The sequence below is a fragment of the Miscanthus floridulus genome, chromosome 11 (genome assembly GCF_019320115.1).
Source record: "Miscanthus floridulus cultivar M001 chromosome 11, ASM1932011v1, whole genome shotgun sequence".
Classification (NCBI taxonomy): Eukaryota; Viridiplantae; Streptophyta; class Magnoliopsida; order Poales; family Poaceae; genus Miscanthus; species Miscanthus floridulus.
The window spans coordinates 97,499,667-97,570,824 of record NC_089590.1 but is presented as its reverse complement, the minus strand read 5'-3'; the positions used below and the strand labels follow the sequence as shown (position 1 = coordinate 97,570,824).

Here is a 71,158-nt window from a genome sequence, read left to right as displayed (position 1 = left end):
TCTGCTCCGAAGCAGACATAGTCATCTCAACCTTCTTGTTCGATCCAAACCTTGAGCCATGCCCACAGAACGACCCAGGCATCTACCGGGTTACGGGTTAAGGAGCAGTGGAATGCTGCATGATCGTTATGCCGACCCAGGCATCTACCGGGTTGCGGGTTATGGAGTAGTGGAATGTCATATGAGGGCTATGCCGACCCCATCACAAACGACGGGCCCGGATTTCACTTGAACATGCTTGTTAGCAAGCTCACTGAGCGCGTCACTCGAGCCATTGAGGCTAGCGACGTTAGCTCAGCCCTTCCGGTTGCGAGAAACCGCGGACGGGGTAACGCACGAAACTCAATCGACAACTACCAAGCATAATGGGGCTTAGGGGCTCAAAGACGCCCAACGCCTCAGCTACGTCCGATGCTAGGATCCGTGACTCTGCCTCGTCTGATCCCTAAAACGCCTCGGCTGTGCCTAACGCCAGGATTCGTGACTTCATCTGGCCCGATCCCTAAACTGCCTCAGCTGCGCCCGATGCCATGATCCGTGACTCCGTCTCACTCGATCCCTAAACTGTCTCGGCTGCGCCCGACGCTAGGATCCATGACTCAGTCTGGCCCGATCCCTAAAACGCCTTGGCCGCGCCCGACGCTAGGATCCGTGACTCCACCTCGACTACGCTCGACGCCAGGATCCGTCACTCCGCCTCACTCGATCCCTAAAATGCCTCGGTTACGCCCGACGCCAGGATCCGTGACTCTACCTCGCCCGATGTCTAAACTACCTCGGCCGCGCCCAACGCCAGGATCCGTGACTCTACCTTGCCCGATCCCTAAACTACCTCGACTGCGCCCGACGCTAGGATCCGCTAACAAAACCCACTAGGTGATTCTACCCGAATCGCCTGGGGGCTCGAGGACTACACCTGCAGGTGCGCTCGCGCACACCCGTTGACGAAACAAAACTTCCCTAGCTGACAAACACGAAACCCCTCCCAAATGATTCTACCCGACTCACCCAGGGGCTCAGGGGCTACACCCACGGGTGCGCTCGCGCGCACCCGCCGACAAGGTAAGAATTCCCTAGACGATTCTACCCGAATTGCCCGGGGCCTCGGGGGCTCCTGATGGGTTCATAAACCTGGGGTCCTTCATGGACCGGCTTCCCAGCAAAGGCTCAGCCCAGCAGACGACGTCGCGAACAACGCGCAACTCCTAGGCCAGCTTAGAATACCTAAACGACAGGCCAGAAGGGTGATCCAATCTCCGACCGGAATGCCTCGCTAAGGAGGAACATCGCTCGTTTCCGACTCCGGCCCGTTTCTCCGATCAGAAGGTCTCGCTTCTGACTCCGACGTGTCTCTTCAACCGGAAGGCTTCGCTTCTGACTTCGACCCGCGTCTCCGACCGGGGATACACCGAACCTCTGCTTACAGCTCTTCTCTGACTGGCGTAGTCGGAGCCGACTGGGACCAACCGACCGGGGACGCCCGCTCGGTGAGGACTAGGAAACGGGCGGAGCAAATAAAGCAGAACGCTCAAGTCAACAGCAATACCGAGGACCGTACCCTATACATCTACAGGACAGTACCAACAGGGCATGGTAGAAGGGCACCCTGCAACCTTCCAGGCATGTCAGAACCCCAACAGTATTGAGGGCGCCGATATTTACCCTACAGTATTGTGGGCGCCATCAATTTCCATACCAGACAAACGCAGTAAGGCCTCCCACATGCATCTGGGCATCCACAGTGTTGTGGGCGCCAGTATTTACCGTACCTGGTGACCACGGTGAAAACCTCCCATATGCGTCTGACATCAACATTATTGTGGGCGTCTACAATCATCTTGTACCCGACGGCTTGGACAACAAGACTTAGTAGCATACGTACTCTATCTCTCGCTTGTAAGGCCATCCCCTTCATCTATAAAAAGGGATGCACTCTCTCCCAATAAGGACACTGGATCCATCAGTTCACTTACATCGATTCACCATCTACTAGCTTTAGACACTCTAAAGCTACACAGAGCGCACGCTCGAACACTTAGCACAAGAGAACTCGTATCACTCTTGGCTCTTCAGACCCGGGTCCGATCGGACCTCTTGCACCTCCATCTTACTCTCTTCCGTTTGTAACCCCACAGCAAAATTCGAACAACTGGGCTTAGGAATAAAAGTCACCGATCGACTCAATCTGGACGTAGGACACGTTGCCTGAACTAGTATAAACCCTGTGTCATTGAGTGTTAGACCACATCCGATCACAACGTACGACAAAACTATAAATATTTACGTGTTGGTCACTTTTTAAACCGACAAAAGGAATCTATCTTTTTTTTAATACATGGTTAATACCTAAGACAAAATATCCCCGTACCTACAGTTTTCCTGTGTCTAGATTTCAATTGATTTCCGTGAGATGTACTATGTACGATCGATTTTGGTGAAATTCCTTCATGAAACCATGCACACGCGATGGACCCATGAAGAGAGAGCTATCCTGGGCCATGGGCCCATGGCTAATGGCAGCCCAGGACAGCTGGTAACCCAGGCTAAACGACCTTGTCAAACAGGAAATGCTAATTTTTTGGTTGGTTGGTTCCTGCTACTACCATCAGCACTTGAGCAGCCCAAAACGACCTTGTTTTTTCTTCAAGGCCAGAGGTAATACTGATACAAAAAGTCAGATTAAGACCACAATATTGGTTTAGATCGCTTCAAAACTCGCCGAAATCATTGGCCGTTCTTCCCCAAACCTCAGCCATTTGACCCCGGATATCGTATATTTAATTTAGTTTGTTCAACTAACCGACGCAGTGACGCACACCACAAACTTGTCACGCGCACGATATTCCGCTTCAAAACTGTACTGCTGCGTAACAGAAAGTCACGCGCACGCAGCATGCAGGTGGAGGTCTGGTGGAGATATTCGTACACGCGTGCGGCGCGGTTCCGACAAGTCAGCACCCACAATCCGTTGATGATTCTATTTCACCACAGACGACTTCTGCTGTTTTTCTGTATCCGAACTTGTTGAACAAAGACGTAGTCACATGGAACGGGAGTAGAACTGTAATCTCATAAATTAACACAGTAACTATCGTAACTCAAAGTGATTACAGAATAAATTATTTGTAGCCAGCTACATAATAGTAGTTATATATAAGTTATTCAGTAGCCAGCTACAAAATAAGTTATTCTGTAGCCACCTCATAATTTTATATATTAATTTACGCTAATGTCAATACATATTTACGATAGTTGGGTTAGTATAACACATGGAGATATTTACCATAACATTATAGTAAACTACTTAGTAAGGAGTTACTATAATCTCATAAATTAACATAGTAATTATCGTAACTCAAAGTGGCTACAGAACACGTTATTTTGTAGCCAGCTACATGTATATATATATATATATATAGACACACACACGTCACGTTCCTTGCTGTTGGAGGACTAGGAGCACTGCCGGTGCTAGCGTCCAAGCGAAACGGCTAGCCAGCAGCCAGCGACTGACTGCTTCTCACTCCCCCAATGCAAGCATTGCAACCAAGAACAAGAACCGGTCCGTCCTTGCCTGAATGCCTGTGCTGTATGCATGCACGCATCGACGGTAATTAAAACGTTTCTTGTTTGACTACCTGTCTACCTACTGATGTCCGGCCGGCCCCCGGTTTTCATCGTCAGCTGCGGTGCTTTCTCGGCCGTTTCGCTTTCGCTTTCACCCCGGTAAGTGGCCCTTGTTTAGTTCGCGAAATTTGGATTTTGGGGCTACTGTAGCACCTTCGTTTTTATTTGACAAATAGTGTTCAAACATTGACTAATTAGGCTTAAAACGTTCGTCTCGCAATTTCCCACCAAACTGTGCAATTAGTTTTTCTTTTCGTCTACATTTAATGCTCCATGCACGGGCCGTAAACATTCGATGTGACAGGTACTGTAGCAACTTTTTGAATTTTGGGGTCCAACTAAACAAGGGCTAGATCGAATAAACTGATGAGACTTGACTCAGAATGGGTGCAAATATTCTCATTGCAGTACTGTCTCTAGAACCGTGGAACGCAATGCAAGGACTGAAAACGCCACAAGTTTTGTCATGCGTACGTACTTTATACGTTACTAAAAATACATGAAACTAGGTAGAGAAAGGGAGGTAACGGTAATACTACGTCCGGTCAGAAAAAAGGGAGCGAGTATGTCATTATTAGATTAATAATGGAACATGTATTTATAGAAAACATATTTGGATACTAATAATATTGAGATTAATTTTTATAAACTTAATTAAGCTTGTTCAAATTCAAATATAGAATTGCACTCTTTTTTTATCGACGGAGGGAGTACAATATCACATGGCGTATTACCGTTTTTTTCCTGGTTGTTTTGAAGACAAGAAGATGTGTGGTTGGTAGTGCCATGTACATGTGAAGTACTGACCAGAACATCTGATGAGCTATGACCCTGTTCGCTTTGCTGAAAAGCCACGATTGAAAGTACTGTTCGTTGATTTATAGTAAAAGAAAAATACTGTTCATTTGTTGAAATAGTATGGCTCATAATACAAGCGAACATGTATCTTTCCACGACTCCGGTAGTAGTAGCAGGAGAAATCCCAGCTTGGTACTCAACCGTGTGGCTCGCTGGCTGGCCGTGTGGACTGATACAAAAATCAGCTACTCATCGGCTACTAAATTACATATTACCCATCTATTATATTATACCTTTTTAGGCTATCGTCTGATATTACATTTTATTATAAATCTAACCAAGTTATATATTACAATAGTTAAGGTCTATTAGTTAATATATATACATGCGGCCTTATATAAACCGAACTGGAGGGAGCAGCACACTAAGGCCAGTCTCAGTGGTGGCTTTCATTTCTCAGCTTCCAATACTGCCATGTCAGTTTTGTAGACTTGGATTAAGAAATAAAACTGGCTCTTTCAGTGGGAGGTTTCATTTCACTATTTGCAAGACAAGTTGCAACAATTAATGTTCGTATGATGTTGTGATCCTATGTGCCATATAAACTATGTAGCCATTTGAAAATATGTCTAAAGAAAACCATAGCCACTTTGATAACTACAATATATTGCATGCCAACAAATAATCGTGTAAAATAAAATATATTAGTTAATCCAATATTCATGAGTGCACGACGAGAACCACGTCTCTATGTCTCAGGCCTCGGTGACACCTGGGTGCGAGTATGACTAGAACGTCAAAGCCGTGGCTACTCTGCCTGCTCTGTCTGCTCTGCTTGCACTGGGTGCTCTGCCTGCTCCTGGTGCCGCTCGGTCTCCTCCTGAGGCTCAATCTCCTCCACCCGAGCGCCCTCTGGTGCATCCCCCCAGAGATACACGCCGACCTCCAAGCATGATAGTACCATGTGGACTACAAAGACTAGCCTCAAGCTGCTCGACTACGGTCCTCTGAGCTGGTGACAATTGATCGTCAATACGAATACCACTGCCTCTGCCACCTCTTTCAGCACGCTCTATGGCGGCGGCCACTACTGTTGCTCTCTCTGTCTCTATGTCACCTCTCTTTCACTTCTTTGTAGTGGTTTTCTTTGGCCCCTTTCCCTTTTCCTGCTCTATCAAGCGAGGCGGACGCCTCTCATCATCGCCAGGGCCACCCCCGACATTCCTGCAACCAGCCATAACTGACACTGCAAAGAACACAACTGATGAGCAAAGGACCACTGCCACTGACAAACAACAACTGTCATTGACTCCCCTAGCACTGAGAATCACTTCCTAACTAACAATTGCTGAGGCTTGGCCCTGAGTTTATCTGTCACAGCTCAACTTCCACTGCCTCACTGCCCAACTCGCTTAGATCATAGCCGGGACCTGTGAAAAGGTGAGAACTGAGCACGTCGGGTCACCACACAATCACGACAAGGGATCCTGGAGAAATCGGCAATGAACCGAGGAAACACCGGACACGGAGCTCCGGACGCCGGGAACATGAGTACTGAGTTACCTTGGTCGGCGGTGGTAGTGGATCTTGGAGGCGATGGCGACTGTCGTCGTTGCGGTAAGCAGGGATGCGGCAGAACGCTGGCGCGAGGGTGGCGTGAGCGCGGGGTGAACGGGCGGCTTCACGTCTTATGCTTGACATATGTTTTGTTGAAACGGCAACGTTTGTTTATTTGTTGATCTTGTGTGTCAAACTTGCGGGGGTTAAGACATGGAAAAATGTAGGTGTGATGACCAGTGGCGGAGCATTGGGACTGAATAAGTGGGGGCCAAATTGTTCCATAAGATCATAGTTGAAATACAGTCATCACCACTGTATACTGTGTAATAAAATGCTTAAAGCCTGGAAGCACCCTGACATTGTTCTCTTGTTCTTGCATTTTACTGTTAGATTAGAGTTAGCTATCTTTCTTAGATTTACTCATTTATATCTATCAATTTATTAGATAAGGGTTAAGTTTGATTTGGGATTCACATATTAAGCATCATACATTTGTTTTTTTTTTCTATCTTTCTTTCAATTAGAGTGTGCCATTTAACTGACCCTGTGTGATGCAGTATGAACTGACGGATGATGCCTATAGCTCTTGACAAATCTACGGAGCAGCCATGGCCCAAAAATAAGATCCAAACGCCCCCAGTGACGGTGCTACGCGCGGGCACGTGGATGAGGCAGCCGGAGCTAGTGACGGCACGCGGTGGCCGGAGTGGCAAGCACGACGGCTAGGGCTGCGCGAGCGGCGATGGTTGGCGTGGTGACCAGAGTAGCACGGGTGTGGGCACGGCAAGTGCGGGCGTGGCGAGGGAGGCACGGTGGCTGGAGAGAGCACGGTGGCTGGAGAGGCGCAACGACGGCGACGGTTAGGTTTAGGGCGGCGGGGGTGCGATGTACGGAGAGAAAAGGATGGGCGCGGTTAAGAGAAAAGGAAGAGGGTGGCCCCCACATGTCAGTCGGATTTTGAAATAGAGCTCGCGAACATAGGTGCGATCGGACGCGCTGACGCAAAAGATCTGACGCTACTCCTCCAGAGTCCGATCACAAACAAAGAGCTCCAGAACGCCGCAGACATCGAGTATGACCAGACACAGAGCTGAGTCCGATCAATCATGTGTTCCATCTCGCACTGACCGAACGTGAATTTCATCTTGTCACCGGACGCGCGTGAAACACTGTTGATCGTCCGGTTCCTTTTTCAGTTATTGTATCTCCTCCTGATGTACTAACCAGACGCTGCAATGGGTGTGTCCGGTCCTTACGTCCGGTCCCTCTTCAGCTGTGTTTACTCCTCCTTTCTTCATGACGCTTTCTCCCAACCAAGTCCCAACTTCAATAAGACCCAAATAAACATCAATTGGGATAGGTATGAAAGACCTCTCTCAAACCCTTAATTTTTTTAAAATAATTTGCCTTCAGCTATAGTTCTTTCTAGAAAAATAGGCAACAAGAGAGTCGAGGATCAACCTGTGGCAACTCAATAGGGTTTATAACCAATAGGAGCCTCAAATGCTCTCCCTATTTATTGACGAACACAGCGGATGCCCAAAAAATAACCGAAAAGAAACGACAAAGCAACACACATGCATATGCGATGCAATACTTGAAAGAAAATCTAGTTGCTTGTCAGGTTTGATCCAAGGTTAAGCTTTTTCACACATTTTTCGGTGGTTATCTTAACCATGTTAGACAAGCCCTAAGTGCATTACTAAAAATTAAACATGTTTTATATTACAATGCAATGCAAGGAACAACACAAACTAATTTTTTAGTGAAGTTACTTAGGTCAAGCACATTGAGCTCATTCCTCAACCGACAAAAAGTAGCCTCATTTAGTGGTTTTGTGAAGATATCCGCCAATTGATCTTCGGTCCTCACACCTTCTAGTGATATATCATTTTTAGCAACATGATCTCTAAGAAAGTGATGATGGATATCTATGTGCTTGGTGCGAGAGTGTTGAACCAGGTTATTAGCAAGTTTTACCACGCTCTCATTGTCATATAAAAGAGATACCTTTTCTAGAACTACACCATAGTCTAGAAGAGTTTGCTTCATGTAAAGGATTTGTGCACAGCAAGCACCTACGGTAATGTACTCCGCCTCGGCGATGGATAAGGCCACACTATTTTGCTTCTTAGAGGTCTAAGACACTAGTGATCTACCAAGCAAATGGTACCCTCCGGATGTGTTTTTTCTATCAATTTTGCAACTGTCATAATCCAAATCGGAATAGCCAACTAGTTGGAATCTAGTTCCTTTAGGATACCAAAGACCAATGGTTGGTGTGTGCTTAAGGTACCTAAGGATTTCTTTAACAGCAACCAAGTGAGCCTCCTTAGGATTAGCTTGAAATCTAGCATGCATACACACACTAAACATGATGTCGGGCCTAGATACAGTTAAATATAACAAGCTACTAATCATAGAATGATAAATAGTTTGATCAACCGATTTACCTTCCTTATCTAGGTCGAGATGTCCATTAGATTGCATTGATGTCTTGATTGACTTACATTCATCAATTTTGAACCTCTTGAGATAATCCTTGGTATACTTTTCTTGGGAGATGCAAATCCATTCTCTCATTTGCTTGACTTGAAAGCCAAGAAAGAATGTAAGCTCTCCAATCATAGACATCTCAAACTCCTTTGACATCAATTCACCAAACTCTTTGCACTAGTCTTCATTTGATGAGCCAAATATGATATCATTAACATATACTTGATAAATGAAGATCTCTCCATCAAGATTCTTGGTGAATAGTGTGGTGTCGACCTTTCCAATGGTAAAGCCCTTTTCAATGAGAAAATCCTGAAGACGCTCATACCAAGCTCTAGGGGCTTGCTTTAGCTCATATAGCGCCTTGAACAACCTAAAAACATGATTAGAATATCTAGGATCTTCGAACCCAGGAGGTTGATTAACATAGACTAGTTCATTTATGAAGCCATTTAAAAATGTACTTCTAACATCGATTTGATATAATTTCATTTCATGATGAGATGCATATGCAAGAAGAATACGAATGGCTTCAAGTCTTGCAACTGGTGCAAAGGTCTCTCCAAAATCCAACCCTTCAACTTGAGAGAACCCATTTACAACTAGCCTTGCCTTGTTCCTCACAACGATGCCTTGGTCATCTTGCTTGTTGCGGAACACCCACTTTGTTTCAATGACTCTTGCATCTTGTGGTCACTCTTCAAGTGTCCAAACTTTATTGCGGGTGAAGTTGTTCAATTCTTCATGCATAGCATTTATCCAATCCGAATCTTAGAGAGCTTCTTCTATATTCTTAGGCTCAATGCAGGAAACAAACGAGTGATGTTCAATAAAGGAAGCAAGTTTTTATGAGCGAGTCATTACACCCTTTAAAGGACTCCCTATAATGAGATCTTGTGGATGTGCTTGAAGTATAGGAGAATTTCTTCTATCAACCACTTGAGGAGGAGGTTGTGGAACATCAACATCTTGAGCTTGTGCCACCATTTGGTCATGAGAGACATGAGTATCTTCATTTTCTACTCTCCCGTCTTTATCATCATCTTATGGCATATTTGATGAAGAGGGTGATCAATCACTTGAACATCATCTTCATTATCTTTGGGCTTGATGTCTCCAACCAGAAAGTTCTTCATGGCCTTCCTCGATGGTTCATCACCTACATCATCAAGATTCTCATGTGCTCCTTAGGAGCCGTTAGATTCATCAAATTTCACATCATATATTTCTTCAACCAAGCCGGTGGCATGATTAAATACTCGATATACTTTGGACTTTGATGAGTAACCAACAAGAAAACCAATATCACAATATCTTTGGAACTTTCCTAGGTGTTGCCGCTTCTTGTAGATGTAGTATTTGCAACCAAACACTCGAAAGAATGAGACATCCGGCTTCTTCCCATTGAGCAACTCATAAGGGGTCTTGCCAAAAAACTTTTGGAGAAATAGGCGGTTGAATGTATAGCATGCGGTGTTGATGGCTTCCGCCCATAGATCTTGAGGTGTATTGTACTCATCAAGTATTGTTCTTGCAAGGGTGATTAGTGTTTGGTTCTTTCTCTCTACTACACCATTTTGTTGAGGAGTGTAGGTTGCGGAGACCTCATGCTTGATCCCAACTTCATCACAATATGCTTTAATATTTGTGCTATCAAATTCTTTCCCATTGTCACTTCTTATCTTTTTGAGCTTCACTTCAAATTTATTGTGTTCTCTTGGCAAACTTCTTGAAACACGCGGCCACTTCGGTCTTGTCATGAAGGAAGAACACCCAAGTGTATCTAGAGTAGTCATCAACTATCACAAGACAATAGAGGTTGCCTCCCAAACTCTTGTAAGTTATTGGTCCAAATAGATCAATGTGGAGAAGCTCTAGCACTCTAGTTGCTGACATGTAAGCTTTGGTTGGATGAGTATTTGTAACTTGCTTGCCGGCTTGACATGCACTACAAAGCTTGTCCTTCTCAAATTTCACATCCTTCAAACATCTCATCAATTCATTTTTCATTAACTTCTTGAGTGAACTCATCCCAACATGTGCAAGTCTTCTATGCCAAAGCCACCAAAGTGATGTTTTGGTGAATAAGCATGTCTTCAAGTTTGCATCTTCGAAGGTGAAGTTCACTAGATATAGGTTGTTGTATCTAAAGCCCTTGAATATAACTTGATCATCATTTTTCTTTGACATAACCACTTCCTTCTCGGTGAACAAACATTGGAAGCCAAGATCACATAATTGACCAACGGATAGCAAGTTGAAACTCAATGAAGCAACATATAGCATATTTGATATTGAGTGATCATTTGATATTGCAACTTTGTCCAACCCTTGTACTTTGCCCTTTGAATTATCATCAAAAGTAATCCTTTCTTGACCATCTACTTCTTCATCTAGTGAGGTTAACATATGAGGATCACCGGTCATATGTTGAGTGCAACCACTATCAATAACCTAATGACTTCCACCGGTCTTGTAGTTCACCTACACACACAAGAGATCAAGCTTGTTGTTTAGGGACCCAAACTTGATGAGAACCCTTCACTTTCTCAACTAGAGACTTAGTAACCCAAATTTGCTTAGGCCTATTTTTGTTGGGTGGACCTAAAAATATGACTTTCATCTTTCCACTAGAATCTTTTCTAAGCATATAGTGAGCATTGAAGGCAAATGGTCTAGCATGCTTGGGCAAGGGTTGTGGTGGTGGAGTTTCATACTCATGAGCAAAGTGACCTTCTTGTCCACACTTAAAGCATCTCTTTGGCTTAGGCTTTGACTTGTATTGTTGTTGATGTTGAACTTGAGCTTTCTTCTCTTGATTTGTCAAGAACCCAATACCACTTCTATCATCTTCATCACGGTGTTCATAAGTAGCTCGCTTTGGAGATATTGGCCTCTTGTAAACTTGCTCAAACCGGTCTTGAGATGTTCTTTCTCCAACTTGAGTTTTATGTTTTCTTCTCTAAGTTCATCGTGATTCTTCTCCATCTTGAGTCTCGTGTTCTCTTATCTAAGTATCCCATTTTCAAGAGCCATATCATGATCATTGTCAAGATTCTCTATCACTATTGTGTTTGCGGTTGATAGTTTTTCAAGATCCTTCTTGAGCTTTTTATTTTCATTCTTGAGCTTGACATAATCATCATGGTTGTTACTCAACCACTTTCTTGCCTTTGCTACTAGAACCTTGCTCAATGCTCTAAAAAATCAAGTCATCGCATAATGTAGCTATATCAATCTTAGCAACATTGTTAGTTGCATCATGCGGTTCATTTGATAATAACTCATGAGAAAGAACAAGATTGTCATGGTTAATCTTGAGATTGGTGTACTCTTCTTTTAGCAAGTTGTAACTAGTGGTAAGCTCATCGTGTATCTCCTCAAGTTTATTATGTTTTTCCTCTAAGCTCCCTTTTTGAAGTTTTGAGCTCCTTGAGTTTGAATGACGCAATTTTATTTTCATCTCTAAGCTCATCACTAGCTTTTTTGGCTATGTCATACTTTGCTAAGAGTGAGTTATTCTTAAGTTCTAGCTTCTCATTTTTTGCTTTTGTCTTTCTAATGATTTTAGTGTATTGGTTTAACAATTTCACCGCCACCGTGACAGTTGATGGACCGATTCATCTTCTTGTTCTACAGCATGGTCCCTACCAACAACAGTAGAATAGAATTGTAGAAAAAACAAACTAGAATTGTAGAAAAAACAAACTGGGGCGGCGGAAGCGGAACGGGATGACAACTGAGAAGAGGTACATCCCTACCGTGCGTGCGCATTTGAAAACTTTATTATATTATTATAGTCGAGTCGATAAAGAAAGACAAACAAACACCCGGCATCGGCATCGGCATCGGCATCTCCCTGGTGTTGGGGCCCACCGCTGCCTTTCTTGTCGTGACGTCATCCCTGGCAAGCCGTGACGCGAGCATGAGGTCACGCCCAAAAGTACAAATCCATCGTATTACTCCCTCCATCCCAGAATATCTGTCGTTCTCGCTTTCCGAGAAATAACTTTAACAAAATATATATTAACAAATATTATTATTTATGATACATAATTAGCATAATTGGAAAGATCTTTGAATCTAGTTTTTTAATAAATTTATTTGGAGACACAAATGTTGCACATATTTTGTACAAATTGAGTCAAAGTCGTGGCACGGACACAAAAAAAAATGACAGATAAATTAAGACGGAGGGAGTACATGGCAGTATTTATTTAGAAGAGCGATGGACCAATGAGAGGGGGCGTGTGAACGCCACAGTGAAAAGGAATAAGTTGACCGGGGGAGGGTCACAAGTCAACAAAAAAAACATACTACACACACAGGAAACATCTATGATCCATCAGCGGGGGGGAAATGGAGGCAGCTGGCTGGTCAGTATCCATCCATGCGTTGACTGGTGAGCACGCTTGGCGCTTGCGGGGGGCGTGGCCACGGCCCACGGATGGACAAATCAAAAGTTCAAAACGCACCAGGTCGTCGCCGCTGGTGCGTATGCAACCACCGTTTGTACAGTAGTACACATTATGTAGAAGAAGGCCTTGTTTAGATTGTAAATTTTTTCACATCTCTTCGTCACATCAAATCTTTGGACACATGCATAGAGTATTAAATGTAGATAAAAAAATAACTAATTACATAGTTTGATTGTAAATTACGAGACGAATGTTTTGAGCCTAGTTAGGTCATGATTGGACAATAATTGTCAAATACAAATGAAAGTATTACAGTGCCAAATACTGATTCCTAACCTCAATCTAAACCAGGCCGAAGAAGAAAAATCAATCAATCAGTGGCTACCGAAGATTCAGAAGCCACAGAGGTCAGAGGAATCCGTATATAATATAATAAGAATATACTATGCATTCATTTTGACTTCCTTCCGATCAAACGGGGGATTACGAGTACGAGTACGAGTTGTACGTGAGGAAGTACCGAGAAGGAATATTGGTGACCTTTCAGCCTGTTGGCGTCATCGTATCAGCCATGCTTATCAATTATAATACAGTGTTTTTTTCTCACAACAAAACAACATCAGCCGGTTTATAACCTCGCGCTCAATTCCCAGATATCGCAGCAGCCCGCGTTGCGCTCGTGTGTACTAAATACTGTATACTACTTACTCCTCGTTATGGATAGTTTATAACCCTGTTCGCTTGAGTCCATTACAAAACACACACGGACGCAACGGGAGCGCCATGTGCAGCGCTGTGAAACAACCACGACCGGATGCGGGGCCGCGGCCTGCATTCCTGCTGGGTGAGTGTGGAACGAACCGATGGGCGATGGGTCACCACAGGCGCGGCTTGGGTTTGGTTTTGGGCGGCGCGTGGGTGTCCGGGCGTGCGTGCCCGGCGCCCAGCCGAGAAACTCTAGCTAGTACGATAGCATGCATCTCCAATAGTAAGCATGCATCTCCAATAGTATACACTCTTGCCATAGTTTTGCGAAGTAAGAGAAGGATGCTAGAGTTTAGGTTGCTAGATTTTAGGTTGGTTTTGGTTGAGAGACTAAGTAGAACGAGACACTCTTGCCATAGTTTTGCGAAATAGAATGGTCTCCTCTAGTGTTTGGTTGCTAGGGGCATGATCATCGTTGTTCTGTGTTTGGTTACACTCGAAAATAGGATCAATCATCGATATGCAAGGACACATTCATCAAATTCTTTTTCTTTTCTTTTCTTCTTCCTTATCCTTTCTCTCTGTCCTTTTTGTCACGGAGGCTCCCTGCACCTGCACCTACGGCCGGGCCTCTCCTCCGCACTCGTTGCTGCCACCTGCACCTACGGCCGGGCCTCAACCCCGCGCTCGTTGTTGGCGCCTATACGCACGGCTAGCGACCTAGCGTGCCCACGGCCAGGTCTTCGCAGGGGCGCTCAAGCCCACGTCCGCCGGTAGCAGGCGCATGCCGTCTTTTTCCCCACACGCCAAGCCAGCCTCTCCCGCGTAGGCGGCGCTCGCAACTCTTCTTCTTCCCCTCACTTGGCCGAAGGCCGAAGCAGCCTTTTGTCCTAGGTGCGACGGACGAGTCCGTCAGGGACAACTGAGCCCCAGGTCTACGTGGAACGTATTCTTAGTAGGATGGTCCTGTCTCTAGTTGACTCCGAACCAAATACAAAGTCCAAGTGGGATATCCCACTTTGTTCCATCACATCCTTAGAACCAAACAGTACCGTAGATGATATTTTCTTTCCTATATGTTTAGCATGCACTCCCTATATTTCAAATTATAAGATGTTTTGATTTTTTACATAGAATTTACTATGTATCTAAACATATATTACATCTAGATGCATAGCAAAATAGATATAAAAAAAGACAAAACTACTTATAATATGGAGGGAGGGGGGTTTAAATGTTTTCTATTATATACATTGTTCTCTTTCTTAATCTAAATATCGCACAAGAGAATAAAGAAGGTACGGAGTACATATCTTTCGTTAGATTAGAGGTGTATAAAAAAGGTCTACGTAGTTATTTTCCTCAAGAGAAATAGAGAAGATATTTCTAACATTTAGGCCCTGTTCGCTGGTCTAAAACTTGGCTGAAAAACACCGTTCTGGCTGAATCGTTATGAGAGAAAAATGTTGTTCTAACTAAAAAAGCCGAACAAATCGAATATGAGGTAAGCCAAACAGGGCCTTAATGCAAATTCAGAGGTAACCAATTACTAACCATTAAATTAAAAACGCTCTAATAACAGAATGAATGAATGAGAACGGTGCCGCGCGGCGGCGCCAGAAATATCGACGTAGGTATCGTTTAGTTTCAAAAAATTTATCTAAAAAGTGATACAGTAACCATCATATCGAATCTTGCGATATGTACATGGTGTATTAAATATAGACGAAAAAAAACTAATTACACAGTTTGGTTGGAAATCACGATATAAACATTTTGAACCTAATTAATCTATAATTAAACACTAATTAACAAATAAAAATAAAAATGCTACCGTGACCAAATTCCTAAACTTCTCCGGACTAAACAGGCCCGTACTAACCCGACCCCGGCCAAATCCACCACGCCTTGTCGCGGCTCATCAGCTGGTGGGTCACATCACACTCACTCATTACTGACACCACCAATGCTCATGCTCGACAGGTGGGAAGACCCCTCCTCCTCCTTCACGGCGGCTACCACATTTCCTTTGTTTTCCCCTTTTCCCATTTCCTTCGTTCAATCAATCGTTCCCATACGTGTAGCGTGCTCCTAGCCGTTTCCGTCTTCTCCCTCGCTGCACTGCACCCTTGCAGGCGCTTCCTTCTGCTGCAGCGCCTTTATTGCACTCACCAGTCTTGCCCTTCCCAGCTGCCCTGCCAACGTCGTCCAGCTCCAGCAGTGGAGGGCGGCGGAGCTAGCATAGCACACCAAGCGGCGACACGCCAGTAAGCCTGCCTGCCCCCAGCGCCACAGAAATCTACGTACATATAATTGCAGCCCCAAGCACCGTGTTCCTCTTCCTCCCCTTCCCGGCTTGGCTTACCCTTCCCCAGCTAGCGCCTAGCCCCCACCGTCCCGGCCGTATAATCAATCAATCCGCTCTCCTAGCTCCTACTCGCCGGTGAAGAGAAGAAGGGCACACGCCACGGAGCCGGGGACCTGCTAGCTGCCTGCTCCCTTCAGTTCTCAGGTACGAGTCTCTCCATCTCGATCGACATCTTCTCCTCCTCCTCTTTCTCTCTCGGACCATTTCTGCGATAGCTGTCTGCCTTTCCTTTCTGCCCTGGATCCTGATCCTGGCATCTCCCTGCTGCGGTGGACAAGGCCGTCCTCGTCTCGTGCCTTTTTTCTCATCTCTGAGAAAAATCCTTTCTGCTTGCACGAGAGCTCCCGCGCCTGATCTCTCGTCTCCGCTCAGCTGCGTGCTGGTGGTAGATGCACAGGCGCCCCGACTGCTCTTTCATCGGATGCGACGAGAGAGTCCCCGGCAACCTCAAACCATGATCGTCGTTTTCTCTTTCGTGTCTGTGTGCTTGAAAAAAGCAGAGGCAGGCCAGAAGTAGTTTTTTTTCGATGTATTGCCATTGAAAAAGTAATAAAAGGTTCCTTTATTAACTAAAAAAAGAAGAAGAAAGGCCATGATCGTCTCTCCTCGTTCCTCGACCCGTGTGCCAGACCCAAGCCAAGGTGCCAGGTGGTGACTTGTTCGTCAGGTTTTTTGTTTCGTTCCGGAGGAGGATTTGGGGTGTTTAGCCTGAAGCCAAAATGATGAGCCGTGCTCGATCGTCTTTGTTCCTAGCACCAAATCTTTCCTCCCTACGGACTGAACTTTCATCTCAGGAAAGAACAGGGTTAGTTGGATTGGTGTAGGCGGAGCATATCCAATCTACCGCATGTTCAGTTAGTGCAGCAGCAACCCTGTACTGCTTTGCGCTGTAAAGAGTAAGACAGAGGCAGGGTGCCCTGCGGTCACAAATGTTTCCCTACGGCAGGGAGTAGGGACATCTTGGTGCTTATGAGGTCACATCGTCGTGCTATAACCAAGTATTCCTGAATCCTGGATGGGGACAGTGATGAGAGGGCACTCGCTGGTTCTCGCCATCCATCTCTCTGAACCAACCATGCATCAGATCCGTGGCCAGTGATAGGACAATTTTCCCGGACACTTGTTTCAAATGATCTGCCATGCCTGTTATTTTTATCCAACATTAGTATCTCAGGAGTCAGGATGCAAAAAATTCTCAGTGAGATGCAATTACAGCTCTCATCTTACACATGGCAAATTGACAATGCATTTTTTGCAGAGTAAAAGTTGCCTCAAGAAGATTCCTCTGCTCTGCTGCATGTTGAATTTGAGCACCACAAGGCTACCGTAACAAGTGTGGATATGAGTTGGTGTTGTCTTCCTCGCAGAGGAGCCAAGAAAGAAGAGAATCCTTACTCCAGCAACCTAGGCGGTAAGCAAAATGTATTTGCATGCTTCACAATTTGCTGCGTTGGTATGCTAATGCTAGCTGCAAATTATCATGCATTTAGCCAGCTTGTCTGAAAAAAAGAAGCCAAAACACTGTAGCGGCTGGTTTTGTGAGAGAGAAATACTGTAGCGTCTGAAAGATGCACTGTAGCATTGTGAGGAGAACAAGCCGGATCAGCCGGCTGGTCTGAAATTTTCAGACCAGCCGAACGCCGCCGTATCGGTCTTTAATCAGTTCTGTTTTCAACACTTCTCCCTCTCAATGCCTTGATGCAATTTGGAACAATTGTATGACCTAAGTATATAGAAGAAGTATTTCAGAAATGGCTGTAGTGTATTGCAGAAGATAGAATGAATGTACTAGTGCACTATGCCTAACCCATTTCCTTTTGCATTTTTTTAGCATTGCGATATTCCAGTTATAATGCACATTTTGTACTGCTTTCAGGTATTTATTCTGAGATAAACATAAGGGTCTTCTCCTATGCTGAGTTAAGATCTGCCACAGACAACTTCAACCGAACGAACAAAGTAGGTCGAGGTGGCTTCGGTACAGTTTATAAGGTGACAATTCATTTCTTCATCCGTTGTTCAGTTTGAGGGTACAGACCAATGGAGTGATGAATCTCTTTTAGTTTTAACATATGTTATTTAATGTTGCAGGGAACCATTCGAAATGGGCGAGAGGTCGCGGTAAAAGTTCTTTCTGCTGAATCCAGGCAGGGCATCAGAGAATTCTTGACAGAAATTGATGTCATTACTAACGTGAAGCATCCCAACCTTGTTGAATTAATTGGCTGTTGCGTTGAAGGAAATAACAGGATTTTGGTATATGAATATCTTAAAAACAGCAGTCTTGACCGTGCACTGTTGGGTATGAACCTTGTACTCTTGTTACTAAAGTTGATGTTTTGCTACATGATTGAATTGCAACATTGACTTTAGTTGCCTTATTAACAATTTACCCTATGCTTCTGCAGGTTCTAACAGTGAGCCTGCTGACTTCACCTGGAGCATAAGATCTGCTATATGCCTTGGAGTTGCTCGAGGCCTTGCTTACCTGCATGAAGAGATCGCATCACCGATTGTACACAGAGACATCAAGGCTAGCAATATACTACTTGACAAAAATTACGTCCCCAAGATCGGGGATTTTGGTCTGGCCAAGCTATTTCCTGATAATGTCACCCATATCAGCACCCGAGTAGCTGGAACAACGTGAGTATCGACCTATTTGCAGTTTTGGCACTTGCCTTGATTTGCGATCGTATTTCCTTATGGTAACTTGATTGTTGGGCTGCTTGCAGAGGCTACCTTGCACCTGAATATGCATGGCATGGCCAGCTAACCAAGAAAGCGGATATATACAGTTTTGGTATCCTTGTCCTGGAGATAGTGAGTGGCACAAGTTGTTCCAGGAGCATACTGATGGATGACAAGGTTCTCCTAGAGAAGGTCAGTCTTTTTCACTTCATCTGCCTGACTGCTTGCTTTTTCTGAATGTTTTGGCATCCACAAAATACACAGAACTATAGAAATGCGCAACACCACTTCACAACAACAGCAGCCTGGCAAAATGTTAGCTGAAGTTGCACAGTAAATTGTTTAGTTGTCAAACGATTGACATGCACAAATGTTTGTCCAAAAAAAGCCTAACTCTGAACATTCACAACAGACATGGGAGCTATATGAAGCGAAGAGGCTCAAGGAACTGGTGGATCCAGCCCTTGTTGATTACCCTGAGGAAGAAGTCATCAGGTACATCAAGGTGGCCCTCTTCTGCTTACAGGCGGCCGCCGCTCGCCGGCCGACGATGCCCCAGGTCGTGACCATGCTGTCCAAGCCCATCCGGATCAACGAGAGCGAGCTGACGGCGCCAGGTTACCTCCACGAGAACAGCAGGAGGAGCCCCGGGTCCGAGGCCACCGTTTCCAGCAACTACAGGTTCAAGAACTTGGCGTCCGAGGATTCCAACATGTTCAGCACGGTTGTGCCACCAACGGTGACTGAGATGAGCCCCAGGTGAAGCAACACAGGCAGATGTAAATGTAATTGAGTAATTCCTTGCGTTGTGAACTGGCGACTATGTAGAGCTACCGATCTGACGGTATAAGAGAGTGAGAGCAATGTGTGTGTTGTTGTTTCCTCCTGCAAACGCGGCAACTAGATCTTGTACATATAGATTAGTGAATTCATGCCAGAGCAATGCAAGATTGCTGCTTATTGCACAGCTTGAGATCATTATCATATTAGTGCAATAGCATATTGTCGGGTTCATAAACCCGGGGTCCCTCGGGAACCGGTTTTCACGCCAAGGCTCGGCCCAAGTCGACAGCACGTAACTCATGGGCCTGCCCATGAGTCTAAAACGACAGGCCGGAAGAGCGGCCCAGTCATCGACCGGAAGGTCTGGCCGAAGAGAAACAGCGCCCGCTCATCGGCTGCTTCGGCCCACCTCTCCGACCAGAGCGTTCGCTTCGACTCCAACCGCCACCGGACGGCCTCTCCGATCGGAAGGCCTGGTCCAAAACACTACTTCCGACTCCGACCCCGCGTCTCCGACCGGGGATAATAGGAACCCTGCTCACCTCTCTTCTCCGACCGACGCACTCAGAGCCGACTAGAGCCATCCGATAGGGGACGCCCGCTCGGTAGGAACCAGGAGACGTGCGGAGAAAAGCAAAGCAAGGCCCACAAGTCAAAACTACTGTACCAGGGACCATACCCTGCACGGAACAGTACTCTGCAGCCACCCTGACACAAACAGTATTGTAGGCGCCGACATCTCTCTCTACAGTATTGTAGGCGCCGCTAAAACTCCCATACGGTAAGGCCCCTACGTGCCTCTGGGCATCGATAGCGTTACGGGCACCAGGATTTACCGTACCGGGTGAACGTGGTGAGACTCCTCACATGCCTCTGGGCATCAAACAGTATTTGCAGGTACCGACATCTACCATCTCTGAAGAAGGCAGCACGACCTCCCATATGCATCTGACATTCTACAGTGACATCAACAGTGTTGTAGGCGCCTACTATTATCTTATACCCGTCGGCGTGGGCAGCAAGGCTTGGTAGCATACGCACCCTTTCCCTCTCACTTGTAAAGCCGTCCCCTTCATCTATAAAAGGGGGTGCACTTCCTCCAACGAAGAAGAACGATTCCAGTTGATCAGAGTTCCTTAGATCGATAGCTCACAACCACAGAACCGCCAGGTTCAGACCTCAAGCACCCGCTTGAACACTTAGCTCATAGCGAAGTTACTGTCACTCTCGGCCCTTCCGATCGGACCTCTTGTACACCCCATCTTTCTCCTTCTCGTTTGTAACCTCACTGCAAACTTCGAGCACCTGGGCTCAAGAATAAAGTCATCGACCGACCCCGACTGGATCTAGGGCACGTTGCCTGAACCAGTATAAATCTAGTGTCATTAAGTGCTAGGCCACCTCCGATCACAACGTACAGCAAAACTACAAATATTCACAAGTTGGTCACTTTCTGCACCGACAGTTGGCGCCGTCCGTGAGGAAGACGCTGTACGTTCAACACTTTTTGGTCATCGGATGGCCTATTTTTCCGCCACTCTCGCCGTGGCGGGCTCGGGCGATATGATTCGCTTCGACTCGTTGGAGTTTCCCGCACTCTCGCCCGCCGGGATGCGGGTTCCACCCGTTTTTGAGCCATCCCAGGCCTTCCTCTTCGGAAGCCTGGCCTTCGTCGCCGACCGACTCGGCGTACTACACCTCTGCGAGGAGGCTCGCGACCCGGCACCTGTCAAAGGGACGTCCTCCATAGACTCCGAGACGCGCGACTTCGATGACACGGCATCTGCTTCATTCCGAACAAACTCTCTGCTCAAACCCCACTATAAGTAATATACGTACTGTTATTCGCTCTTTATTTACTATCTCCCACCGATCACCCGGAGGGAATGTACCGCCCACGCCACAAACACCGTACGATCAGTTCCCCTATGACCACGCGTCCTCCACGGATGCATACGCTCGGGGGCTCCGATGGATGCTGGCACCATCCCCCCTCACGTCCGAATTCATGGGAATGGCAGGCTGCGTTCCTGCCGTTTCCCACAAACTCCCAGATGGCGAGGGCGAGAGCGATGGTTCCAGCATCGGTGACATGGCACCCCGCCACCGTCTGTCCCGGTAGTGCGCTATGGCAGACGCTGAGACAGCCATCAGTGGTTGTGGAGTCTACGCAAACTCACACCCCTCCGGACCCGCTTGCGGGGGCCCTCGCGTCTGCGTAAGCACACGCCGAGGAAATACGACAACGACGGTAGAACCAGCTACCGTCTACGCCGGCGCAGTTGGTGCGACACGTTGCACCCCATGCGCATGGCCTGGCGGGTGGTGCCCAGGGTCACGCCCGTCAGGTCCAACACGACATCATGAACGAGGGGAGCGATCTCCCACAATTCGCCCATGCCGGCCAGAACATCGCTGCTGCGGTAATGCTTCTGCGCGGCATTCCCGAGCCCATCGACCCCCAGGAGCGCGTAGTCTACCGGAACCTCTGGGTTCTGGTAGAAGCCACCGCCGTCCAACAGGCGGAAAGCTCCACGTCGCGACTCCGACCCGCGTCATCTCTCCCCACCGGGGGAGCGGGGACGCGCCAGACGGGTCACTCCATCCGCTCGCCGCTACAACCGTCAGGCGTGGCTCGGGAAGCGGCAGTCGCGCCACGATCCAACCCGGCGCCCGCTCCACACCAACCGTCGGTACACGAGTGGCCTGATCCACACCTAGACACTCATAGCATCGTCAGCAACCGGCATCGGGCCCAGCACGATAGTGATCTCCACCGAACGGCAGCAGCCGACATGGATCCCGGTCGAACCATCGAGGGGAGCGGTGAAACGCGCCCCAGGTGCGGTCGCCGGCTTGACGACTAGAGCCCCAGCCCTGAGGGCCCGGGGCCACGGGCCTTCAGTCGACGCATCCGGAGAGCGCCATTCCCGCAGCGTTTCCGACCGCCCACCAACATCACCAAATATACCGGGGAGACAAACCCAGGCATTTGGCTCAAAGACTTCCAACTCACCTGTCGGGCCGGAGGAGTGGATGATGACTATTTCATCATTCAATACCTTCCCATTTGCGTGGGGGGACATGTTCGGGCATGGCTTGAATTCCTTCCGCACGGCAGCATCCGCGACTGGACGGACCTCAAAAGGGTCTTCGTCGGGAATTTCCAGGGGACGTACGTCCGCCCGAGAAACTCCTTGGATCTCAAGAGCTATCAATAGGAGCCCAACGAGTTCCTACGGGATTACATCCGTAGGTTCTCCCAACGATGCAACTCCCTCCCCGATGTCATCGACGTAGACATCATCAGCGTGTTCCTCTCCAGGACGAACTATGAGTCCCTGATCCACAAGCTTGGCTGCTTCAAACCCCGTACCACCCGCGACCTGCTCGACATCACCACCAACCATGCCTCTGGTGAGGAGGCGATCGGAGCGATCTTTAGCAGAGGCCGGGACAAGGTCAAAGCCAAGCGTACGGACCCGGATGAAGGCCCATCCACGCAGAGGGGCAAGAAAAACAAAAAAGATCGACGCCGGTCGGACAGCTCCGTGCTGGTCACCGCGGCCGATCGCAAGGCCAAGCATCCCCAACAGGGATTGCCTGACCACTTCAACAAACTCATGGACGGTCCATGCACCAACCACGCCTACCCTATCAAGCACCTCTACAAGGAAGACGAGCTCCTTAAACGCTTCCTCCGATAGGCCGGTGGGCCAAAGCAGGGAGACGACAAAGAGGCGGCGGCCAAGAAGGTGGGCGCAGCAGGTAAGGACAGAGACGGCTTCCCCAAGCCTGACGAGTGCATCATGATCTTCGACGGATCCGACGCCGTCTAGTCCGAGCACCAGCACAAGATCCGCTATCGAGAGGCATGCGTCGCTGAGACGATCGTCCCCTCCTTCCTCAGCTGGTCGGAATCGTCGATCACCTTCGATCAGAGGGACCATCCCTCCCACGTCGCGACACCAGGACTCTACCCGCTCGTCGTCGACCCCATCGTCCGTAAGAAGCGCCTCACCAAGGTGCTGATGGATGGGGGCAGCGGCCTCAACATCCTATACATCGACACCTTCGATGCCATGCGCATCCCTCGGCCAAAGCTCCGCCTGGTAGGCTCCCCTTCCATGGGGTGATCCCAGGGGCGTAGGCATACTCGCTCGGACAGATCGATCTGCCCGTCATGTTCAGCAGCCGGGCCAACTTCCGCTCGGAGGTCCTCACCTTCGAGGTGGTGGACTTTCTAGGGTCCTACCACGCCATCTTGGGGCGGCCATGCTACGCAAAATTCATAGCAATCCCCAACTACACCTACCTCAAGTTGAAGATGCCGAGACCAAACGGCGTCATCACCGTGAGTAGCGCCTTTTCGCACGCCTTCGCGTGCGACCGCGAGCACTACGAGCTCGCCACAGCGGTCGTCAACTTGTCCAAGCTCCCATGGCTTAGGGAATCGTTGGCCCCGGCAGTCCCAGACTGCAACAAACCAACTTCATCGACGGCATTCCGCCCGCTCGAAGAAACCAAGGCGGTGGGGATTGACCCCACCAACCCAACCAAGACGGTTCGGATTGGGACCTAGCTCCCGACCAAATAGGAATGCGAGCTCATCGACTTCCTACGCGATAATCGTGATGTATTCGCATGGTAGCCCTCTGACATGCCAAGGATACCGCGGGAGGTCATCGGGCACGCGTTGCGCCTTATCCCGAGCTCAAAGCCCACCAAGCAGCGTCTGCGTCGCTTCAACGACGAGTGGCATAGGGCCATAGGTGAAGAGATCGCCAAACTCCTGGCAGCCGGATTCATCAGGGAGGTCTTCCACTCCGACTAGCTCGCCAATCCCGTCCTTGTCAGGAAAAGACAGGAAAGTGGAGAATGTGCATTGATTATACTGGACTCAACAAAGCGTGTCCAAAGGATCACTTTCCTTTGCCACGTATAGACCAGATAATTGACTCTATCTCGGGTTGCGAGATCCTCTCCTTTCTGGATGCCTACTCAGGCTACCACCAGATCGTGATGAAAGAATCCGATCAGCTCGCAACCTCGTTTATCACCCCATATGCTTTGTATTGCTACATGACCATGCCCTTTGGCCTAAAGAACGCTGGCGCCACCTACCAAAGGTGCATGCAGCAATGCTTCATCGACCAAATCGACCCGCCCGATCGGCCTAATTAGGCCGAACGGCCGAAACCAACAATCATCGTCTATGTTGATGACATAGTGGTCAAAACAGCTCAAGCTTATGACCTGATCGTGAACTTGGCCGCGACATTCGCAAACCTCCGAAGGTTCAACATCAAGCTGAACCCCGAAAAGTGTGTTTTCGGGATTTTGAAGGGGAAGCTGCTCGGATACATTGTATCCGAATGCGGCATCGAGGCCAACCCCAAAAAGATAACGGCCATCTCCAACATGGGCCCCATACGCAACGTCAAGGACGTACAAAGGCTCACCGGCTATCTAGCTGCCCTAAGCCACTTCATCTCCCGGCTCGGCGAACGGGGGATGCCACTCTACAAGCTCCTCAAAAGGACGGACGCCTTCGTCTGGACTGAGAAAGCCCAGTAGGCTCTCGAAAGCCTCAAAACGTCCCTAACGTCAGCCCCAATCCTCGTCGCTCCTGAACGGGGAGAACCCCTCCTCCTTTACGTCACGGCAAGTAACCATGTGGTGAGTGCTGCCCTGGTTGTCGAAAGGGAGGAGCTAGGACACCAGCTCAAGATACAGCGACCTGTATACTTTGTCGGAGAAGTACTTACCGACCCCAAGGTCCGGTACCCCCAGGTGCAGAAACTCCTATACGCCGTGCTAATGGCAACCAAGAAACTCCTACACTACTTCACCGACCATGAAGTTACGGTCATCACTTCGTACCCGCTTGGAGACATCGTCCGCAACCGTGACACAGCGGGACGAATCTCTAAGTAGGTACTTGAACTCATGGGCCATGACATCAGGTATACTCCCCGCACCGCTATTAAGTCTCAAGCTCTCGTGGACTTTGTCACCGAATGGACGGAGGTCCAGCTATCGACCCCGGACGTCACCCACGAGTACTGGACAATGTACTTTGATGGGTCAGTAATGGCGCCCGGTTCGGGAGCTGGAGTGGTTCTGATCTCCCCGAAAAGGAGTAGGCTCCGCTGTGCCATCCGCCTCCACTTTTTGGCTTCAAACAATGCCGCGGAATATGAGGCCCTTATCAATGGACTATGCATCGCCATTGAGCTCAGAGCTACGTGACTCTACGTTCGCGGCGACTCAGAACTAGTCGTTTATCAGGTCATGAAGGAGTCCTCCTACAAAAGTCCCCTCATGACAACATACTGCTAGGAGGTGCGCAAACTCGAGGACAAATTCCATGGGATCGAGCTACATCACGTCCCTCAAAGGGACAACGATGCCGTTGATTTCCTCGCAAAATTGGCCGCCAGGTGGGATCTGTGCCCGAGCGGGGTCTTCATCAACGACGTCCACGAGCCGTTCGCCCGCGTCCTAGAAAGTCCGATCCAGGCACACCCTGATGCCCAGCCGGTGCCTGGGGGCTCCGATCCCAGCACCTCTATGACGACATCACCCGCGAACGTCGCCGTGCTGGCACTCGATCAAAACAACTGGAGAGTACCGTTACTCACCTACCTCCTCGAGGTTCTCCTGCCTGAAAGGACTGAAGCCCGATGGATCGCTCGACGCGCCAAGACCTTCATCGCGCTCGGTGATGAGCTCTACAAACAGAGCCCATCAGGGGTACTCATGAAGTGTATCCCCACCAACCAAGGGAGGCAGCTCCTCCTCGAGGTCCATGCCGGCATTTGCGGGCATCACGTGGCCCCAAGGTCGCTAGTCGGAAAAGCCTTTTGCTAAGGTTTTTACTGGCCCACCGCGCTACGAGATGCAGAGGAGGTCGTCTGCAGGTGTGAGGGATGCCAGTTCTACGCTCGGCAAACCCATTTGCCAGCACAAGAGCTCCAAACCACCCCCATCACCTGGTCGTTCGTGATCTAGGGCCTCGACATGGTAGGACCCCTCAAAAAGGCCCTAGGCGGTTTCACTCACTTACTCGTAGCGGTCGACAAATTCACCAAGTGAATTGAGGCCAAACCCATCACCAACATCCGGTCGAAGGAGGCAGTCAAATTCTTCCTCGACATCATCTACCGGTTCGGTGTTCCTAACTGTATCATCACTGACCACGGGACTAACTTCACCGGAAGAAAGTTCCTAGACTTCAGCGACAGATATGGTATCAGGATCGACTGGGCTTCGGTCAGACATCCAAGAACTAACGGTCAGGTCGAACGTGCCATTGGCATGGTCCTCTAAGGACTTAAGTCATGCATCTTCAACCGACTCAACAAGTACGCTGGGCGATGGGTTACAGAGGTCCCAGCGATCCTCTAGAGCCTAAGAACGACCCCAAACTGATCCACGAGATTCACACCCTTCTTCCTAGCCTACAGAGCTGAGGCAGTGTTGCCCTCCGACATCGACCACGGCGCACCAAGAGTGAAGGCTTTCGACCACAATCGAGCCGCGGAGGCTCAACAAGACGTGGTCGACCTACTCAAAGAGGCCCATGAAATGACCGTCATCCACTCCGCTCGCTACCAACAAACCCTCCGCAGGTACCACGAAAGAAAGATCAGGGGAAGGATACTCGAAGTCAGCGATCTCGTACTCCGGAGGACCCAATCAACGAAGGAAAAACATAAGCTCTCTCCACCATGGGAAGGGCCCTATACGGTGATCGAAGTAATCCGACCGGGCACCTACCGACTGGAGGACGACAACAGCAATGCTCTCACCAACACTTGGAACATTGAACAGCTACGTCGTTTTTCCCCTAAATTGGGTCTAACCACCTTCTCTTTTTACTATCACATAATAAACAACTTTGTCCCCGAACGGAAACATATTCCATGTCTTTGATTACCCTACGTAACTCTGTTCTTACTCCCAACCGAACGCTCCCCGCCTTTCCCTATGGATACGAGCAACCGAGCCCCACGGGCCACGCCCAGACTCCCAAGGTCGCACCCTATGGGACAAATGGGCAAGTACGAGAGAGAAGGGATAAAACAAAGATTATGCTAGGATATAAACAGAGAACGGATATCGTGGTTCTATCACAAGGGCAGTACTGATGTATTCATTGATACAAAAAACTGTTCACACGGGGACTCACCCACAAACTTAACTTTTACATTTTCTACTACTGCAAATACTACTGCAACCGCAAGGGATCCGCTCGGTTCTGCTCCCTCGGCTTCGGTAAGCGCAACGGGTACCTCAAGGGTGTCGCACCCATAGATGCTTAGTAGAAGAACATGGAGCTCCTGACCTTCTCATGTAGTCAAGGCAGCTCCTGGGTAGGGACGCAGCCACCAAGGTATGGCCTCCGTGGCTGAAAGAAATATTATCAAACTTTATTAACTGGCCAACCTAAGACACAGGTAGGAACCCAAGGGACGCCCCATGTAGGTGAAAGGTCCTAATGGCTAGAGGGGGGTGAATAGCCTAATAAAAATTTCTACAACAACACTTAACCAAATGGTTAGACAATTATGAGGCGAAGCGAGTGTTGCGCTAGCCTACTCAAAAATACAAGCCACCTACCACAATTCTAGTTTAGATAGTGTCAATTCACACAAGAGCAACGACACTACCCTATGTTAGTGTGCTCTCAAAGGCTAACTAAAGAGCCACACCAACCAAGCATGTAAGCTCTCACAACTAGCTACACTAAAGAGCTTGTCAACTAGTTTGCGGTAAAGTAAAGAGAGTGATCAAGAGGGTTATACTGTCGTGTAGATGAATAAACCAATCAATCACGAAGATGAATAACAATGATGACCAATCACCTCGGAATCAATGATGAACACAATGATTTTTTACCGAGGTTCACTTGCTTGCCGGCAAGCTAGTCCTCGTTGTGGCGATTCACTCACTTGGAGGTTCACGCGCTAATTGGCTTCACACGCCAAACCCTCAATAGGGTGCCGCACAACCAACACAAGATGAGGATCACACAAGCCACGAGCAATCCACTAGAGTACCTTTTGGCGCTCCACCGGGGAAAGGTCAAGAACCCCTCACAATCATCACGATCGGAGCCGGAGACAATCACCACCTCCGCTCGATGATCCTCGCTGCTCCAAGCCATCTAGGTGGCGGCAACCACCAAGAGTAACAAGCGAAATCCACAGCGAAACACGATCACTAAGTGCCTCTAGATGCAATCACTCAAGCAATGCACTTGGATCACTCCCAATCTCACTATGATGATGAGTCAATGGTGTAGATGAGTGGGAGTCCTTTAGCTAGGCTCACAAGTAGGGATGAAAACGGTACGGATATTTTCCGACTGTATTCGAAACCGAATCCGTTTAGAGGGGTTGAGATCTGTCCGTATCCGAGTCCGGATATCCAACATCCGATACCGTATCCGTATCCGAATACTCAAATCGCATATTTACGATGTCGATATCCAATCGTATCCTATCCGACATAGTTGACACTATCCGTATTCGAATCCGAATCCGGACAGAAATATGAAAACAAATGTAATATCGGTAATATCCGTCCGTATCCGATCCGTTTTCATCCCTACTCACAAGGTTGCTATGTCAATGAAAATGTGCAAGAGTTGTCCCTTGAGCCGGCCATGGGGCTATAAATAGAGCCCCCGTCAAATAGAGCCGTTATACCCCTTCACTGGGCAAAACGCGCTCTGACCGGACGCTCCGGTCATACTGACCGGACGCTGGCCCTCAGCGTCCGGTCGCCCGATGGATGCCACGTGTCATCGCCTTCAAACGTTGTTCGTCAGATTCCAACGGCTATGACGCTGACCGGATGCAGCAGCTTCAACTGACCGGACGCTGAACCCCCAGTGTCCGGTCGTTTCCAGTAAGGTACCGACCTCGACCAGACGCGTCCGGTTAAAACTGACCGGACGCTGGAACCTCAGCGTCCGGTCGAGTACAGTAAGGGTCAAAACCTGGTTTTCCTCGACCGGACGCGTCCGGTCCACCTCGACCGGACACAGCCAGCGTCCGGTGGTAAACCCTAGCCACTGTACCGACAGTCAACGCGACCGGACGTAGGCAATCAGCGTTCGATGCTTCTGGATCCAGCGTCCGGTCACTGGACCGACGCTGGCATCAGCTCTGTTCTCACTTCTATCTTCTCCACCCTTGCTCCAATGTGCCAACCACCAAGAATTTGCATCCGGCGCAATAGAAAATAGGCATTTCATTTTCCCAAAAGCGCCGAATATCTGGTAGCATATTTTCACAAATATTATCAAGGGTGTTAGCACTCCACTAGATCCTAAATGCATATGCAATGAGTTAGAGCATCTAGTGGCACTTTGATAACCGCATTCCGATACGAGTTTCACCCCTCTTAATAGTACGGCTATCAAACCTAAATGTGATCACACTCTCTAAGTGTCTTGATCACCAAAACAAAATAGCTCCTACAAGTTATACCTTTGCCTTGAGCTTTTTGTTTTTCTCTTTCTTCTCTTCAAGTTTAAGCCCTTGATCATCTCCATGCTATCACCATTGTCATGTTATGATCTTCATTTGCTTCTCTACTTGAAGTGTGCTACCTATCTCATGATCACTTGATGAACTAGGTTAGCACTTAGGGTTTCATCAATTTACCAAAACCAATCTAGAGCTTTCAGTAGGCCATGCTGACTCTGTCACGAACGACGAGCGTGGGTCTCGATCGGACATTTTCCGACTGAAGCTCTCTGAGCCCCGTCACTCCATTCGACAAGGTAAACACTACCGAACTCCTCTATTTCCTTATAAATCATTTCATACATCTATACGCGCATCTCATTCCATACGTCCGTGCCTCCCGAACGATTCGGGCCCTGAACCGCCTGGGGGCTTGGGAACTAAGCATCGCACGTGCAGCGAAATACATCACAACGCTCTGTGTTGCGTCACAAAGCGGCGGTTGCCTCATTCGACATGAGCAAACAACAGAGCTAGGGGAGAAAACCATAGATGAGCCCCGTGCGGCCCTCGCCCGGTCTGGCAGACCAGGTCATCTCAACCTTCTTGTTCGATCCTGAACCTCTCGCTAAGCCCACAGAATCTCCATTGAGGGGAGGCCGTTGGCCACCCGGGTCGGTCTCCGGAACAACCCATGCATCTGCTGGGTTGCAGGTAAAGGAGTAGTGGAATGTCACAAGAGGGCTATACCGACCCTGTCATGAACGACGGACTCAGATTCCACTCGATCATACCCGTTAGCGAACTCACCGAGCGACGTCGTTCGAGCCTGAGCGATCGGGACAGGCGACAAGACTCAGCCCCTCCAGTTGTGAGGAACCAAGGATAGGGTAACGCACACAACTCACATCGACCCCTACGAAGGCCCAACAGGGCTCGGGGGCTCAAGACAAAAAAACCAGGGACCGTGACTCCGAACTCGCATCGATTCCGAACTCACGTCATCCAGCTACACTTCTGACTGCACTCCAAAAAACCAGGGACCGCGACTCCTAACTCGCGTCGACTCTGAACTCACGTCATCCGGCTACGCTTCCGACTACGCTCCGAAAAATCCAGGGACCGCGACCCCGAACTCGCGTCATCGGGATCCACGAGCACCGCCTAGTCGCCTCGTCTGATCCAAAAACTAACTACCTCAGCCACCCGGGCTACGCCGAGGTCGGGATCCACGACTCCGACCCGCTCGGTCCCACGGCGCGCACCGACGCCAGGACCCACGGTCTCGGTCTCGTCTGACCCCTAAACTAACTATTTCAAAACCCCGGCACGCACCAACGCCAGGGTTTGTCTGAACTAACTCCCTCACCCGATCCCACGGCGCGCATCGACACCAGGATCAGTGAGCTCTCTCACGCCCGAACTAACTCCCTCACCTGATCCCACGGCGCGCATCGACGCGAGGATCAGTGAGCTCTCTCACGCCCGAACTAACTCCCTCACCCGATCCCACGGCGCCCATTGACGCCAGGATCAGTGAGCTATGTCTCGTCCAAAACCCTTGACTGACTCCCTCGCTCGATTCCACGATGTGCACCAACACCAAGATCCACAAGCTCACTCTCACCCAATCTCTCAAAAATAAACTAAAAACCACCTCGGCTACACAACGACGCCTTGGGCGACAAAACTCCGTCTCAAAATAAAAACTCCCCCATTATAACACAGGAAACCCCCAGACGATTCTGCCCGAACCGCCCGAGGGCTTGGGGGCTACATCCGCGGGTGGGCTCGCGCGCACCCGCCAGCAAGACAAAAATCCTCCGGACGATTCTGCCCAAATCACCCGGGGGCTCGGGGGCTCCTGTCGGGTTCATAAACCCGGGGTCCCTCGAGGACCGGCTTCCACGCCAAGGCTTGGCCCAAGCCGACAGCACGTAACTCATGGCCCTGCCCATGAGTCTAAAACGACAGATCGGAAGGGCGGCCCAGTCACCGACCGGAAGGTCTGGCCGAAGAGGAACAGCGCCCGCTCGTCGGCTGCTTCGACCCACCTCTCCGATCGAAAGGCCTGGCCCAAAACACTACTTCCGACTCCGACTCCGCGTCTCCGACCAGGGATCACAGGAACCCTGCTCACCGCTCTTCTCCGACCGGCGCACTCAGAGCCGACTGGAGCCATCCGACCGGGGGCGCCCGCTCGGTAGGAATGAGGAGACGTGCGAAGAAAAACAAGGCAAGGCTCACAAGTCAAAACCACTGTACCAGGGACCATACCCTGCACGGAACAGTACTCTGCAGCCACCCTTACACAAACAGTATTGTAGGCGCCGACATCTCCCTCTACAGTATTGTAGGCGCCGCTAAAACTCCCATACGGTAAGGCCCCCCACGTGCCTCTAGGCATCGATAGCGTTACGGGCACCGAGATTTACCATACCGGGTGAACGTGGTGAGACTCCTCACATGCCTCTGTTCATCAAACAGTATTTGCAGGTACCGACGTCTACCATCCCTGAAGAAGGCAGCACGACCTCCCACATGCATCTGACATTTTACAGTGACGTCAACAGTGTTGTAGACGCCTACTATTATCTTGTATCTGCCGACGTGGGCAACAAGGCTCGGTAGCATACGCATCCTTTCCCTCTCACTTGTAAAGCCACCCCCTTCATCTATAAAAGGGGGTGCGCTTCCTCAACGAAGAAGACTGATTCCAGTTGATCAGAGTTCCTTAGATCGATAGCTCACAACCACAAAACCGCCAGATTCGGACCTTAAGCACCCGCTTGAACACTTAGCTCGTAGTGAAGTTCCTGTCACTCTCGGCCCCTCCGACCGGACCTCTTGTATACCCCATCTTTCTCCTTCTCATTTATAACCCCACTACAAACTTCGAACACCTAGGCTCAAGTCACCGACCGACCCCGACTAGACGTAGGACACGTTGCCTGAACCAGTATAAATCCTATGTCATTAAGTGCTAGGCCACCTCCGATCACAACGTACAACAAAACTACAAACATTCACTAGTTGATCACTTTCTGTACCGACACATATCATAGAGTATTCAGTTGAACTCTCAGTAACAGTTTCAGATCTGAACTTGAGATCACAGGCATCTCAGTGAAGGCACGCTTGGACAAGAGGAAAACAGTAAAAATACAACTGCTGTGGTGATACTAATTATGAATGTTCTGCGCTGATATAAAGACATCCTGATGCAGATCTCTACAAAAGATCAGAACGGGACAAACAGGTCTGGAAATCATCAGAAATAGAACACGCTTCCATCTACTGACAGTAAGGCTCTTGTGTTTCTGTAAAGCTACCCTTTCCGGTCACTCCGACGCTGCAGGCTGCTCTTTCTCGGCCTCGGAGGGGCCATTGGCGGGGGTTTCTTGGCTTTCTGCGGGCTGCTTGGTGCCGTTTGCTGGGGCTGCCGCGCCTTCTTTGGCACCATCCTTTGCACCTTCTTTGGCGCCATCCTTTGCGCCCTCTTTAGCAGCAGGTGCTGGTGGAGGTTGCAACATATGTGGCGGTGGAGCATGCTTCAGCTTCACTAAGATATGGCGCATCCGGGAGAGGTCGGTGGGCTTGCCAGGCTTGGGGCCCTGAATAACTGTGATGGATGGCTTCTTGTCCTTGTCTTTCTTTCCCCGCTTCTCAATGGTGGCTATTTCATGTGGGATGAGATCTGAAATCGATTTCCAGTACTGCTTGTCTGCGTTGGCATGGAATTTCTCCTGGCTGGCTACAAAAATCTGCAGCATACCACAAGAGCAATTAGAATCCAACATATAAATAGATTAGCTTACAAACACAGACAAGAGCCCTAACTGCTTATATAGTCACAAACCTTCTCCCTTTCTCTGTTGTTGACCATATTTGACGCACAGTTCTGTATCCTCTTCTCAAAAAAAGCTTTCTTGAATTCTTCAGCTTCAGCAATTATTTGGGCACGTAGCTCCTTCTCCTTCTGTTCCTTTTTCTCAAGTTCAATAGCATTTTTCCTAAGAAAATTGTTGAAAAAGGAAGCAATAACAAATTAAAACTAGAGTGGCATAAAAAAAATCAAGGAAGATAAGAAAATGACATCGTTCGATCTGAGACATAAAAGACATGACAGTAACTTTGGTCTGTACAAAAGCACCCTACAATAGTTACAGGTTCCTTACAAAAATGACTTTACTGGGCTTTCCAGAAGATAATCATTAAATCTAAATCCAAATCAATGTCACTCCGAATATAGACAAATCTGCTACTGCTACAAGCCTGGGATGATGTCCTGATGCAGCAGATCATACCAAACACACCTTAAATTATGACACAACACAATTCCAATACTCAAGAACTTCTATTAATTAACTACTAAAGTAAACTCAGAAGTCAATATAGGCGTGCACTAAACCACAAAATAAGCGAGGCTGTATCAACAGACAACTGCTTCATATACTATAATGCTAGGAAGCGCACACATTTTGCAAGGTAACAAATGACGAGTGGTAACAAAAGAATGTGTGGATTTTCTCTGGGAGGTATACCTTCACTGATTTGAGGATTTCAAGAAAATCAACAGATATGAACATCTAAATCTAAAAGAATAAATGTGTCCACCTACTAGTGGTTACTTGGCCAGGACTGGAGTAATATCAACAAAGCATACGGTTGGAAGAATGAAGCACCAGACAAAGCATTAAGTGGTTGCAGAAGACCACTGGTGCATAGCTAACTAGTTCTATTCACAACATGCGCATAAGTACCATCATACATGTGCTAAGACATCCTACAATCAAGGTTTACCAGTATATCCTAGCAATGCATTAATCACCTGGAAGAGAACAATCATACAGTAGGACTGTAAGTCTGTAATTATTATCTGATTCTTAGAGTACAAGGTAATCCAACAAAAAGAATTCTCCTACCAATATGATTTTTGGAAGCTTAAATGATTGCATGCCACAAATTCATATTTTAGAAGGTTGATTTGGCCTATTCCTCTAGTTTCTGTGAGACTTGGTTCATAAAATACAAGTTTGATAAAATATAATAATAGGCTGTATAGGCAAGGACTGATACAAGATGAATTATGTCATGCTAGCTTAGGTTGAATTTTACTTTACATTGAGTAGCACACCAATTCTAGTTGTATATGCCTAAAGTTATTTTAATAAAAAACGTTCCTAGGTTCCTTTGGTTGGAGTGTGTCAAATAGAAACTTGACCAATACATAGTTTCATTCTAATGAAATCTAGCTAACAGAAAAACACAAATTTCCAAGGAAAAATTGTCACTGCGTTTAATACCTCTGAATTGCTGTAAGAAACTAACTTCAGGGGTAAAAGCACGAGAAAATGACTTTGAGCGCTGGGACCATAGGCGCTAAGTGTTCATGGAAAATTACTGCACACTGTTATATTTGCAATTTTCATATTGTACCATATGGTGATGCGCATACAGTAGCTCCACACATCCTACTGATATCAGTGGTAGTATGGCAAAAATAGAGATGCTAGCCGATACAACTATAGTTACAGCTATATGGTACCAACGATTCAAACACTTAATGGAGAACTAGAAGGCCCTAGAAGGCCTGCAGCTATACCCAAGTTCTCAGCTTAGAAACTAGTCCACGACTGGCTATTCCCTTAACAGCAATTTCTAGAGTGTCCAAATTCCTAATGAACCGAAGTAATAGAAACCAACAATTTCCGTACAGAAACCCTCGCTGTGTTAAACCTCCGTAGTGCAGAAGAAGCGGCTAAAATTAGTCGAAAGAGCGCCAGAAAGCGTTAGATCTGACTCTAACACCCGGAAACCTAGCCCACACAACACAAGCAAGCATACATGCAGCAAAACGGCGCATCCCCCCAAACAGATCGGAACCGGCGCCGGCGGGGCTCACCTCCGCCACTCGCGGAGGAGGATGCCCTCCTCCCGCATCTCGGTGGGCGGCGGCAGGATCGGGCCGTCGCCGCCGTTGGGCTCGAGCTCGGGGGAGAACGGCGAGGGCGAGTAACCCCCAGAGACGTGGCGGATCGGGACCCCGTCTGACTCGACGGTGATCTCCTCGTCCACCTCCTCGACGCCCCCCTCGGCGAAGGAGGCGTACCCGCCGTACCCGCCGGCGCCGTCGCCGTCGACCGCGGCGGCGCCGAAGTCGTCGGAGTCGAAGGGGTGGGAGGTGGTGCGCGGGAGGTCGTCGGCGCCGTCGTCGCCGAAGAAGGAGGCCATGGTGGGCGTGGGGGACGCGGAGATTTTGGGCGGCGCCGGCCTGGGTGGTGGACTGGTGGTGCGGTGCGGGCGTGGGCGCGTGCTCGTGTGTATCTGGATGGGTGCGCTTTGCTTTGCGTGGCTTGCTCCGCCAGCCTGATTAATAACGCGTTTTAAATTCGCGTGGTCGGTTAAAGACGAGGATGTGTTTAGTACCTGAAATTTGGAAATTTGGTTACCGTAGTATTTTTATTTTTATTTAGTAATTAGTATTTAATTATAGACTAATTAGGCTTAAAATGTTTATCTCGCGATTTCTAATAAAATTGTGCAATTAGTTTTTTTTTCGTCTACATTTAATGCTCCATACACGTATCGCAAAATTCGATGTGATAGCTACTGTAGCACTTTTTTTTGAACTAAATACAGCCTAACTGGAATTTGTTTCGCCGTGGGACCAGTGGCCAGTTCGGCTGGTGCCGATACGATCGTATGATTATTACTGCTGATTGGTTTGGTGTGATAGAAAAATACTGTTCTGGCTGAAAATTTACGATCGTTTACGATCCAGCGAACAGGCTGCAGGACTGTCTCCCACAATGGCGACCTACGATACAACATCTATTCATCTTTTGCATAGTGTTATAGGTAAAAAGTTCAATACCTATTTTTGTATTCTTCAATAATAAGACTAAAAAAGCAACCATTTCTACAAATGAATCTTCAGAAAAGACGATACTCAGACTTGGGTTATGCCTCTTCTAACACCTAAAATGGATCTTCCATATAGGTACTCTATTGGAGGCTATAGGTATTATGTTGGAGACCTATTTTGAGTTTGGGTTCCGCAATGGATCTCCTATTGGAGACAGCCTAAGAGTGGTTTTTTATAGGGTCATGGTCCAGACCAAGCCCAATATACGCCCTGTTTGTTTGGGCTTGTTTGATTTATAAGTCATGACTGAAAGTACTGTTGACTGGTTTGGTGTGAGAGAAAATTACTGTTCGTTGGCTGATAAGCCATGGCTTATAAGCCAAATACGACCAAACGAACAGGGCTATGCTAGAATTACTTTTTTTCTTCGGTAATGATATAGACCGGGAGACCGGACGCACTGTTCCACAACCTGTTCCCCCGCACTCGCACTTCCCCCACTCTGCCCGCTCCCCTGTACCCACTCTCTTTCGTGCTCGCACTCCGCTCGCTCCCCCGCACTCGCTCTTCCCCCGCTTTCCTGCCCGCTCTCCGGGCCGTCCCGGGACAAGGACACCACACCCGCACACGCAAGCTCATTGCGCGCCCCGCCCACCCGTGCTCCCCTCCATCCGTCCCTCGCCCCTCCATGACCTCCACGCACCCCTACGCTCCCTGCGACCCGGCTCCCACACCCCCCCGGAGACGAGGACGACGGCGGCGGCTCCGACGAGGTAGATCGCGGAGGGATCTGGATCTGAGCCCTGCTCCTCATCCTTCTCTGGATCTGAGCCCTCCTCCTCCTCTAGATCTGAGGGATGCGGTGGTGGCTAGGGTTCCGACGAGCTCTGGAGTCAGATCTCGCCGTGTTACAGTGGTTTTTTTTATGTTGCAACAGATGATTTCGAATGTTGCAATGGGATTTTTTGGATCATTGTAACAAATGTTTTTGCGATGTTGTAGTACTACTGCTTGAGATGTTGCAGTATATTTTTTCAAATGTTGCAGCATAATTTTTCGATGTTGCAGTATATGTTTTTTCAATGTTGCAATATATGTTTTTTAATGTTGCACTACACATTTTTTCGTTGTTGCAGTAGATATTTTTCGTTGTTGCAGTAGATTTTTTTCGATGTTGCGGTGCCTGTTTTTCAATGTTGTACTATATATTTTTTCGATGTTGTAGTACATATTTTTCGTTGCTGTAGTATATATTTTTCGATGTTTGCAGCGCATGTTTTTCATTGTTGCACTACATATTTTTTCGATGTTGCAGTTTTTACAACCCGATGCTGCACTACATAGTTTTTTCATATGTTTTTGCAACGTTGCAGTAGAAGTGTTTCATGATCTTTTGGGACAGTGGCGTGGTGGGGGAACGGGGTGCGTTGGGGAAGGGGGGACAGGAGCATGTTGGGAAGCGAAGCCGTCATCAGGGGCACGATGGGGTGGGGGTGCTCCTGCGGGGACGAGGCAAACAAACGGAGCTGGAGATGAGGATGGGGATGAGGTGCAGGGGCATGAGGTGCGGGCGTGCGTGGGGGCGTTTCGATGCAAGCGGGCTCGCATGCATGCGTGTGGAGAGCGAATTGGTTATGGACGGGCGCACATGCAGGGGCAGCAGCGCGAGCGTCCGGATGTTAGTGCCCGGATCGAACGTCCAGGCGCTAGCAGTTCTGTTTTTTCTTTTCGCGCAAGTTATACGCGACTTCTCATCAACAAAATAAAAGGGCTCCAAGTTAGATGCAAAAGGCCAATGATCATTGTCGTTTTTTTGTCAAACATGAATATGAAGTACTCCCCTCGATTCCAGAAATATATTTTACTATAGTTTTATCATAAATCAAACTTCTCTAACATAGTTGGAATAAAAACACTATGAAAACAAGTTTATGAAGAATTTAACAAAAACAATTATAGATATTGGTGCATTTTCTATAAACTTGATTGAAATTAGAGAAATTTGACTTAAACAAAGCAACCAAACAAAAAAATGTGCTCCAATCATCCAAGCTAGATTTGAAGGGTAAAAAAATCAAGGTTTATAGACGAGTCATGCTTTTTAAGTCGAGTAGTTGTTTCTTTAAAAGGATAGTAGCTATTATAACATAAGAATGATAAAACTACAACTTTTTGGGTACATATTACGAACTTTAACCATTTTGAAAATATATGCCACAAAACTACCGCTTCTCCCAAATATTCAGGTATTTGATCTTGAAGAGTTATAATTTTTCATGGACAAAACATAGTTTTGTAATAGTTTTGCTTCAATGGTTGTTTTTTCAAACTACTTCATGAGAAAAGATATACGGATTCATTGTGTAATGGTGTAAGGTTGCTTTTATATATGTTGTGTGTGTATAATAACTTCCTAATATGTGAGGAGGAACAAAGAATACAGTTTGTGTGTGTATTGGTTAGGTAGATTATTTTGCTGGTCATGGGCTTAAATTTGTGTTTTTTCTGCAGTGTTATGGATTAAGCCCGATAGGCTTGGATTATTGCATTCACTTTTCTCGTCTACATTACATGTTTTTCCCCTCTCAATGTTGTATTTGATCTTTAGAATCGCGTCCAAATTTGAGAGATTACATAGGGACTGAACACTTTTTGTGCAAGTTCTACACGGCTTCAACAAAATGTAAATGTGCTCTAAGTGAGATGTAAAATGGAAAAATTCAAAGTTGGAATATGGAGTACAACATCATTCAAATGCTAGAACCATATCTTCTAACATGATAGCAGAACTTATGTTAAATCATTTTCTAAGGGAGTTACTATATTGATTTTTTAGGTTTCAATTTTAACTAGTACAATTAAAAGGATAAGTGGTTTTCTAAAGTACTCTTTTCTTTCTAAATTTTGCTATGGATAAAAATTATTTATTTAGTAAAAGACATGTATTAGGACGTACTCCTCCCGTTCCAAATTATATTTCGTTTGACTTTTTTGACTTCAAATTTAACCATTCGTCTTATTCAAAAAATTTATGCAAACATAGTCAAATTTAAATCATTCTTGAAGAACTTTTGTTAATAAAGTAAGCCACAACAAGAGAAATGATATTTTGCACAATTTTTTTAATAAGACGAGTGGTCAAACTTAGAATAAAAAAGGTCAAACGAACTATGATTTGAAACGAATTTAGTACCATATATCTAGATGTATAGTAATAAAATAGTAAAAAATATAAAAGTCTAAATGACTTATAATTTAGAATTGAAAGAGTATAATACTCTCTGCGAATGAAAACATGCATACATGCATGATTGGTGATGCACATATATGTACGCTTGAGCTTGTGCGTATAGAACAGCTCGTACTCCTAATATAGGAGGGAAAGTATTCATTTTTCGCGCAAAAGAAAAGAATACAACGCTGTTTTCTACTCTGCGTGTCTAATACGGTTTTGCTGTTCGCGCCGCAACGCTCAGCTCGACGCGTGCGACACTAGCCTCTTGTGCTCAAGCCGCTCGGCGTCACCGAGCTCCACCTCGCCGGCCCCGCCGTTCCCGTGCGCCACGCTCACACCGCCGCCGCCGAACAGCGACTCGATCTCCTCCAGCGTCTTGCCGCTCGTCTCGGGCACGCACAGGTGCACGAACGCCACGGACAGCGCCGAGACGGCCGCGAACGCGGCGAACGCGCCCGCGACGGTCACGGCGCGGCAGATGGAGAGGAACGACATGGCCACGGCACCGCTGGCCATCCGGTTGAGCGCGAAGCCGGCCGCCACGGCCTGCGCGCGTAAGCCGCAGCGGGTAGATCTCCGAGCTCAGCACCATGTTGATGGGCCCCATCCCCAACGAGAAGAACGCCACGAAGCCGCACACCGTGAGGATGGCGAGCCCGACGGCGACGCCGCCAGGCAGCGTGCTGCTCTTCAGCAGCGACAGCGACGCGGCCAGCAAGGCGAGGCACGCCGTCATGCCGGCCGTGCTGAAGTACAGCAGCGGCTTCCGGCCAACGCGGTCGACGAGGACGATGGCGATCACGATGAACACCGTCTTGACCACGCCCACCGCGACGGTGGGGCCCAGGAGCTGACTCTCCGTCGTGATGCCGGAGTCGCGGAATATGGTCGGGCTGTAGTACACCAGCGCGTCGATGCCGGTGGCCTGCTGGAAGAACTGGACGCCCAGCCCGGTGACCAGCATCCGGCGGGTCACCGGCGACGGCCTCAGCAGCTCCCGCCACGCTTCCTTGCCGTTGCCGCCGGAGGCGGTGGCGGTGGCGCGCGCGGCCTCCTCGATCTCGGCGAGCCTCTCCTCCGCCGCTTCCTCGCTGTCCGAGACCTTGACGAGCACCGCGCGCGCGTCGCCGGCCTGTCCCTTCATGACCAGCCACCGCGGCGACTCCGGGATGACAAGCAGCACGAACGCGATGGAGATGGACGGGAGGATGCCGGCGGCGAGCATGACGCGCCAGTTGATGTTGTCGGGCAGGCCCGCGAATGCGAGGTTGGAGACGTACCCGATGAGGATGCCGAAGCTGATGAAGATCTCCGGGAGGGACCCCAGGGAGCCCCGCAGCGTCTCCGGGGAGATCTCCGAGATGTACACGGGCGCCACCATGATTCCGATCCCGATCCCGATGCCGGCCAGCAGCCGCCCCGCCATGAGCAGACCAAAGGACGGCGCGAGCGCCATGATCGCCGCGCCTCCCTGGAACACGGCAGCGGCGAGGCCGATGGTCCATTTGCGGCCGATGGCGTCCGAGGTCCGGCCGGCAGCAAGGCTGCCGAGGAGGGAGATGAAACTGAGGCATCCGACGAGCACGAGCACTTCTTGCTGCACCTCCGTGATGTGGAGATCCCTCTGGATGAAGATGATGCAGCCGCTCATCGCACCCACATCTGGACACACCAACACATAATCACATGAAGAGAACACTGTCAGTGAAAGATCACAAAGGAAAAAAAAATTGGTGCAGATCCATTTCCAGATACATTTTGCAGTTAATTTCAGCAGTTTCAGTATGAGGAAGAGCATCCTAGTCCTAGTACATGAGACAACAAATGAGTTTGCAGAACAGTTTGACATCATCCCATTATATATGGACATATGATAGACTTCAAAACATTTCTGCTGGACTATTTGCAGAACAGTTTCGGTGTGCACAAGATTGGCATTAACAGATTGATTACCAAAAACATTTTATATGATTCTTTTATTTATCTAAGATAGCATGCTTTCGTAGATAACTTGGCTTGCGATTAGAGGGCTGTGTTGACTTCTCGTTACTGCAAAACAGGAGCTCCGTGTTACTAGTGTAGTGTGATAATCGCAAGCCAAGTTGTCGGTTGTTTAGCTTTAAATAAACCACCAAAGAAAGGGAAAGCTACAGCCATTTCTAGCCGAACAAGTAAGACCAAATCTGCATCAAGAACGAAACGCCATTCTAGTGGAGCTCTTCTCACCGTAGCCGAGCAGGATGTGGTTGAGGGACGCGAAGACGGAGCAGGCAAAGACGTATCTCCGGCAGCTTCCGGCGCCGCCGCGAACACGGACGCCACCGCCGTCCTCCGGCTCCTGCGGGAGCACGTCGTCCACGCGCGCGTACCGGTTCTTCCTCCCCAAGAACCCCGGCAAGCTGCCGCCGCCGCCGGCCGCCACCTCGGCCCCCATCGCCTCTACCTTGCTCAGCCCCTCCCCTCCCCTTCCGAGAAGCCCGGCAGGCACCCGGCTGGGGAACGGGGAGAGGTGCAGTGGATCTGAGGAAGGAAGCTAGCAGGCAAGCCGCAAGCGTGGAAAAAGAGTCGGAGGAGGAAAGAAGGCGGGATTTGTTTAAGACGTCGGGCGTTTTATATGTTTCGGTGCTTTTCAGCTCAGGACGACGGTGTACCTGTTCTGCTGCTCATGCGCTCAAGTCTCTCAAAGGAGTGAGGGATTTGCACTCGTTTTAAAAAATTCAAAATCAAGTGGAAGCTTTCCCTACTGTCTCGGAGTTTCCTTTCAGCTCGTATGCAGTTGCACAGTCAGTGACATGTAATAATCGTGTAACTGGCTGACCTTAAAAAGGAGGAGAAAAATGCAATCTTTGCGATTACAAAAGTGTGCCAATACAAAAAGTCAGAGGTGAACTTGTTGTGTACTACTCCTTGACACCATTCGGCTGTTGTGACAGAGAAAAAAAAAGGATCGTCCACTTTCATTGACACCATTCGGTGGGGTTGCTTGTACAGTTGTACCACAGATATGAAGCAGGTGCAGAGCTGAGCTCAGCGATCAGAGCCATTGCACTTACAGCACCAGTGAGAACATCTCAGGGCAGCCTCAACGGAGGTATACGACACTAGTGGTCTCACCAAAAAAGCAAAGCACAAGCGTGAAATTTTTGTATTTTGGTCTCTTTTGAAAATAATTTTTAGAAAATTACCTACGCCAAAACATTTTATGAAAATAGACCATTTTTAGGCGTCTTAGCACTCAACGTCGAGGTATTGCCACGTCACGGACGACCGGGGTCGTCGTCGACACGGTGGCGCGTGGGTCCGAGATGTCGGCGTCGTGTCAGCCGACGCCAAGTGCCCAACCTCGGCGCGGCTGGACTGCGCGCCGAGCTACTGGACCCACCCGGAGCGCGGCCCAGGCGGCCCAACAAAGCACGGTGGCCCAGAAGCTCGGCGTTGGGTCACTTAACGCCGAGCCTCCAGACCTCGGCGTGGCCCGACTCAACGCCGAGGTCTGGTCCCTTTAGGCCAAGGCCCCCTTCTTCTTCTTCCCTCCCCTCCTCCATTCCCCCACGCCTCCCAAATTCTGAAGACCGCTGGCTCCCAAATCCCCCACGGCCCCCATGAAACTCGAACCCCCAAATACGACTCTAGGTGCCTGGATCTTGTCTCCCGAAGCTTTCTCGAGGTAATGGTCCCTCCCCTCTTCTATTCTATCCGCGTAGATGTGCTTACATTGTCCCTAATCATGTGGAATCATGGTTGTATGCTGTTTTGGTATATTTGTGTTTGCATTTGCAAAATGTATGGCTTAGGATGACTGAGTGCATTGTTGTTTAACTGTTTTATGTGATGAACATGTTAGGTTAGTTTAGTTTCTAGTTATTTTGGTCATTAGGGTTCTTTGTTTATTGTAGGTGTCATTAGGGTTAGTTATTTATTGGTCATTAGGGTTACTATGTATTTTATTTATTTGTTGGTCATTACATTTCAATTTGTTATGACCAAGGCGTTTTGCCAAGGTACTCCTCTTTCCCCTCTTTCAATTCATCCATTTAGATTCGTTTGTTTTTGAACTTGGCATTATAGGTTTGGTTCATGTTCATGTCATTCGTGCAATGTATGGTGGTTCAAATGATTGAATGACCCAAATGTATGGTTGTTGCTGTTGTTGTTGTTGTATATGTTATGGTTTATAACCATTGAGTTAAATTTTGTGTTTGTTGGGATTCAAATTTGTTTAGGGTTTGTAATGAAAAGCTTATTTGGGAGGTATGGTGATTTAGTGTTAGTACCTTTACATTCGTTGCAAGGTACTTTGGATTGATTTTTTTCTACGTAATGTTAGGATGCCAAGGCGTGGTAAAGCTCGTATTCCAAGATAATCCTAATGTTTATTCATTATCTGTGCAACAAATAGAAAACCCTAGATTTAGGTTTGGTTCTTCGTTAATATGACTAAATTCTTTTAATTGTAGCTATGGTCGCCAGAGGGCAAATCCCTACGACCTAAAGCCTCTCCCTGAAGGTGTTCCTCGACCAATGTGCTTTTGTGGTGATCCTTGCAAGGTAGACATCTCTGAAGATGAGGAAACATATAGACAGAGGTACTGGATGTGTCCCAATTATGCATGGGAACCTACAAAGCAACAGCGCCGTGCATCATTTGTGAGGAATTTTTATTGTGTTAATTAATTTTCTTGTGATATTAAGTATTGCTTATTTATTTGTTTTGTAACAATTTATTTTTCTTGCAGACCGTTCCACCACTGTGTGACTTTGAGCAGTGGATTGACACTGAGATCAAGGAGTCGGACAAGCAGCGTCTAGAAGGCCTGAAGGAGTGGGATGCGGAGGTTAAGGAGAGGTTTGAGCAGAGACGCAGACTGGAGGCTAAGGAAGAGGAGGAAAGGAGGCGTGTTGCTGCGTACAGGGCGAAGAGGGAGAAGAAGCTTGAGCGTGTGCGCCGAGCGAAGGCAGCGATGGAGGAGAATCTCGATGCCGAGAGGAAGGGAAAGTGGCCTCGTTGCACTCAGTAGGTATTTGGTTCATTCACGAGCGATGTCGTGTAGCCCTGGACTTTTTTTACTATGTTGTAATGCACTCTGCTTTTATTTCAGATGAACTTATTCCCTGGACTTTTTTTATTATGTTGTAATGCACTATAATTTTATTTTAGATGGTCTTATGCCCTGTACTTCGTTAACTATCCTAAGACTGTAGTGGTACTGTTTGTATCACTAAAAAGACTACTTGTGTTGTTGCAGTCACTGAAAGGGCTACAAGTACTATTGCAGTCACTGAAAGGGCTACAAGTCTATTTGAAAACTCACTGAAAAGTCTAGATTCGTTTACTGTTGTATCCATATACGCAATGAATTAATATCAGAGTGATGTACTGCATTTAGATGAAGTGACAAAACACAGGTGTAGCCTTTTCAGATGAAATGACCAGTCATGGTTGTAGGCTTTTCAGATGAAGCATCTAGCCTTTGTAGATTCAATAAATGAGTACGCACACATGTTTTTTGTCAAGTAGCATTCATGGTGAACCTGCCTTCATCTCTATATATAGTGCTCCATGTCTTGCTCCACATCCACACAACTTGTTTTCTGGTTTAGTTTTAGCAAATGTCGAGCGGAGGTTCCTCGAGTGGAAAGGGTTTCGGCGGAGGGAGAGGAAAGGGGGTGAGGAAGGGACCTCCGATTGTGTGGGAGGGTTCTCTGGGTCCTGATTCTTTTGAAGAACCAATAGAGGAATTTCCTTTGGAGAGGAAGAGTGACTTCACCCGTGAGAGACCTCTTAGATCATACAAGAAGCGCATTGAAGATTGGCCAAAATGCCGCCACGGTTTGGATTGTGTTGTGCAGATGTACAAAGACTGTGACGGTGGAGGCCATCGTTTCTTCAGATGCCCGCGAGGATTTGTATTGCCTTTGAACTCTCTCCTTTTTTAGATTTGCATTTGGTTTCTAGTAGTACTTATTGGTATATGGGTTTTCAGGATTCAAGCTGTCCAGATAACTATGGCTTCACTAGATGGGTCGACCCTCCTCCTATCTATCCCCATCAACAGTACATCACATATCTACAGGGACGCATCTTTGACCTAGAGTATGGCCCTGGAAGTGGTAACAGGGACAAGTCGGACGACGACAACAGCAATGATGCAGAGGAGGCACTATGCAATAATCCGTACTGCGAGTGCCCGTACCATAAGAAGGACGGGCCTCCTTCTCCACCGCCACCACCACCGCCTCCGTCAACTAGAGGATACTATGGGGAAGGCGCAACTCAGTTCAATATGTGGGAGCATTATTAGGACCAACCTTTGTTAGTCAATCCGAATGTGGAATGCTTGTATAAGTTGTTCTTTTCAATCTTGTAAGGCATGCTAGGTTTAGTTTGCAACATGCCATTGTTAGTTTTCATGTGAGTGTGTACCCTTTGCAATGTCTGTATCACTTGTTTCTTTCAATCCCCTAAGGCATGCTAGGTTTAGTTTGCGACATGCCATTGTTAGTTTTGATGTGAGTGTAATCGTTGTGCATTCGCTATTTCATAAATTGCAGTTTACCTACCTCTAAGTTTCATGTATTATGGTTGATTCCCAAACTGAAAAAAAGATTTGAGTCTCTCTAAAAATAGGGGATTGAAATCGAACCAACATTCGGTTTTTCCTGCAGGAACAAACATACAAACATAAATATAGCATGTCTACTCTTATTAGTATAACTCGTGTTAGTCGAAGAGGAATCATTGAGAAAGATTTTTCATTTGAATCATGCAAATAGGATTGCAACGTATACCAAAGGGCTGAGGCTCGGCGTTGAGTCTGCCCACGCCGACCCTAGGGTTTGGCTCGGCCATTTACGAGTTGGGCTGAGGCTTGGCGTCGAGTCTGCCCACGCCAACCCTAGGGTTTGGCAACGGCCGTGGCCAGGTTTGGGCCGAACCTCAGCGCTTAGTCGTCCCACGCCGAGGTTAATGGCTCGGCGTCAATTTACTGCACGTCGAGCTTGGGCACCTCGGTGCTTCGATGCAAGGGTTTCTAGTATGTACCAGGGGTCGGCGTCAAATGACTAAACGCCGAGCTTGGGCACCTTGGCGCTTCGATGCAAGGGTTTCCAGTATGTACCAGGGGTTGGCGTGAAATGACTAAACGCCGAGCTCCTGGGTTCACCAAAATATATCATCTCTTCTTTGATGCTTCACTATTGCCCACTACTCTAATCAGCCGACGATGACCTTGTGCCAACAACGGACCTGAGCTCGCTAGCTCCCCGACTCTCCTAAGCTGCTTCGTTCCCTTTGCGTGCTTGCCATGTCACCGTGAATCCAACAGAGGTTGATCGTAACATGGAGGATGGGGATGATGACACCCCTTCTTCCTTGTGAGTTGCGACGGAGGCCCTCTCTTAATAGCTGGAAACATGAAACATGGCGACGTTCCACACATTCACATAACACATGACCACACCGACATACACATTCATTCAACATCCGTACATACATAAGGTCCAACACATTCAACATCCAACATAGTCCAACACATTCAACATCCAACATAGTCCATACATATGCTTCATCAATCAACAGACATAGTCCAAACATAGTACAAGGTCCAATGCATACATAGTCCATGCACAAAATATAGCATATGAAGTCTTTGGATCTTTTATCGCTCCTTGTACCTTAATGTGGACGGCGAGCGTAACATTTTCCCCTCCCAAATGGATAGGTACCTGGAGTGTACCTGTCCACTGGTCTGAGCGTCCTCTGTGGACGTCCAGAACCGGAGGGGCCTTGAGTTCCTTGGGGTGCAACTCCAAGCTGGGACATGCCAATCTCATCATACTCATGATCATAGTACTCTCCCTGTCCTTCATCATCTTCATCATCATAATGACCATGTCCTTGACCACCCTCTGCACTAGTTGCTGCACCATGTGAAGAAGAAGTCCTGCCACCATGTGCACCATGTGAAGATGAAGTCCCTCCAACATGTGCAGTAGAAGGTCCAGCACCAAGCTGTTGTGGGACTGCCACATCCGAGGAACGTCTACATCCAAGGCGTGCAGCTACCTTTCGAAGGCGATGCATGGCACGCTGCATTTTGAAAGCACTATTAGTAAGTAGAGTTGGTCGCAAAACTATATAAAGATGTAACATCAACTGAATGAGAGGAGACTACCTGAATGTGCTGTCGTAACATGGAGGCCTCATCAGGATCGCCCACAGGAATCATCAATGCCCTTCCTTGCTCGGCCACTATCCTCATTGTCTCCATTCTCTATGCAACAAAAACAAGAATTTAAGTTTCCATCACAGTAAAGACCTCAGAGATGGAAATAGTCATATCATTTACAGCTCTAGCTAACGCAGGGGCGATCTCAACTTGCTTGCCTTCTCGGGTAGCTTGGTCATATGGGTTGTTGCCCTCATCCTCGCTCGCAATGTCAGCAATGTCTTGCTCCATCCAAGCGGGCCTCAATTGAAGCCTTGTTCGTTGACCAAACCAAACAAGGTAATCATCGAATGCCTTGTCACGATGGACGGTGTGGATGCCCATGTTGTTCTGCTCCATCAACATCCACTCATCAATGTAGCACTGGTGCTCCAGCTGCCAGTTAGTGATCTTCTTATTTTTTTGTTTGTTGAACCTGTAAATTTTACACCAAATCGGCAATATGAAGGCCTACTCAATGATTCATTCATGTGAAACGAACAAAATATTGCATGTTACGTACTTGTGGAGCTGCCAACCGGTGGAGAAATCATCAGGCGGAGAAGGTTGCAGCCTACCAAACTACCGTGCTACACGGTGAGGGAGATGGTACTCCACTGCATAGAAACAAATAAGGGGGGTCCTCATCGTCCAGACGTCCTCGTCTGCCATGCACAAGGCGCTCAAGTTGAGATCCGTGACTTGCCTCCGCCGATATGGGCGCCATTGAACCTGTACACAATGTCGTCATCAACTAGTCGACGCTCAATTTGTGCACATATCCTCGATTAGGCCAAAAGGGTAGGAAACTTACATGCTATGGCAAAAGGGTGTCCAGCTCGTTGGTGAAGCTGATGTACACGTGGCGTGACACGTGGTATGTTCTGTGGGCTCGCTCGTAGAGGTGTGCCACGGTAGGGGCGACAACTGCGTCTCCTTGAGGAAACCAAGGTTGTGGGGGATCAAGCTGATGCGGTCTCCCAACTGGAAGCCTCTCCCACATCCAAATCTGCAAAAAAAGAGTAGAAACATGAATGCTAATCACTTTTGTTAAGAAAAAATATTGAATTGTAGTGGAAACTTGTACAACTTTGCTTTATTACCTGCAACAGTGTGATGCACCCTGACATTGTAGCGTGCGCGCCTCTAGGACGGCGGTAAGCCTCGCAAAGCTAACGGTACAGGAAGGCAAGTATAGCCGAGCCCCAACTCCTATTGCCGGCATCCTCCTAGTTCAAAAGGCACGGGATGTATATCCAGGACGCCGTGTCTCTAGTGCCATCAGGGAAGAGACCCGTACCAAACATGTGGAGGACGTAGGCCCGACAGTAGTATGTCATGGTCTCGGCGTCTACGTTGGGTGGGCACTCCCGAAACTACTGACGAAGCCACCTCAGGGACACCCCACTGCTGTGCCGTTTCTTGCCAGCCTCAACTGCCGCTAGGGGCCGTCCCAAGAAGTGCTCAACCCGCTGCTGCCATCCTTCGGACTCCGTGTCTCCTGTCACTGGGAATCCTCAGATTTTGACTCCAAGGATCATGGCAACGTCCTCGAGAGTGACCGTCATCTTCCCGCATGGTAGGTGAAAGCTGTGTGTCTCCGGACGCCACCGATCTATCAATGCCATCAGCGCCGCTGAGTTGAAAGGTGGCGTACCTCGATGACAAACACGAGCAACGGTAGCAAGGTTCGCCAGCTTCAGGAGGGGCGTGTACCTCTCGTCGTAGACCATGGTCGTAGAGGCCTCATGTGTCATTGGCCTCAACACATTCAAAACCTGCAAAAAAAGATAAGCATGAAAAAGTATTAGTTCATGTCACTTTATAAAGAGCATGGACTATAGAGCAAAACATGAACAATGCAATGTTTCATACGAATTGTTGAATATACCTCTCCGTTCTCGATCCTCCGAGCCCGGTGGTGCTCATCGAACCTTGGATCAAGAAGGGGGAACCTATCCATCCTGCAACATAAGCAATGCCAAAGTATTAGTATAAGTTAAAGCATGTGTATGTGGTACGAAGTAACATAAAAATAAAAAAAACAAAAGTAAACCAATGTACTATTACACAAAGCAATTCTAGTAGCTAGCTTGGTGGATACCTGTTGTCTAAGTAGTTCAGGACATTTTCTCTTATTGTGGCCCGGCTTATGGCAACCAGAGCAACGGCTCTTTTGGGTGTCCTCTACAAAATGTCTCCCAACCTTACTCATGGTTGATCTACCTTTCGTGGCTCGGTCCATGTCCATCCTAAACCGCTTCCGCCGCCTAGGTCCTCTACTCTTCTAGAGTAAACCAAGATCAGCCACATACTTGGGGCCATCATAAGTAGGCCATTGACTCTCGTCAAGAAATGGCTCGAACTGAGGATTCCATGTGCTCATTAGGTTCCTCAAAGAGAACTCCGCGGCCATACGGGGAGGGACCTCAGCATCAACACGTCTAAGGCGACATGCTGTAATCATGTGGGAGCAAGGCCTATGGTATATGATCGGTTTTCCACACGTACACTTGTTCTCATTGATCACTACTTTATGTTTTCGAGCACCCCGGTCTTCACCACCAATGTTAGTTCCACCACCCTCTACAATCTCATATCCATGGTTAATCGGATCGAAACATGAACCCTTCTGTCGTTTAGACTTTTTCTTTAAGAAAGCTAGTTCCTGAGATGCTAAAAGTGGCCAAGCTTTGCCTGCTGTCCATAGAGACCTCGCATGCTTCTTCCTTGAAACGAACCAAGAATTCAACTTGTAGAAGGTGAATGAGGCAATAGCAGTCACAGGCAGACCACGACAACCTCTTAGAAGGCTGTTGAACATCTCTACCATGTTACTAGTCATGAAGCCCCATCTCCAACCACCCGTGCCATATGCAAGTGACCACTTATCCTTCGACGCCATCAACTCGCTCAAGAATTGCCTGCCATCAACATTTATGGCTAACTTCAGGGCATCTAACTTGTCTTTGAATAATTGAGCCTCTTGCTGCCTGCAAACCTCCTCAAATAATTTAAAGTTGTCCTTTGTGTGATCACGCCTTATAAGATTCTGAGCAAGGTGTCTGGTGCACCACCGGTGATGTATTTGGCCGTAACCAGGAATCTCTTGTTCTACGGCATTCAGAATGCCAGCATGCCTATCGGATATCACACAAACATCACGTCCCAGACCAATTACCACTTGTCTTACTAGCCTGAGAAACCAACACCAACTATCTGTGTCCTCCTTCCGAACAATCGCAAAGGCCAATGGCACAAGCTGGTCCTCTGCATCTGTCCCAATACAAATAAGCATTGTGCCTTTAAATTTCCCTGTAAGAAAGGTCCCGTCAATTGAGACGACGGGCCTGCAATGCTTGAATGCTTCGATGCTCTGCCCGAACGCCCAAAACGCCCTTCCAAATATCTGGCTACCATTCCTTGTTTCACCCTCCTTAGGTAAATACTCGAAGTGCATCCCAGGATTTACAACCCTCATTGCGTTCAACATTACAGGGAGGCGCTCATAAGCTTCTTCCCAATTTCCAAATATTATTTCCAGTGCACGCTGCTTTGCCCTCCATGCTTTCCCATACTTGACATAGTAATTGTACCGTTGGAAGATGATCTCAACCAACGCAGACACCGTAATGGTTGGCATATGCTTCACCACGGGGCATAATTGCCTTGCAATGAACCTAGAATTGAGCTGCAGATGGTTCTCTTCTGCCTCAGCAGTGGCACAAACATGTGGTTGCTTCACTGAGGTAATCTTCCATTTGCCTGCCTTCGTCTTCCTAGCACATACTCTCCAACCACACTGTTGTTCTTCACAAGCAACAGTATACCTCTTCTCCTTGAATGAATTGATGACCCTAAAAGGTCGGTTGTGTACAATGGAGTACTCTTGCAACCATGATTTCAACTTATCCATGGTACCAAACAATATGCCCTTCCGTATGATGAGGCAACCGCTAACATCAGGCACAGTTGTATCACTTGGCCCACCATCAGCTACTGCCCTATGACCATGGCTAAGGTCCTCGAAATCACAAACTACTGGATCTCTCCAAGGCAAGACCCTAGACAATATCTCTATTTCTCTAAAATTCAGACGACCAACAGGGCGATCGTCATCAGAGTCTTCGGCTATCTCCTCTACGAAGGATTCATCATCTCCAGCTATCTTCATGTCAAAACGGTTCGTAGCCCTAGCATCACCAAAGTCTTCTTCACCACTAAGATCATCTTCGTCGCTAAGCTCATCCTCAATAGAAAAGTCTCCGCTAGCGTCGTCCAAACCTTCTTCTGCATCAACAATTACATAATCATCATCCTCTTCATCACTATCATGATTGCCCTCACCATCGGCAACCGGATTCTCTTCCTCATCTCCACCGTAGCCTAGTTGTGTGACAAATATTTCTTCTTCAGGTAAAGGACCATAACCTATGTGAGCGGGGGAAGATGACCATGCTTCGAAGTTATCATTTCCTAAGCCGGACTCCTTACTTACTACTAAATCCAAAGATCGCACTTGTGAGGCCAATACAACTGCCTTGTAATCATTCCATTCAGTCTCGCTTGTAATTTTGAGCAGTCGCTTGATCCAAGGCTGTTGCTTTTTCGTCGGTGTCCGTGCCCTTCTTCTCTCTCCTCTTTATATGTCATCTTTTACTCTATCACAGAGCTAGTAGTTTCATGCTTTATGTCAGCCAAGTTATAACATCGGTAGGAGAATATGACACTGTAAGCTATTAGTAAGGTGAGTTGGTTATTTTTGTCAGGTAAGTCAGTTAGAGGCTACAAGACACGTATGAGCGTTGGGATGGCCTTAGGGTACGCCCAACGCTAGCTAACAGCTCCGTATGCCCCAGCTGAATTTGGTCGATCCACGCATGCAAGCAAATACCAGGGAGGTGCATCCCCATCGCGGGAAGGGAGATGAATGCTTTATTGTTAGAAGCTTTTGACATTGCATGCAGCAGCCTTTCCTGCTTTCACTGCTCCCGAAGCAGCTACTTTCCCTCCCCAACGTGTTTTCACCGGTGGCTTCTCCTTTTTGTCAGTTGAGACTACTGAGACTATGAGCAATTGTGAGACCACTACTCTTGGTGATATGGAGCCAGGACGTCTACATAGCCCTTGTTTAGTTCGCAAAATTTGAAATTTAAGGTTATTGTAGCACCTTCGTTTTTATTTGGCAAATAGTATCCAAACATTGACTAATTAGGCTTAAAACGTTCGTCTCGCAATTTCCCACCAAACTGTGCAATTAGTTTTTCTTTTCGTCTACATTTAATGCTCCATGCACGGGCCGCAAACATTCGATGTGACAGGTACTATAGCAACTTTTTGGATTTTGGGGTCCAACTAAACAAGGGCATAGATGATGGGGCAGTATGCCACCATGTTGCATTGGGGAAGCCCTAAGGCCTTCCCCAACGCTGCTTTTTTTATTAGTAGTCTTAAGTGTCATATTGGATCGAATAAAAAAAATAGGTGCTCTACACTTGTCATAGTGGCTTGTAAAAACTACATATGCTTGGGAAGAGAGAAGGTGGTCCATGCTCTACACTGCATTGGGCTGTATCTTTGCCATTACCTTCCCTAAATTCGGCTTGGAATCAGGCATACACCTTTTCTTGCCAATTTCTTTATGTACTCTATTGTATGTATTTGAGCAGATAACGCCGCTGAACACCTTGTACTGCGGTCAAATTCTCTAAAACATAGGTACCCTATACAAAATTGAGAATTAAATTATTGTGAAGAAAAACAAACTTATTACTCCATCTAAAATCACGATCTTGCGAGGAAACACCAAATGAACATAAGTGTCTGTGAGTCTATATATGATTAATGAACCTTCAGACAAGGGGTAGAAAAACAAACCAACTGATAGCATTTCTTGTTAACATTTCGTAAGATTTTATCTTTAGAACTAAATGAATAGCAAGGAGTTTGATACTACATTATGTATTTATACTCCACTGAAGCTCATGTGTTCCCATAGGAGCAATAGATTTTTTATCATCTTTTTTTTGTGCAGAGAGAAGAAATAGAACACAACCATATACCTGAATGATAGAACCGTTGAATTCCTTCTTGCGTTTAACATGGGTAAATGATACAATGAAGCAATAAGTGTTTTTATTGAACAATTGTTCACCACATATATTCTTTTAAAGTTAAAATATACCTTTGGTCACCAGCAAGGCTACATTGTAGTACATTTTTTTCAGAAGGAACATACGTTGAAAATATACACGTGGTTATTGCGTCATTATGGAGTGATTAACACAAATGTGATGAAAGATACAGCAATACAGCAAACTGTCAATGCCAACAACGTCGGAGCCAATTTTGTGACACCAACCATTGGCAGATAAGCAACAGAACTTCCACGTAAAACAGCGTAACGGGGAAAAACTTCAGAGTAAATCACAACCATTTTAGATTCTTTTACTGAGGTGGGTTTCTTCTAGTGTTTTAGCATTCAAAATTTAGTATAAATTTTTCCTACTAAATGTCTCCTAATGAGATTCTTATATGTTATGACTAGTAGTAGTGTTTTATTACTATTTAAAACACTAGGAGAAATCTACCATTTTAATAGTAAATCTTTGAAATCCCAAGTTGTAAGTCAAGAAATACAGCCCATCATTTTGTTCCAGAGTCCCTGTGAGCTCTATCATCGCCAGCATCATTCTTTCTTTGTGTTTGTTACAGATCCTTCATGTTTCAAAAAAAAAACGTATAGATCCTTCAGCTTTGCCAGGTTGAATGATTCTGGTGCCCTACCAAAAATGGGCTGGGGCCCACCCTCAGTTCTGCCACGGACCCCGAGGCTGCGAGATTGCCAGATTGGGGGAAAAAAGGCACGCGAGATTGGAGTCACGTGCCGGGATGAGCTCTCTAACCTCGCGCTTTTTTTTTCGTGTCTCTCTGCCATGTGGGCTTTGTGACAGTTTTTCAGCGCGCGATAATTTTTTCGCTCGCGCCAGTGCGCCGCGCCGCTAAAAAGCTTTCCCGTTGGTGCACAGGATTCCCGGTCACCCCCACTACCGTGACCGGTTGTTCTGACTCCGTCAGGCATGGCTGAGCCGCAGACCGACGGGAGAAAAATGCATCCGGTAGGCCTACCGTTTTTTTAGCTTTTTTTTTTTAAATTCACAAATATAAACTTAGAGGTATGCTTTTTAAAATCTCGACTCTTGTAACGGCAAAATGTCTGACTTTGTGTTTGATAGCGCTTTTGCAGAATTACATTCAGTTCGAAACGTGTATCATGTCATCAGTGAGGCAATTAAATTTCTCACACGCTGGCCCTCTCTTGCGGCTACTGGACCTGTCAAACAGGTGATGTCAGTCACCGCGTTCAGCTGGTATAGTTCCAGCTTGTTTCAGCTTATTCTCTCTCACAGAATACTATTTAATTATCTAAAAAAATCCAAAAAAACACTGTTCAGGTGACCCTCCGAACGAGCTTCGCAGGCAGGTGGGCCAGTCAAATTATACTCGCTGAGAAAAGAGGAGTAATTAATCGATCAAACAAGTGAAAGAATTCTTAACTCTTGTTATTGCTGAGGCCATTCCAATGCATGTTAGTGTCACTACAAAGGATCAAGGCAAAATTTTGTTGTGTATCAGTGTCTGTAAGTGTGCAGCTGCAGTGCTACTCGTCACTTGTGCACCAGCTGCTCCACATCGCCGAGCTCCAGCTCCCGCCGGTCCTCGCCGCCGCTACCGCCACCGAACAGAGATTCGATCTGCTCCAGTGTCTTGCCGCTGGTCTCTGGCACGAACTTGTGCACAAAGAGCACCGAGAGGGCAGAAATGGCCGCGAACGCGGCGAATGCGCCCGAGACGGAGATGGCGCGGCAGATAGAGAGGAATGACATGGCCACCGCGCCGCTGGTCACCCTGTTGGCCACGGCCCCCAGCGCCGCGGCCTGCGAGCGCAGTCGCAGCGGGAAGATCTCGGAGCTCACCACCCAGCAGATGGGCCCTATCCCCACCGAGAAAAAGGCCACGTCGCCGCACACCGTCAAGATGGCGACACCAACACCGGCGCCGCGGGACACCGACCCACGAGCCTGCAGGAAGAGCGCGGCGGACAGCGCCGCCAGGCAGGCGGTCATGCCGACCGTGCTGACGTACAGCAGTGGCTTCCGGCCGACACGGTCGATTAGCACGATGGCCAGCGCGATGAACGCCGTCTTGAAGAACCCGACGGCGACCGTGGCGGCGAGGAGCTGGCGCTCGGTGGTGATCCCGGCGTCCCGGAAGATGGTCGGGCTGTAGTACACCAGCGCGTCGATGCCCGTGATCTGCTGGAAGCACTGGATGCCTACTCCGGTGACGAGCATCCGGGCGATCACCGGGGATGGCCTCGACAGCTCCTGCCACACCGTCTTGTTCCTGTCGCCGTAATTGCCATTGCCGGCGGCGCCCGTGGCGGCGGCCGCAGCAGCAGCCTCGATCTCGGCGAGCCTCTCCTTAGCCTCGTCCTCGGTGTCGGTGACCCTGAGGAGCACGGCGCGCGCCTCGTCGGCCCTGCCCTGCATGACCAGCCACCGCGGCGACTCCGGGATCACGAGCAGCGCGAAGGCGATGGACACGGACGGCAGGATGCCAACGGCGAGCATGACACGCCAGTTGATGTGGTCGGGGAGCCCTGAGAAGGCGTAGTTGGAGATGTACCCGAGGAGGATGCCGAGGTTGATGAAGATCTCCGGGAAGGATGTGAACGAGCCCCTGGACCCCGCGGGGGATATTTCAGCGATGTACACCGGCGCGATCATGACGCCGAACCCGATGCCGATGCCGGCAAGCAGGCGGCCCACCATGAGGACCCGGAACGACGGGGCCAGCGTCATGACGGCCGCGCCGGCCTGGAAGACGACGGCGGCGAGGCCGATGGTCCACTTCCGGCCCATGGCGTCCGATGTCCTCCCGCCAGCGAGGCTGCCGAGGAGGGAGATGAAGCTAAGGCAGCCCACCAGGACCTCCTGCTGCACCTCGTTGATGTGAAGATCCCTCTGAATGAACAGAATGCAACCGCTCATCACACCAACATCTGACATTTGGATGTGAATTATGAAACTTCGTTAGCAAACTAACCACTAACAATGACAGTTTATAAGAAGCAGCAGCCATTGTCTAGGGTGCAAAATGTCAACGCGATTCAGCGCTAACCATCTCCAAATCCTACGCACAGTCGGTCGCCAAGAAACTCTAGGAAAAGCTCAATTAAGGTCGAAATTTTTGTCCTCTACTACTTTCAATCCAAGAACTGGCTGCAGAAGTCGTCCAAGTCGAGAAGAAGAAACTTACCGTAGCCGAGCAGCACGGAGTTGAGGGAGGCGAAGACGGAGCAGGCGAAGACGTATCTCCTGCTGCTCTGGCGCTCACGGACAAGGACGCCGCCGTCCTCGCCTTCCTGCTCAGGAGGGAGCACGTCGTCCATGCGCACGTACTTGTTCTTCCTGCCCAAGAAGTCCGGCAGGGTCGGCAGGCCACTGGCGCCGCCGCCGCCGTTGGACGACGACAGCTCGGCGCTCGGAAGCATCATGCTCTGCTCCGCCTTCCCGAGCTTTCTTCCCAGTTCTCAAATCGCAAGAGGTAATTTCGATGCCTCTTGGATGGTGCTAGTAGTGGACTAGGCAATGGTGGATCTGACGACGAAGCAGGAAGACGAAGGAAGAAGATTTTAATAGGTTCATCGTGTACTTTTCGCGACGCGCGATTTGGTCGTCGTTCAACTCATCGCGTTGGGGTACGCGTTTTAAAACGGGGTGTCTTTCATATAAGCCCCTTCATTCGCAGTGATTTTTGAACCAATACTTCCAGCGGAGCAGTATGTGATTTTCAAATGGAACCTATTTTGGACTCTCGCAGTGGCAACTAATCCATTCGTTCCAAAAAAAACATACCATTCTTGGTTTTTAAAAACAGTTTTAAATTTGATCAAATCTATACACAAAAATCACTAATTATAATACCGAATAAACCTTATATTAGATTAATCATGTAATATATTTTCATAGTATACTTATTTAGAGTCACAAATGTTAATATATTTTAAGTTTGACAAGATCCAAACCCAGAATTGCATCTTTTGGGACAGAAGCAGTAGTACAACAGGATTAGTTAGCAGGTCAGTTCGTCAATCAAGGACGTCAAATACGAACCAGAAATCGTTTGACCACACACCCATAAGCTAAGCCGGTGAGCATACTCCAATACTGATTGACTGTATTTCAATCATTCAGTACCAAAACTTACAAATATACTGTAGTACATAATTGGGAATAAGAAGACCTACAATCACCCTATGAGCACTGCCTATTGAGGATGTACAACTAAAAACCATTGACACATTAGCGGCTTGCTCTGATATGACGTCACCTCACATGTTAAATTTTCTGTATCATATTGATGTATGTGTAGCTCGAGAACATGACAAACAATCTCCTAAACCTGCAAAGACACATAGAATGTGTTGATTATCTTCAATTCAGAAAAGAGATTCCCTATATTCGAGAAAAAAAAAGCATTCCCTAACTACTAAGTTAAACATGGCCCCTATTGTTTCCTGATACAGGAAAGGTGTAGAGAGATGCCGTCAGGGACAATATATTGGCGGCAATCAGCAAGTCAGTGACTCATTATATGTTGGCCATGATATATTGCGAGGAACTACATAAATATGATGCAATCAGAAACTTCGTTATGAACTTATAGAGGCTAAAAGTGGATTGATCTCCAGCGCTCTATTCAAGTTGGCAGAAACAATGCTTTCTCCATGAAAATGCAAATATGATACTCTTAGACTTACCAAACCCACTGACTTCTGTGTGCAGCCATTGCTTCATAGCTTCTGGATGGGCTACTGTTAACTAGAGTATAGATTGACTGCTTTGACCTTGTGAAGGAGATGAACGAAGAGAGCCAAATGTCAACCGGACCACTGTACTTGCGAAGAATATTCAGGCTTGCCTGCATTTAGAAATAATCCAACATCGATCATCTTTCCTCCACACTAATGTGTTCTTCCAGCAAGAAGAAAAAACATGGTACAATCAAGACCCCCCCAAAAAAAGGTAAAGTAAAGATAAGGTGACCATGAAGTTTAGCAATACAGAAATGATGTTCATTCATAAAATAGCAAAATCTCTGAAAAATATATATTATAAAAAAAAACTAAGTCATCTACCAAAAGGAGTTGGCAATGTAGGCTGTAGCATTATAGTTTATGCATTTCCGATTCCAAGAACAATTAAGAGTTCCGTAGCTTCAGCTAAACATAGCACTGACAAAGTCAACAAAGTAACACACATATTCTCTTCCTCGTAAAGTGAAAATCGGTTTGAGAAGTAAATCCAAATAATAAGGCTGTCGAAGGATTTAAGGGAAGAAACTTACTAGTTCCCAAGCTTCCACATTCCCCTGCCTGTTCGCACGGAGAAACTTGCTGTTCATATAGAAATAAAGTTTTTTAGACTCTGAGTGATAAAAATACAAAACTATCTCATAAATGTGATATGCATATGTGTAGTACAAAAAATGAACAAGTAAATGAAATGAGAAGAAGCTGTGCACAGCCAAAGAACAACAGTCCTGATGCCCAACATACCAGAATCCCAATGTTAACAAACAATTTCAGTGATTCATGCATGTGGCTAATCATGCAGTGTTATACCAGATAACTGAACTAACCATATGCCGTGATGAACATCTTTGTGGTTTGGATGGCCTGATACTCCATATGAATCAAATGTCACGATCTAAAATGACATCAAATATTGCATCAGTAAGCAGCGGCCGTCAAAGGAAGAAAAAAACTAGAATTTTTTTTAGGTATGTAGTAAATGAAGGTAAAGGCATAAAGCAACTGAATATGGTATAGAGTACTAAGTGACTATAATTTGTTAAGATCATCAGATTGCAAGGATTCATTCTCAGGATTTTTAAGCACAGTTCGCAAACTGTAGTCACAAGTGTCTTTTCTTAAGAAAAGAAGTGATAATGTTAGAACAAGCATAACCCCAATATATGTCATTTACTAAATTATTCAGGAGAAGTAAACAAAAAAGGAGAACTGATGACTTGGTGAGAATTCCTTTGTAAACGTGTCTTGTATAGTACACAAAATGCAGACCGGCACATTTGTGTACTTTAACTACTCATGTTACTTCAACACTATAACCTGGAGGATCGAAGAAACAAGCATCAATGGCTCGAGGTAACTTAATACGGGTGAGAGGAGAAGCGGATAGTATACTAAAATGCAATGTATTTTGAAGTTCATAAGGTCTCTGAGATGTAGCCACTACCGTGTCAATGGACCATAGTTGGACATGCTCCATGGCAAGTTCTGCTACTAGTCCATGGTCCCATTTCTCATGAAATCCATCCTATGAAATGTATAGGATCAAGATCACATGTTTTTCAAACAGTATGTAGAAGTATGCAAGTATGTACTCAAATAAAGTACCTGCAATTTCGGGTGGTCCAAAACTTTAACTTGTTCATGTGCAATCTGTAATGACATGAGCTGCTTCAGGAACTGTACAAAGGTTGCTCTTTGAGGGTAAAATGAACTAGTTAAGGATCCGAGTACCTTAAGGGTTTCACAGGCATGGTACAATTCTTCTTTACGAGTATTTCTGAGACCATCAGCATTACCTGTGGAAGGAGTAAGTTTGTTATGGGTGATTTATTGTTCACGTGTCAGGGAAAAAAATACTATTAAACTTATTGCTAAAAGCTTAGCTAGTACTTCAGATGTGCCGAGTACTATTTTTACTTGTTCTTAATTCACTAAAAATCATGCGTACACAGTGGCACTGCATGTTTAAGCACCGTGCTTGCATCAGAGATGAATATCTGAAGTGTGCTGTCAAGCATACAGTAAACCGACATCAGTGTTACCTATGACAGTTTTATGATGCATCCTAGCAGACATTACAATGGCCATTCCTGTTCTGTGCTGAGCTCAGATAAACAAATGTATAGGACAGCAGAAGAAATAAACATATAGCGTCAGTTGCTTGCCATCTAACCTCGAGACATGCACAGAATGTGAATACTGTGACCTTTTGACTTGAGGAAAAGAATAGTTGGAGCAAAGAACCTGTAGCAACACAAAAGAAAGCAATAAGAATCAAGCAACACATCAAACTAGAACTAAGCAGACGTTCCACAGACATGGCAATTGAGCATCCAAAACACAAGGAGAACTAACAACATACATGGACTCGTCGTCGGGGTGGGCGACGACGAGCAGCACGTTCCGGCTCCTCCTGTCGCCGCGGAGAGGGGGCATGAACTGCGGGCTCAGGGGCACACAGGACGGAGAGGAGTAGGAGAGGATCCGCCCCAGAGAGATCGCCCACAGGAGCACGGCTCCCGCCGCGAGGATCCAGATCCACGCCATGGAGAGGCAGCAGGCGCTGGAGGGTGGGAGGGAGGACGAGCGCCGACGAGATGAGACGAAGACGGGCCGCGTGCCCACACGGCGAGGAAGGGTTGCGCAGGAGGAAGGCGACGGCAGCGAGGCCCGATGCGGTGGAGAGGACAACGGCGAGCGCGCGGCAATGCCGGCCGACGGCGGCGGCGGAAATGGGGCCGTGCCTGGTTCGGCCTTGGGCCGTGGCCGATTAGGGCCTGTCTGGATTGGGGGAATTCCAAAGGAAGATCATGTAGGAATGAAACACAGCTAAGGAAGCTGAAGCGCGCGTTTGGAATTGATGTTCTTTTCTATGCGAAAAAATAATCCACTCCAACTCTGTGTTTTCTTTTCCTTCACGATTGCAAGAGTTGATGTGTGCTTAGGGTGTGTTTGGCAACTGCTCCCTCTGTCCCTTTATCAGTGTCGTTGTAGCTTTTGAGGAGGTGCAGCACAAAACCTGTGAATGTGGACAAAGGGATGGTCCAGATGCACAACAGAAGGTGTGAACGTGAACAGAGCTGAAGTGTGCCAGAGCGACAATCAATACGGGACAGAGGGAGTACGTAGAAGGGGCATGGAAATTAGTGGTAAGAGTTGATGATAGGAGTTAAAGTAGGAAATCGACTTTTAGTCTCAAATCCCTTATTTGTTTCATAGAGGGAAATAATAGAGAAAGTTGAAGAGGGAATTCATATCCTTTGTTTGGTACGAGGGTTTCGAGGAAAAAATTATATGGCAAATCATGATGAACGATGATGTATTTTTTTAGTAAGAATACAATCCTCACCCAATTACCATCCCTAGGCACGAGGAATTGATTAGTTAGAGTTGGCCCTTAAACTCCCATCCTCTCCACCAAAACTCTCGTTCCTACAAAACAAACAAAAGATTTCTAAACTCTGGTGAGCAAGAGAAAAAGAAATGGCATCAACTCATGTTAAAGGGAAAAAAGTATTTACTGCTATGTTTATTCTTAGCAATTAAGTTTGCAGCTAGCTCTTAAATTTATATACTAATCATATTTCTGCTTTCCAAACACCACGTTAGTAAAAAATTCATGCATTTTCTAATTCTCAGTTTTCTCCTATTATTATGTTCTGCATTTCTTTGTTTCAAGCAGGTCCTTACTTGACATTTAATATAAAAAAATGTCATTTTTTTTACCCTGGACTATTGCTATTGGAGATTAGGTTTTATCCTTAAACCCTAAAATTGGACATATTATCTCCGTCGACTCTCAAAATTTTAGTTACGTTAGACGGTTTTCAACGCAATATCATCTTTTTTTAATAAAGTAATTATCTTTTAACGTTTTTATTTTGCTTTGTTCATAGGGATTGTACCTTCCTTCTCTATCAATAGACACCGTCTCATGTGGGTTTGTTCAAAAATAACTTTTTTTACTATGAAATCTAGAGTCCGCAACAGGCAGCCACCTCGCCAATTATTTAAACGGACGCAGCCTACTCGCCCAAAGCATTCATGTACAGGCCCAAAACAAAGCAATCACGTACGGGCTAAGTGTTAGTTAATTCAAAAACAAAGCAATCACGTACAGGCCCAAAAGGTAAAGAGTTATTGTCGCTCGCAAATTCAATCTCCGCCCATGTCTATGGAGTATGCGTTAGGATCAGCTGCTCGCCTCCGCCCACGTCTACAGAGTCCATGTCGACTACGTCCTCTTAGACATGGAAGCAGGGCCTGAGAGGTGCTCGTGCCATGTGAAGCCGGTATGTCGCCAACTACTATCCCATGGCTAGCTACAATGGGCTCGAGCTCGCCATGTACATCGCACGAGCTTCATAGTTCTCACAAGGGTGATCGCATCGGGCGGCGGCATCGCGTCGGGAGGCGGAAGCGCGTCTGAAACTCTAGTTTGGTTTTAATGAATTGATGAAATTCTAAGTGCTAATCTAGTTTATCAAAGTGATCATGAGATAGGTAGCACTATTCCAAGTGGTGGAGTAATGTTGAAGATCATGATGATGGTGTGACCATAGTGATGATCAAATGCTTGGACTTGGAAAAGAAGAAAGAGAAAAACAAAAAGCTCAAGGTAAAGGTGAAATTTGATAGAAGCTTTTTTGTTTAGTGATCGAGACACTTAGTGAGTGTGATCACATTTAGGATCGATAGTCGTACTATTAAGAGGGGTGAAACTCGTATCGAAATGCGATTATTAAAGTGCCACTAGATGCTCTAACTCATTGCATATGCATTTAGATCTAGTGGAGAGCTAACACCCTTGAAAATATTTGTGAAAATATGCTAACACACATGCACAAGGTGATATACTTGGTGGTTGACACATTTGAGCAAGGGTGAAGAAGTTGGTGAAGTGAAGGAGTTAATTGTCACTGAGTAACAGTGACCGGACGCTGGTTTCGGTGTGACCGGACTTAGCATTCCAGCGTCCGGTCAATTATAAAAGAAGGTGGCATGCTCGGGCTTGTCTGGACTACGACCGGATGCAGAACAGTGAATGTGACATACGCTAACGTCAGTCGCTCAGTTTGGCGCGCAGAGGAGAAGAACTGACCGAACACTGGGTTGGGTCCGGTCGAGGTGCATCTGACACGTCCGTTTGCGTTTGGATGGCTCTGGATCATCTCTAGAAATGACATGACGCTGGGTTGCCATAGGGAGCAATGCGTCTGGTCATGTCTTGGCCGTGGCGTGCGCGCGCGAGCTCTGCTGCTGATCAACGCGTCCAGTTATGACTTAACCGCGCAGGCGTTGGAAGATAGCCATTGGAGATCAGCGACTGAGGTTAAACATTTGACGACACGTGGCAGCAATCGGATGACCGAACGCTGGTGGCGTGCGTCCGATCAACCCGAGTGAGTAGCCCAACGGCTCTATTTCTAGGGGGCTCTATTTAAGCCCCTTGGCCAGCTCAAGCGCACTCTCTTGGCCATTTGTATTGACATAGAAATCTTGTGAGCTTAGCCAAAGTTCCCCCACTCATCTCCGTTATTGATTCATCATCTTTGTGAGATTAGGAGTGAATCCAAGTGCATTGCTTGAGTGATTGCATCAAGAGGCACTTGGTGTTCTATAACACCTCGGGTGTTTTAAGTATTAAAACCTGCCATGTCATCATATGCATTGCAAAGTATCTGGTCTTAGTGAAAACTTGGATATGCATTCACTAAAACAAGTTTACTTTTATGTTATATGTGTTGACTTGGATGGTTGAATCAATTTCAAAACAATTGTGTTGGATTGGATTTTCGAAAACCCTGATTTCAACATTTAATTTTACCCTGGAAAACACATTTCAAAATCTAAGCACATTTTGGGGTTGAGACTAAAAACAAAAGTGTAGAGCTTGTCAAGATGTACAAAGTTGGTTTTTAGAGTTTTCAAAGTTATTTTATAAAATTTGAAGTAATTTAAAAAGGCGTAAATTCTTGAAATGTCCCCTTTTTGAATTCAAACTTGCATTTCAAAATGTAGACTGAATTTGGGTATGGTTATAAAAGCAAAGTTGTAGAACTTTGAATTTGGAACAACTTTTATTTTTGGAGATTTTTGAGTTGCCATATAAATTTGGGAGTATTTTGGGTTTCAAATCGAGTGGCAATTTTGTAATTTCGGTGAACAGTAACCGCGGAAGCCATCTAACCGACGGCGAGCTTCTATTGCGTTCTGGTCATCGCCGTGGCCACCTTCGGCTCCGCGCTGGCATGGAGAAGGCTCCTGCGTGGCTTCTCTTTGCTTCCTGGTCGCGTTTTAAGCCCCGACGCAGTCGCCGTTCTCTTCTTTCTCCTCCTCTGTTTTTCCAGTCGCCACCGTCGCTGCTTCGTCGTGCTTTCGCCGTCGCCGTAGTGCCTTTACCGTCTCAGCAAAGCCTGTCCCAACTCCGCCTACTCCTTGCGAACCTAGTTCACCGAGCCTTGGTGCCTGATTTCGCCGAGGAACGCCGCTCGTTGCCTTTCTTCCTCGTGGCAGGCAGCATCGTCGTCGCGTGCGCTTCACCGTGGCCGTCGCTCTACGGTGAGCCGCTGCTCTTGCTAAGTGTTGATCCAGCTTCACCTTGATGCCATGGTGCTTTATGCCTTGTTGCTTGGTCATTTATTCCACTGCAGCCACCGGAACATCGCCGTCGACGTTGCTCGCACCGCTGCGGCTGCTGTGATCATCAACCCAATTCTCCGTTGCTCCTCCGGTTCGGCCATTGACTCCAGCGTGTTCGTGGTGAGCTCCTGAGTCTTCCTAGGCCATTTGTTTAGGTTCTACCGGCCTTGTTTCGCTGGCATAGCGCAGCCGCTCCGCCATGTCCGCCATGGCCGGTGTCAAGCTCGTATTGAGCTGTAATCGATACAAATAGTGACATCAGTAGGTGCGCCTAGTTGTGATGAACATGTTGGTGCCTTCGCCGTCGTCGTTGATCTCACCGATGGCAAGGAATCACCGGTCAGCGCGCGTTGTCGCCGTGGTCAACACGGGGATCGGTGCTGACAGGTGGGGTCGATCTGTCAGTGGCGGTTTGGTTTAAAAATGGAAAATTTTCTTTTTCAGAAATGGATGAATAGTATGAGTTATTGTTATTTTTGTGTAGAATTATTTTGAGCTCTAAAAATTATAAAATTTTTTGGGTGACCTCTCTATTATGTATAATATTTAGGGAAAATATGAAATGTTGCTTTTTAGTACTTTTTGAATGTGATAAAAATTGCTAAATTAATTAATAAATGAGTTTCCATGATTTTTCTAGGCTTAAATAATTATCCAAAAATTATGAAAATTGTTTTGCCACATAGTTATCATGTGATGAACCTTTACAAAAATTTTGAGCTAAATTGGAACAAGTTGATTTATTTCATAATTTTGAATTAAATAATTAATTCATAAAAGCAAATAGTAACCTTTATTGATTTAGGTTTTATTTGAATTTTTGGATTGAGTGATGACCTTGGGTCATTAGTTGGTAATGATCCTTGCAATTGAAATAAGTGTTATGAAAAAGGTTTAGTTAGTTTTGACTTATAACTGTACCGTGAAGAAAAGTTGTATTCAAGTTTTTAACTTTCACATCCATTATCAAGCATCACATTTTGTATCTCGCATCATGTTAAACATGGCATTGTTACTACGTGTAGTGAACGAAAGTGAGCACGTGGTAGTTAATCAAGTTGAGGAGGAGGTTAATCCGTTTGTTGAGGTCGGATTGGATATCTGTGGAACTACTCCAGAACCTGACTTTTCTGCCAATCAAGGCAAGCCCCGGATGCATTTAAACCTACCTTATGTCTTACAAATTTATATCGCTTTTGCTTTTCAATACTGCATTAAGTGATTAGGAGTGAGTGAAAACCTAATTGGTGCATTACCAACCTTGTTTTTCCATATCTACCTTGTTACTAGTTTTACTTCGTAAATGCCTAGTTATGCTTAGCCATGCTTAGACAGATAAAAGTCGGGTGATTACATATCACCTGTGAGTTTTAAATGGATCTTTGGTTATGTTTGGTTACTTATGTTATCATGAGATATGAGCATATGGAATAATAAATCTAGACTGGGTGGACTCGGTGTATGAGAGCCACAAGACATGGATGTCTTATGAGCGGGTTCTTTCCGCCTATGTCGATTGAGGCCCATCCATTGTTGAACTGCATGAGGTGAGACTTTGTAGTACTAACCACGTACTCCGGTAAGCCTTAACTTGGTGATTCTATTACGAGAATGGCTACTCGCGCACTAGGAGTGGAGAGATGGCGGGAATAGCGTGTACCCACGTGGCAATGGGCTGGATTGGTGGAGTACTGTATTCTCGGGTGGCACGGACCCATTCTTGTTTTAGAGGACCTAAGGGTAGGTTGGTATATGTAGGTCAGGGACTTACATATGTCGTGTGGTCTGGAATTCCCAGCTAAGTTTTAATCGGTTCGAATCGTCGTTGCTCCTCGGTTATGGAGACTCAACTCACTGTTCATCATCGTAGTTTAATAACTGGAACTTGAGTAAGGTTTGAGAAAGTGTTGGATACGAAGTTTCATGATCTAGCTCATTATGGATCATGTCAGCTTTGTATATGATCTTTTTTATGATAAAAATGTTGATATAAAGAATTTTGTTAGAGAGCTTTTACGCAAAAGAATTTTGATTATTGCTAAAGCCATACCTTGAATCCCTGAGCCTGCATTCCTGAGTCTTCTCAGTTTTATTTTGGTTAAGTCTTGTTGAGTACTTTTGTACTCAGGGTTCGTTGACCCTTGTTGCAGGTGAGCCTCATGAGCAGGTCTGTTTTGGACCATGCTGCATGACTGTTGTTCAGGTCGATGATGATAAGTAAATGTGTGGTCCTTGGGCAGGATACTTATATTGTGTGTTTGTATTATGTTACTAATGCCACTCCACTACTACTATGGTTTGTAATAATTATTGAACTTAGTTTGTAAGGTTTGAAACAACTGGTTTGTAAACTAAGTTATTGTAAGACTTCCGCTATTTTACTCTAATGTAGATATTTGAATAAATGTTGTAATATTGCAATGACTCTATAATGGGATCCTGCTCAAAAATCGTGGATGATTCGGGGTTCCCCAAGGACACCCGACAGTCTTCTTAAGTTACCGGGAACATATGCATAGTCGTCAGAGGTTATTGGACAGTGATAGTTGCATGTGGGCCCTATAATTTAGGAGGTTCTGCCACAGAATGGTATCAGAGCGATCGTTACAAAGTTTTTGTTGTATTGTTTTATAAAAACTTCAAAATGATTTGGGATAAATATATATAACTTGTTAATTTGGTCCAAATTGCTTTCGACTTATCTTATTTCATTCTCTCCATTCCTTATTTGATTAAAAAGGCTTTGTGTGGTGGAGTAGTAATCTTATTATGCCCTATATAATAACAACTGTTGTTTTTATACCTTATAAGCTTTGATGTTTATGTTCGTATGGACGATTCATGCATCATGATTAATCCACTTGTTACTTACTTTCCCTCTTAGTCTAGAGTTAAGTAGTGAGTCTGGGTTAAATAGTGTGATCCATCCTGACTGCTATTGAGACTTGTATCAGATTGTCTTATTTGGATTAATCTTGCTTCCTACAGTATGGCTCGTACTAAGATAACTTCCTCATCACCAGCTTGCTCCTAGGAATGATGGTGCTAGCAGTAGTAGCTCTAGGCCTGATCCCCAGGCAGAGATATAGAGGCTTACAACAGAGTTAGCTCAGGCTACTAGAGATAGGGCTATGGATGCCATCCATGTGGGCGAGTTACGGGATAAATTGAGGTGTCTCACCACCGCTCATAAGAACTATGAGCGTATGTTAGTTCATATGGTGGAAGGAAGAAATGAAGCTTGGCATAGAGAAGATGTAGCTAGAGCTCGAGCTCATGAGTTAGAGTTCTATGTAGAAGACTTAGAAGAATATTCTACCAATCTGCATGAAGAAGTCCATAGGCTGAACAATCTTTTGGATCCAAATCATGAACCTTAAGCAGATGCAATGGACCCAGGTGTCATCATTGCAGATGATGATGAACTTGAAGAGGAAGAAGAAGATCCAGAAGAATTAGTGATGATCGATGAAAGTGATAATGAAGGCGGAGATGTTTCTGGAATGGATACCGATCATGAGGTTTGAGGTGATCGAGACGAAGAGTAGAGTTGTAAAATAGTGAGATCTAGTTAAGTTAAGTAGTCTTGTTTAGGTGTGGGCTTGTGTTTAAATAGGTGAAACCAATGTAATGCGTTGTAGTAAGCTCTTTTATCGTTTAATAAAGGCTTGTGAGTAAAGTTTGGTTTGTTATGAACAGATGCGTCGTACGCAGGGTTCATATATTCCTGGTACTTCACAAGATGAGGATGGTATTCCTGATCCGCTACCAGTTCCACCAAATCTGGCTGATGCTATCACCGTACTTGTCAATGTGACTGTTGAGAATACTCGGTTGCTTTGAGAGATAGCTCAAAGCAATCAGAATATGATGCAAGGAAATCATGGCCGAAATCATCCCAGGCAGGAGGCTATGTATGTTGACTTTACAGATATAAGACCACCAGTGTTCACTAAGGCCGATGAACCACTAAAAGCTAATGATTGGCTTCGTACAATGGAGCAGAAGTTTGATCTCATTCCCTGCACGGAGTATCAGAAGCCAGTTTTTGCTGCCCAACAGCTTAGAGGTGCAACAAGTGCTTGGTGGGCAAACCTTGTGGCTATGCAACCAACAGATGTTCAGTTAACTTGGGCAGAGTTTCGTACTACTTTCCGAGCCCATTATATCCCAGAGGGAGTTATGGCTATGAAGCTGAATGAGTTCCTTGCTTTGAAGCAAGGGGATCAAACGGTTATGCAATATATGGGTAAATTCAATCACATGTCGCAGTATGCATCTAAGCATGTCAACACCGATGCCAAGAAGAAGAGGTGGTTTATGTGAGGTCTGAATACCAAACTATAGACAATGATGACTACATGTACCAATGTCACTTATCATGAGGCAGTGAACATTGCTATTGCTTCAGAGGAAAAATATCGGCAGCATAAGGAGATCAAGAAGAAAAAGAGTGTGCCATCTAGATCTTTTGGTGGAAATCAAAAGAGGCAAAAGATAATCTATCACCCAGTCAATCATTATCGTCCTCCTTATCGTCCGCCGCAGTTCTAAGCCGGGCAATAATCAAATGTCTGTCCTGCCACAACTTACTAGAATCCACAATAGACAAATGCTCCTGATGTCCGTGCTTCAACACCCTAGGGTCACTATTATCCATGTTTCAATTGTGGAAGGTCCGGTCATTTCTCTAGGGAATGTCCGTATCCTAAGCAGTATAATCCAAATTTTCAGAAGGCGCCTGGAAATCAACAACAGGGTCAAGCCCAGAATAAGAACAACAACCAGAATGCTCAGAAGGGCAAAGATGAAAAGAAGACGGGATGGGTTTTCTATATTCAGGCCGGGGAGATTCTAGAAGGGGAGCCTGTGATGCTGGGTATGTTTCTTGTCGCCGATCATCCTATAGTTATGCTTTTTGATTCTGGTGCATCTCATACATTCATCAATAGAACCTTTGTCATAAAGCATGAAATTCCAATTAGGGCAACAAAGGAAAATTTCTTTATACAATCGCCCGAGGGATGTCTGTGTACTAAGGAAATGGTATACCAGGTACCCATAAACCTGGGTGGGCATTTTTTTCCCACTACCATGATTATTCTCAAGGATCAGGATATAGATGTGATCTTGGGAATGAATTGGATATATCAGCATAAGGCTGTTATAGATGCTTTGAATAGGACTATAAGATTGAGTTTGCTAGATAGTAATTCCCAGCTTCTTATCCAACTTCCAACCCTAAGGAGATCCGTGGAAACAGTTTGTGCAACTTTTGTCAAGGAGATTAGAGATATCTCGGTAGTTTGTGAATTTCTAGATGTTTTTCTTGAAGATTTACCCGGTCTACCACCAGATAGGGATGTTTAGTTTAACATAGAGTTAAACCCTAGACCAGCT

The 71,158-nt window shown here is 46.8% G+C and overlaps 4 protein-coding genes and 1 pseudogene across 4 annotated transcripts; 1 reads left to right on the top strand and 4 right to left on the bottom strand.

Annotated features, from left to right (window-relative positions):
• Window positions 1-15,641: 15,641 nt before the first annotated feature.
• LOC136494127 (cold-responsive protein kinase 1-like) lies at window positions 15,642-19,641 on the top strand. The gene is made up of 7 exons (XM_066490276.1): window positions 15,642-16,116; window positions 17,231-17,383; window positions 17,849-17,964; window positions 18,064-18,274; window positions 18,381-18,618; window positions 18,708-18,855; window positions 19,076-19,641. Exons 2-7 carry the CDS (start codon window positions 17,314-17,316, stop codon window positions 19,424-19,426), a joined length of 1,134 nt encoding a protein of 377 aa, XP_066346373.1. The 5' UTR covers window positions 15,642-16,116; window positions 17,231-17,313; the 3' UTR covers window positions 19,427-19,641.
• A 13,348-nt stretch (window positions 19,642-32,989) lies between these two features.
• Window positions 32,990-36,283, bottom strand: LOC136494126 (clathrin light chain 1-like). The gene is made up of 3 exons (XM_066490275.1): window positions 35,833-36,283; window positions 33,787-33,940; window positions 32,990-33,691 (listed from the first exon to the last, which is right to left on the bottom strand). Exons 1-3 carry the CDS (start codon window positions 36,159-36,161, stop codon window positions 33,269-33,271), a joined length of 906 nt encoding a protein of 301 aa, XP_066346372.1. The 5' UTR covers window positions 36,162-36,283; the 3' UTR covers window positions 32,990-33,268.
• Window positions 36,284-40,229: 3,946 nt separating this feature from the next.
• Window positions 40,230-42,519, bottom strand: LOC136494351 (probable polyol transporter 4; annotated as a pseudogene).
• A 13,254-nt stretch (window positions 42,520-55,773) lies between these two features.
• Window positions 55,774-57,946, bottom strand: LOC136494123 (probable polyol transporter 4). Its single transcript, XM_066490273.1, has 2 exons — window positions 57,559-57,946; window positions 55,774-57,301 (listed from the first exon to the last, which is right to left on the bottom strand). Exons 1-2 carry the CDS (start codon window positions 57,794-57,796, stop codon window positions 55,905-55,907), a joined length of 1,635 nt encoding a protein of 544 aa, XP_066346370.1. The 5' UTR covers window positions 57,797-57,946; the 3' UTR covers window positions 55,774-55,904.
• Window positions 57,947-58,412: 466 nt separating this feature from the next.
• Window positions 58,413-61,991, bottom strand: LOC136494122 (uncharacterized). The gene is made up of 9 exons (XM_066490272.1): window positions 61,479-61,991; window positions 61,290-61,360; window positions 60,848-60,912; window positions 60,722-60,766; window positions 60,561-60,641; window positions 59,944-60,011; window positions 59,650-59,698; window positions 59,063-59,223; window positions 58,413-58,704 (listed from the first exon to the last, which is right to left on the bottom strand). Exons 1-9 carry the CDS (start codon window positions 61,661-61,663, stop codon window positions 58,641-58,643), a joined length of 789 nt encoding a protein of 262 aa, XP_066346369.1. The 5' UTR covers window positions 61,664-61,991; the 3' UTR covers window positions 58,413-58,640.
• Window positions 61,992-71,158: the final 9,167 nt, after the last annotated feature.

What these genes read in the sequence shown, in the direction of transcription:
- LOC136494127 (XM_066490276.1), top strand. Translation starts at nt 17,314, where the DNA reads ATGAGTTGGTGTTGTCTTCCTCGCAGAGGAGCCAAGAAAGAAGAGAAT. An exon ending in TTACTCCAGCAACCTAGGCG is followed by an intron (nt 17,384 to 17,848) that starts GTAAGCAAAATG and finishes TACTGCTTTCAG; the next exon opens with GTATTTATTCTGAGATAAAC. An exon ending in TCTTGACCGTGCACTGTTGG is followed by an intron (nt 18,275 to 18,380) that starts GTATGAACCTTG and finishes ATGCTTCTGCAG; the next exon opens with GTTCTAACAGTGAGCCTGCT.
- LOC136494126 (XM_066490275.1), bottom strand. Translation starts at nt 36,161, where the DNA reads ATGGCCTCCTTCTTCGGCGACGACGGCGCCGACGACCTCCCGCGCACC. An exon ending in CTCCTCCGCGAGTGGCGGAG is followed by an intron (nt 33,941 to 35,832) that starts GTGAGCCCCGCC and finishes CAATTTTCTTAG; the next exon opens with GAAAAATGCTATTGAACTTG. An exon ending in ACAACAGAGAAAGGGAGAAG is followed by an intron (nt 33,692 to 33,786) that starts GTTTGTGACTAT and finishes GGTATGCTGCAG; the next exon opens with ATTTTTGTAGCCAGCCAGGA.
- LOC136494123 (XM_066490273.1), bottom strand. Translation starts at nt 57,796, where the DNA reads ATGATGCTTCCGAGCGCCGAGCTGTCGTCGTCCAACGGCGGCGGCGGC. An exon ending in CTCCGTGCTGCTCGGCTACG is followed by an intron (nt 57,302 to 57,558) that starts GTAAGTTTCTTC and finishes TCCAAATGTCAG; the next exon opens with ATGTTGGTGTGATGAGCGGT.
- LOC136494122 (XM_066490272.1), bottom strand. Translation starts at nt 61,663, where the DNA reads ATGGCGTGGATCTGGATCCTCGCGGCGGGAGCCGTGCTCCTGTGGGCG. An exon ending in CATTCTGTGCATGTCTCGAG is followed by an intron (nt 60,913 to 61,289) that starts GTTAGATGGCAA and finishes CTCCTTCCACAG; the next exon opens with GTAATGCTGATGGTCTCAGA. An exon ending in AACTATGGTCCATTGACACG is followed by an intron (nt 60,012 to 60,560) that starts GTAGTGGCTACA and finishes ATGTCATTTTAG; the next exon opens with ATCGTGACATTTGATTCATA.